The sequence below is a fragment of the Salarias fasciatus genome, chromosome 7 (genome assembly GCF_902148845.1).
Source record: "Salarias fasciatus chromosome 7, fSalaFa1.1, whole genome shotgun sequence".
Lineage (NCBI taxonomy): Eukaryota > Metazoa > Chordata > Actinopteri > Blenniiformes > Blenniidae > Salarias > Salarias fasciatus.
This window is the reverse complement of record NC_043751.1, coordinates 25662601-25733237: the sequence shown is the minus strand read 5'-3', so window position 1 is coordinate 25733237 and position 70637 is coordinate 25662601. Positions and strand designations below refer to the sequence as shown.

At 42.9% G+C, this 70637-nt stretch overlaps 4 protein-coding genes across 4 annotated transcripts; 2 read left to right on the top strand and 2 right to left on the bottom strand.

Moving 5' to 3' along the window:
• Positions 1 to 2212: 2212 nt before the first annotated feature.
• On the bottom strand, positions 2213 to 3005 carry phlda2 (pleckstrin homology-like domain, family A, member 2). Its single transcript, XM_030095578.1, has 2 exons — positions 2450 to 3005; positions 2213 to 2327 (listed from the first exon to the last, which is right to left on the bottom strand). The coding sequence occupies exon 1, from the start codon at positions 2918 to 2920 to the stop codon at positions 2504 to 2506; it is 417 nt and encodes a 138-aa protein (XP_029951438.1). The 5' UTR covers positions 2921 to 3005; the 3' UTR covers positions 2213 to 2327; positions 2450 to 2503.
• An 11369-nt stretch (positions 3006 to 14374) lies between these two features.
• Positions 14375 to 26110, bottom strand: nap1l4a (nucleosome assembly protein 1-like 4a). Its single transcript, XM_030095573.1, has 15 exons — positions 26057 to 26110; positions 24885 to 24921; positions 23387 to 23453; positions 22035 to 22179; positions 21459 to 21545; positions 20023 to 20157; positions 19873 to 19944; positions 19653 to 19792; positions 19287 to 19432; positions 17896 to 17915; positions 17700 to 17819; positions 17565 to 17600; positions 17357 to 17407; positions 16385 to 16419; positions 14375 to 16005 (listed from the first exon to the last, which is right to left on the bottom strand). The coding sequence occupies exons 3-14, from the start codon at positions 23440 to 23442 to the stop codon at positions 16414 to 16416; spliced, it is 1014 nt and encodes a 337-aa protein (XP_029951433.1). The 5' UTR covers positions 23443 to 23453; positions 24885 to 24921; positions 26057 to 26110; the 3' UTR covers positions 14375 to 16005; positions 16385 to 16413.
• Positions 26111 to 43769: 17659 nt separating this feature from the next.
• On the top strand, positions 43770 to 50253 carry th (tyrosine hydroxylase). Its single transcript, XM_030095843.1, has 13 exons — positions 43770 to 43893; positions 44297 to 44500; positions 45298 to 45472; positions 45553 to 45641; positions 45762 to 45829; positions 45931 to 45981; positions 46815 to 46960; positions 47056 to 47191; positions 47332 to 47401; positions 47482 to 47538; positions 48726 to 48821; positions 48919 to 49052; positions 49692 to 50253. Exons 1-13 carry the CDS (start codon positions 43810 to 43812, stop codon positions 49849 to 49851), a joined length of 1470 nt encoding a protein of 489 aa, XP_029951703.1. The 5' UTR covers positions 43770 to 43809; the 3' UTR covers positions 49852 to 50253.
• Positions 50254 to 53119: 2866 nt separating this feature from the next.
• igf2b (insulin-like growth factor 2b) lies at positions 53120 to 60479 on the top strand. The gene is made up of 4 exons (XM_030095950.1): positions 53120 to 53322; positions 54195 to 54345; positions 55960 to 56141; positions 57527 to 60479. Exons 1-4 carry the CDS (start codon positions 53248 to 53250, stop codon positions 57764 to 57766), a joined length of 648 nt encoding a protein of 215 aa, XP_029951810.1. The 5' UTR covers positions 53120 to 53247; the 3' UTR covers positions 57767 to 60479.
• Positions 60480 to 70637: the final 10158 nt, after the last annotated feature.

Below are 70637 nucleotides of genomic sequence, written 5' to 3'. Positions count from 1 at the left end.
AAACACAACCAAAGTTTTGTGTTTTTGCAAGCAGAATGGGGCCTCAGTAGCAGTAGTTCCCAACGAAAATTTTGTAACACGCTCTTAGGAATATTAACCTTTTTAAAGCACTTTTAGTAAACACAAATCCTGCAAATGATGTTGAAGAGGGGAGCAGAGGCTGTATAGAGTGACGGTGTGACCACCTGACAGCTCCACGGCTTTCCTTTAAAACAACGCTCTAACACTTACTCCGTCCTTCCGTTCAGAAAAAGAAGGAAAACGACTGGAGGAAGTGAGGCCTGGTTCGTCTGGCCTCTCCCTTCATTGTATCGACGGCGTTCGGTGCGACATAATTACGCTGCAGTCGTTCTCATAATGATGGACGAAGCCGATCTGACGCCAGCACGTCGAGTTTGACCTGCATTTGCTGCGTCAACGAGCGTTCACGCAGCCTGAGATCACAGATAAAGACGCAGTGTGTGAGTGCATCGGGTGTGTGTGTGTGTGTGTGTGTGTGTGTGTGTGCGTGGCGCGCAGAAGCAGAACAGTGCAGGAGTGCAAATTCTCATTTTGTGTCATTAGGTTCAGAACTAAATCTAAATGTGGTTGGTGGGAGCACTGGCAGCGACACCCACCCCGTGTGTGTGTGTGTGTGTGTGTGTGTGTGTGTGTATGTGTGTGTTTGTGAGATTAGAGTGGTGCCAATTTGTGAAGCTGTATTTTTAGAAAGAAGTCCCGTCCGCTCCCGTAATGCTCCCCGGATCAGCCCTTTGAAGCGCTCATTGTAGCGTGATCCGACTTCAAAGCGGCCCTGGCGGACGGGCCGGGAGCCGGAGGGGTGTGACTCCTCGCCTCCACCGCGAACTTCATTATTCCCGGCCCGAGATTTAGCTTTCTGTCACCTCTGACCTCTGGGCATTTGTGCTCGCAGCACACTTCCACTGCAGAGGCTCCTGAGGCGGAGGTGTTTTTGTAGATTTATCTTCAGTTTTCGAATAATCTCTTCTCTCCCATGAATGAAAAGATTACATTTCAGAATCCAGTGAAGGTTTTTGTTCAAATCTTTTTTTTTTAATCCCTTTAAATTGAATAGTCTTCTGATAGGTTTGTTGTGTTTTTATGAGATTAAAACTGTTGTTATAGTTCATCTCTACTTTTCAAATTACTTTATTTTCATTTTCCAGTGAAGATCATTGGCGTGACTTCAGACCGTCTCCCATAAACCAGAGGTTTGCTGTAAACTGCATGTCAAGTGATTGCACAGTATTGCAACATGTTAAGGCATCTGACTCACTGAAAGCTCCCTGACGAGTCTGACTTCACTGCTTCCACATGGACTTACTGACCTGATCTTTATGATCTTTATGGATCTTGTAAATTTTGACGCATCTTTACAGCCTCTTGCATTAGGTTTACAGCAGGAATCAAACGGGTGTGTATCCAGCGTCACACTTTATCTTCTTCATAACTATTGGTGATAACGGTGCGGGTTTCAACAAAGGCTTCCGGTGAGGTTGGTGTGGATGGAAAAAAGTCGCTCAAGTGCTCCTAAAGTAATCACTGAAATCAAAGTTTCAGCTTTTCAGTCACTCATGATCCGTAGAACACAATAAAACTGTAAGATTTCGGTCTGAGTTGATGAGCCTGTAATCCCCACCACACCTCAGGTGGGTTCAAAGGCGCCAGTGAGTCTTTCAAGTGTCCCGTGCAGAGTGACTCCGCTCTGCTTATCAGCGATGACTTCAGCCTGAAACACTTCCTCCCACAATAAAGAGCCACATTCCACCTGACAGCAGAGAGGAAAGGGACTTTCCTGTCCTCCACTCCCTTTTTACGGTTGCACGTCTGGCATTTGCTCAGAAATGCTGCCTCTGAAAAGTGTCCCCGAGTGTCAAATATACTGTTACTGACTCCATAATGTTGTAATGAGACACTGTCAGACCTTAAGAGGGGAAGGATCCACACCAGAGCAACAAAAAAGCAGCTGAGAGCTTCAGGATATGTCAAAAACACATGGATATTTATTCAAATAAATACACACTTATAGCACGCATTTTGGAAAAAAAAAAAAAAAAAGAAAATAATTTAAACAATACAAGCTGTTTGCCACAGAGTGGAAACAAATAAATTAACATCATGGTTTTAGGAGTCATTCCTCCCGGGAGAGTGGAACAGTTTCGACAGTGCAGTCCTGAGTGGAGCTTCAGAAAGTCTCTGTCTGTGGGTTTTGGGTCGGACGTCCCCTCTCCCAGAGAGCTCAGTCCCGAACAAGCCTTCATCTCTGGACCGGATGACCTCGTCTTCCTTTTGGTCCGCCTCGTGTTTCAGTGTGGTCCATCATGACACTGGAGGAGAGACAGAACATGAGACTTCACTGAAGAAATGAACGCGCTTGAGCTTTCTATCTTTCTTTCTTTCTTGAAGTGACATTCATGTCCACGTGTGCGCTCAGTTGTGTTTCACTCACCATATTTGGAGTCTCGGAGTCTCGCCTGCGCTCAGGGCGCACGGGGCCGCGCGCTCAGGGCGCACGGGCCATGCGCCTCTCCTGCTGCCCGGGCGACGCGCTCTCGTTGTCCTGCCGCGTTTTAAAGTCCTGGATGGCTTTCCTGTTCTGGTAATCAATCAGGGCCATCGTGATCACCGCGTTCCAGCAGTTGTCCTCGCCGGAGCACCGGAAATCGATCTCCTTATTGTCCGTGGTGACGATGGTGAAGTAGACGAACTTGCCGGTGCGCTCCACGCAGTCCACCTTCTTGATGGACTGCAGCTTCAGCTCTTTGCCCTTGCTGCGCTTCTGCGTGTCGGCGTACATGTTGAGGCTGTCCGTGGTCAGCACGCACGTCTTCCTCTTCCAGAACTGGAGCAGGTTGTCGCTCCTCTTCTCCAGCTCTCCTTCTTTGAGAACCTGGCAGATCTCTGCCGCCGACATTTTCATTGTTTGTGTGCCGAACGTCCTTTTTTTTTTCTTCTTCTGCTTCTCCGCCGCGCAGGGGGGGCTCCTCTTCCCGTGGCGGTGTAATCCAGAGAGTAGGTTGTGAATGAATGGAAGTGGCGGAGGAGCTTTTATAGCGCGCGGCGGCCTCGGCCCTTCCCTCTTGACGTCAGATGGTTGGGGAATGCATCAACAGTTGCCGGTGGAGTAATTCAAGGCTGCGTGTGGGCGGAAGCCGGGGCGCACGGGGGAGAGAGGGCAGAGAGGAAGTCCTAACGTGGACCTAATTACACACCCTGCGTGTTAATTAGTAATCCACATCCCACTGCCGAGATTACTGCAAATATTTGCCCACTCCGCCGCAGGTGATTCAGTCTGGTTAATTACCCAGATGTGCGGGCGGAGGCGTGCGTAAAAATGCGACCTTTGAAACCCGCGGAAGGCTCGAGAGTCATCCTGAAAGCAGGTTGTTGCCATGGCAGCCAGGTAATTCACTCCCTTCTGAGCCAGTCAGCGGTGCCAAGTGGGCGCCGCGCTGCCTTTCAGGGGTTTCTTTTAAATAGAAGGAGAAACTCAGACGGAACGAGTCTCGACTGGTGCTGTTTCACACAAACTGCTATTCTGGTCCCTAAACGTCAAACCTCCAAAATACACCCAAAACAGCGCTCCCGTTTCCATTCAGAGAACTCAGGAATCATCAGGCTGAAAGGGAAGCACTTTTTTCCATCGTGGTTTTAATAAACTTTGATGAAATCCGTAAAGTTTTGGTTTATTTTCACAATAAGAAAAAATGGACAAATTTTGGTAAATCTGTGAATCTTTTGGACACATTTCATATTAATAAAACCAATCTCTTCCTAGATATGTTTTGAGAAAAAAAATCCCTGAAATATTCTTTATACTGAAGGAAATTGTTTTACATGTTTTGTCGTTTTCGTGTCATGTTCTACGTGCAGGCCTAAGTTTGTTCAAATTTAAACGGCTCTAAAACATACAAAAGATCAGTGTGTTTCATACTTTCAGAAAGCAGCTAATTCTTTGAGTTAAACATGGGTTGTAATTAAATATTTTACTGAATTGTACTTGATTACTTCTTTGAAGTTTGAAAACTTTTTGAAAGATTTTCATTTAAACAAATCTACATCACAATGTAAAAGAAAAGGGACCTTGATTGATTAAAAAATACATTTTCACCCTTTTATTATTATTTAAACATCTATATTAAAAAAAAATGTGTTTGGTTTTATGGACTAATTTTTATTCACCGTACAATTTTTCTAAAACATTCTGAATTAAAACATAGAAGATTAAAACAGTGAATTCTGCTCAAAAGTCTATAAATATGTTAGCTGTGTTTCTATAAATCTGTAATTTTCCATTAGTATTTGAATATATTCTTAAGCAGTGATTTAACTTATCAAAACTTTCTGAATGTTAGTTTTCCACGAACTGGAATCGGTTTGAATCCCTCCTGTGTTGCATTTGGAGCTATAGAAATAAAATAAAATAAAAGTATGCTCAGTTTTCAGCAGACTTTCAGACATTTATGTCTTTATGTCAAAACGCTAAACATGACTTCATGTTACGCTCAGTAAAGAGTTCAGTGACGTTTGAAGTTGTGTTTTATTTGCATCTGCTATCATCTGCTTCCTGTGTGATCATCTGACCGCGGCGCTGCTCCGTCTGAGCCGCCTGACTCAGGGCCGGTTGCTCATGTTTGTGTGTATCAACGAGCTGCTGGAGCCTGTGTGAATCACAGAGAGGAGGTGGGAAGGAGGCAGATGTCATCGACTCCTCTCCTGCATCCTGTCCCGCTCCTCTGGAGTTCAGCTCAGTCCCGGCCTCAGCCCTCCGGTCAGATTAACACAGCCGTCTGTGTGAGTGTGTGTGTGTGTGTGTGTGTGTGTGTGTGTGTGTGTGTGGAGTGACAGAGCTTCCTCAAGCACCCACTTCAGCCTCTCCTGTCTGCCCCCTTTAAGAGGGTTTGGAAACATCTCCCCTCAGGAAGTGACATGTCACAAACACACTCCCCAGTTTGGCAAAGAAAAAAAGAGAAAAAAAGCTTCGCCATGAACCAAAAAACATGTCAGACGTTACAACGATTACAGATTTCATCTGATAGCAACAAAGATCCTGATGAGTCAGTGTTAACGGCTCGACATCCTGTCTCCTCGGGGACTTGTGCTGGGGTGTAGACGGGGAGGAGGGACGCCGAGGTCACTTTAATCCTCTGACCTCAGAGAAAAACGCGACCACACGACGAGCTGCCGGCTCCCGCTGAATGAAGACGTCCACCCCTGCGCCTCTTCCCCTCTTTGTCTCTGGACCTTTTGTTTCTCATGTCTGAGGTGCACGTGTGTGTGTGTTGGTGTGTGTGTGTGTGTGTATATCTGGGTCTGTGTTTGCGGTGGAGCCTGAGACGTGCCCAGGCGGTGACTCAGCATGTGGTGGAGCACGTTGATTTGGAGGGCGTTTGTTTGGCAAAGGAGAGTCAAGGGGTTTCTGTTCTGTGTGTGTGTGTGTGTGTGTGTGTGTGTGTGTGTGTGTGTGTGTGTGTGTGTGTGTGTGCGCGCATGTGTGTGTGTGTGTGTGTGTGTGTGTGTGTGTGTGTGTGTGTGTGTGTGTGTGTGTGTGTCTGTGTGTGTGTGTGTGTGTGTGTGTGTGTGTGTGTGTGTGTGTTGGATCAGTTTTGTAGTTCAGCAGCATTGCTCTCCTGCTGATGCCTATATTCCCATATGAGCGACAATGAGAAGTGAATGACAATAAAACTCAGTTTCAAGTAAAAACACTTTATTTTTTGCATTTTTTTCTATCAGAAAAGTTTCACAATTATGTGGCAACCTGTTGAACATGTTCCGTTCAGACGGCAAAGGCAGAAACACTGTGAACCGTGTAGTTGGATTGTTATTACAGTGATTGTCAACTCTGAAACGACAAACACAGTCCAGGAGAGTCTGGACTGAGAGTCATGACACGCTCGAGAACATCTACAACATATTGTCCATCTACTGAGCAGAAGAACTATTTGCTTTGGCCGTGGTGCCCTGTACAGTCGCCATGTTTCCAATGAGTTTGTTCTCTCCCTGTTTCCATGGCAACGTCTTCACAGAGTTCCAGCCAGGGAGCCGTTTTCCAAAAGTTGTGTTTTCAGGGCCGCCGAGCACTGTTGTCGTGTAAATGGACGCCAAAAACCCAACAAATGTTTTTTTTTTTTTCACTTGAAGTGGTTGCCACGGAAACGGGCTGGAAAGTTTCAAAAGCAGGAAACATGAAGTCGTGTGGCTTCTGCCTCCCCGTGGTAAAGCGATCACACATCAGAGCCTGCAGGCGCTCACTCCTGTGGGAAAGTACAAAAACTCCTGGAGGGAATCTGGACGTGAAATCCTCCAAGGTGTGTTGTGACACTGCCGGGTTCGGCTTCCTATCAGTGAGCTCTGAACAAAGACAAAACAAGTCCAACGCAGATCCGCAGGAAGCCAGATAACACCAGCACCACAACAACGGGGGACGACGTTTCACCCATGAAACCAACAGATGTGAGCCTGAAGAGTTGATTCTTGCTTCTTTATTTAATCTTGTTTACCTGGTGCAGCCTTGCTGCCATGGGCACATGGGTGTGACAGAGCAGCAGGTGGAAGGACCAGAAAGGCCCAGAAGTTTGGTCGTCGTGTCGAGGCATGAAGCCGCTAAGTGCTCCGCGTGAGTCACAACACAGAAGAAACTGGCTGCGCTTAAGATTCTTCTGGGCTGCAGATCAACCAGCGTTCAGTGGAAGTTCATGCTAATGCTACGTAACGACCTGAATACTGTTTAACAGAAGCAGTATGGCTTATTACTTAACAAGTATCTCTAAATTCATCTGGTTGTGAAATAATGCAAGAGTAATTTTTGAATATTGCAATTTTAAAACTTTTAGTCCCGTCTATCTAACCATTTAAGATGTAGTTATGAATTTGAGTTTGAATCTTTGAGTCTTTGTGTAGACAGGGGAAAATCCACTTGAGTTTTCTCTTGAAACATTGTCGTGCAAACGGGCCCTGAAAGTTCTCCCTGTGAGGCTTTTCCCAGGCTGCTCAGGTTTCCTCCAACAATCCACAGAAATTCATTTCAGGCCAAGTGGCGACTCTAAATCAGTCGTAGGTGTAATTGTGTGTCGGCCCTGTGATGGAGCGGCCGCCTGTTGAGGATGTGCCCGGGCGTCTGTCCTGTGTCAGCTGTGAAGCGCTCCGACCCCTCTGACCCTCACATCCATCCACACACCAAACACGCTACAGGGCAGGGCTGTCAAACATAAGGGCCGAGGGCCAAAGTCTGCCTGCAGGAGTCTCCGATCCGGCCCAAGATCTTTGAGCACAGCTTGTCAGAGTGAATTTGTTAAGTTTTTCGACATTTCACTGTATTTTTCACCGGAGGATGTCATAAAAAAATTGCCTTTATGTTTAGATTGGAGTCATTTTTGGAACTAATTGCAGAACATTTTGCAAAAACAGACTTTTTCAAAACTTTGACTTGATGCCACCACAGAGAAAAACGTCAAAGTTTAAATGTCACAAAGGTTACTTGTGTCTTTTACCACTCAGTGAGTTAGTTGTTTCCCAACATTAAGTTCTACAACCGGGCTTGTCACTTACGCATTATATCAGAGTGGCTGCGGCATTTTCTGAATTCCAGGGAGTCTTCTCATGTCGACGTTTGGCTCCGTGCCTCTATCTCTAGTCAGCATGGTCGCAAATGAACCGTGCACGCTTCCACATGAGATTAAAATAGCTCATTTGTCAAGAACATAATAAAACTTCGGCGAGAATCAAAAAGTCTGTTAACCATGGAGATCTCCCATCAAACATGCATTTCATTATACAAAACAAAGTTTTCCCTCTTGGATTAGGTTCTAACACTTTCCAGTTTTGGTGTGCTGAAGGAATTAAAGATCTGGATGATTCGCTAGAGGAAGATAATTTATCAACATTTCAAAAGCTCCAAGCTAAATTTAAGAACATTTGTTTAGTTACTTTGGTTGGTTACTTGCTTTATTTTCTCAAATACCCAACGTCAACTTGTTAACAGATGTTCTCTTCTAGCAAGAAGATGTGTTCTTTCTCAGTGGATAAAACCCTTGCCGCCATCTGTTAACCAGTGGTATGAGGAGATGTTTAAGGTTCTGCCAGTGCCATTTAAGTTAAAAATTGCAGGGAAAAGAGATGCTTGATAAGTTGTGGACACTGAAAGAGCATCCAGCACTTCTGTGGTTTTACCAATAGAGACGAGACGTCATGAAACAGCAGCAGCAGCGTCATGCGGTCTGCACCTGAGCTCACGTTCAGTCAGGACGTTCTTTTTGTGGATTTTTCATGCTATCCTGGTGCCAGCGAGCGCTTTCCCAGGGTGCTCAGGTTTCCCACCCACTGCACTCCAAAGACATGCTTGTTAGGTCAATAAGTGTCTATTCATGGCGCGAAGGCTTGAGTGAATGATTGTTGGTCTCTTTTTGTGTCTTTGTGCTGTGATCGACTGGTCGGTGTCAGACGGGAGACGCTTCAGGACAGATGGATGAATGTTGAATTCGCGCCACTAACTTTACTAAATGTCAACAAATCCAATAAAGATTCTTGCTGTGTTTTATTCCAGTGTGTGATCCTGTGGTTTATGATTTTAGTGATCAGCCGGACTTCTACCTATCAGCACAGATCAATAAATGTTTAATTTAACTGTTTTTGTGTGTGTGTGTGTGTTTTTTTTAATTGTGTTTGCTACAGAAAACCTCCCTGAGACAGTAAACTATAGATAGTCGGCCTAACAATGGGGAGCAGTGCGGATGAGCTGTGTGATGAGCTGCTGACAAATACAGCCGGGCCTGCAGGTAACAGCTGCACACTGTGACAAGTTGACGACTTTGGCCCGACACACACGCACACAGCGCCGACACACACACATCCTGCGCTGCTCCTCTTGCTCTTCGGTGACATGCCCTTGTGATGAGACTCCGGAGCTATTTGAGGCATTGTTCTGATAAGCCCCGTGTGTGTGTGTCTGCGGCCACGCTGGCATTCAGCAGCGTGGGAAAAAGAACAAATGGCTGATGGGGGGCAGCGTGCAGCCACACACACCGCTGCAGGAGGAACCCTGGGAGAACAATAAAAACACACACACGACTGCTGTCATTCGCTCCGTGCCGTTCAGAACCGGACACCTGTGGCAGGGTGAAGGAGAAAGTCTTCCGATTAGCCAGATTTCTCTTCATGCCTCTGCAGGCTGAACGTGAAGAGCCTGGAGTGGGCATGATCTAGTGGTACAGAAATAAAACCAAACTGCGTGCCTGTCCCGAATGCTGAGAAGCCACATGAAACAAATTCACACGTGCCACGGCACAATAACCGTTAAGTGTCGCGTCCCTGCATTATGATCACACGTATTTCAGCGCAAAGCTGCGGGAACCGTGCAGACGGTGAGACCGGCGTCTCCTTCACGGATCACACGGCTCCTGACTGCAGTGAGGGTTTATAAGACGGTTACTTGAAGAATCTACTGCCTCATTCCTGCCAGTCTGACTGTGCAGCCAGTGGCAGGTATGCAGGTCTGCGATCCTTCACCCGGCCAGGAATGCAGCATTCACTCTGCTGTCTGCATGGCTTCGCCGCGGCTTACACGATAAACCGCCAGTCTTTCCATGGAGGTGAAACTAATCTGCAGAGGGAGCAGGGATGTGAACTGGACTTTCAGGCACTTAAACCCTTGTTTTGTTTTTTATTTCTGTCTTTGTGCTGCCCGACTCCCACCTGTTAGTTCAGTAACAGAAGCACGAAGGTGATGCTTTATTGACATTTATTCCAAATAGTGAGTGAACGAACTGATGCTGGTAAATACCTTGAACTGTATTCACATTCACGCAACTCTCAACTGGGCTGGGTTTCATCATTTATATCTTCATATTCCTTCAGGGATTAAAAAGGCCCAATTTACACAACATCCTGAGTTTCAGAAACAGCGAGTTTCTGTTGGAGTTTAAGTGGTTTCGAGCACAGTTGTCTTGAAAACGGACGCCCAAAATGCAACAGAGGTTTTACATTTTCACCTGAAAATGTTGGCGTGTAACGAGGGCCTTAGCGTTCATTCACAGGAATGTCAACATTTGATCTCAAATATGTGCTGGAATTGTTTGGGAGCATTTAACCATGAATCTCACATAACTCAGGATGATTCTTCCTTTTCAGATTACAAACCTGATACCATGCTGAACAGTTTTCTGCAGCTTTTCAAAGCAGCCCGGCTCAGGATGTGGTTCTGCCCTTTGCACTCTGCTGAAAAGGAAAATACCTCCTCCTGCAGCTCCGGTCTGACTGACAGCTTCTCTGGAGCGAAGAAGAATGATTCAGGTTAAACACGCCAAGCCCAGTCTCCAGTTCACTCTCCGATTCATTCATAAATCCAGACGGAGGTGTGCTGCCTCGCTGCTATGCTGTGATTGGGTGTGGAGCTGACTTTCCCAGACATACCAGGCAGACAGAAAAGACACTGTGGTAATGAAGCAAAGCACATTCGATTATTGTTGATGATCTGCCCTGAAAGAGAGCAAGTGTGAGAGATATCTTTCTAAAATCTTCTGATTAATTCAGACAAATAAGAACGTTTTTTTCCACAGTAGCAATGTGAAGTGGAGCCTCCAGCACTGCTCCAGAAGCATTGAAGGAATCCACGCCGTGCTTGTTTGCTCATCATTTTTCACCCACTGGGCGTTTTGTCCTGACAGTACGACGTCTCGGTGGGTCTCTGTGGAGGCTTTTCCCTCCTTGTGGGGTCACTGACTCTGACCTGCAGACAAACAGGCCGTCAGCCTCACTGCAAGCTGTGAATGATTCAGGGAGTTCACCTGTGTGAGCCGAGACTTCGCCTGCAGTGGATAATTTGTTCTCATCAGATTTTATTTTCCACCAAGCCGCAGAGGTAACAGAGCGAATCACCGTGTGCAACGTTCCTGCACGAGCAGCCTGTCCTCTAAAACTGAGTCCTGCTGGAGGAGAGTCAACACTTGAAATTACAATTAAAATTACAAAATTACAATTAAAGACACGTGATGCAACAATTTGTTGTGTTAAATGTTGTTACTATGTGTGAATTAGTGAACAGAGCTGCTAAATTTTTTAAGAGTTTAATTCAGCATTCAGATTTTTTTTCTATTTCTATTTCTATTATATGACCAGTGAAACCAATCATTCAAAATTCCCTCACGTCTATAAAGACTGAGTATGGAGGCCACACGTGGTCCGCAGGCCAACAGTTGTACGTCTGGATAAACTGCACGGAATAAATCACTGCTGCAACACTTTCACGATGACCTCCACATCTATAAAACCAAAAAAATTGCTAAATTTACCCAAAATTAACTGGAAAATTCACATTTTTACCTTGTTTAATAACCTCTAAAGATCTGGACTTTGATTTTAATTCAGTTTTCATTACTTTGGATATTTGCACAAGTGAGTGCATTTCATATTGACATTTATGTGTACAGGTGTGTATGGATGCAATTTTTTTTGTCGTCTTTTATGTATTTTAAAGGTGTGTGACCACATGTGGCCTCTAAACTATTTACCACCGTGAGTCAATTTAGAATAATTAATATATGATTGTTTTCATTGGTCATGGACTAGATAAATCATTTTTGAACCTTTTAAGAGGTGTACTTAAAATCACAGTCCATTTAGACTATCTCTAGAGTCTTTATATTCCATCTAATCAGGAAAAAAAATGTAATTTCACAGTCATATATGTTATTAAATAATCTGAATGTACCTGATTCAAAGGAGATGAGCCAAACGTTTATCTGTGATTTCAGCGGTTTATCTCTTTACCGTGTCTCCGCGGAGCGAGTGTGTAGGAGCCCAGTGCGAACAGATCTGAGGGGTAATGGAGTCTTTATCAGGTTCAGCTCATTCAGTCCTGAACAGCAGCTCTGTGTTCACCTCCCCGAGCAGATCCGAGCCCGGCCCGCATCATTTCCGGCGGTACAGAAGACCCCACACAGACGTCCAGCGGCGCCGTGAGGCTGGGATCGGGTCGGCGGGCGCAGCTGCAGCTCGGAGGAAGGCTGCACCCTCCACACGTGTGCTGGATGAGGATGAGACGATGGCGGAGGGAGGATCTCAGCAGGATCAATGCTCCTCTTTGTTCTCACGTGTGCTCCACACAGAGATCATCTCATCCAGGAGCACTGAAGGAAACGTAAATCAGCTGAGGAGGAGTGAACAGGGATGTCAACCAGAGAGCTACGATATGTTCAAATCACTTTTCTCATCCTGTCTTCAAGACAAGCTCTAAGTTTGACAAGTTGATCAGTGAGTTGACATATTCCCTACAGGAAGCATGCATAATGTGAAGACTATAGGTCCTAGGACAGAACCCTGTGGAACTCCATGGTAACAGAGCAGTAGAATAGGGCTAACAAATGTGATTGACACCAGTTTAGTGATGTACCTTTAATCCCGATGAGCTGTTCTAGTCACTGTGGTTGGATGTTCTGATCAATAGTATGAAATGCAGCACTGAGGTGTAACAGGACCAGAGCAGAGACCAGTCCTTTTTCTGAGGCCGTGAGAAGATCACTGGGAACTGTGAGATGCCTCTTTGATATAATGAGCTTCAAAAATCTGACAGAAAAGACTCACATGGATCACAGACGGATAGGGCCACATGCCGAATTGCAACAACTTTTTCTAGGATTATAGAAAGAAAGGAACAATTTTAATATTCTGTACCCTGTTAAAAGACAGTGAACCTTTTCCAGAGGGGTCAGCTTCCTCAGAGCTGTCTGATTTCTTCTTTTGTACAAACTAATATTTAAACTCATTCCTTCAGTCATGTCAACCTAAAAAAAAGTTTATCCGACTTTTCCAAGTGTTGAAATGTCCTTGAAAAAGACACTAAATGTGTAATAGTGATGTCTAATACAAACCCACAACTTTCAGTTAAACTCATTTTGCTCCCAATTACCACATTTTCTTGTCTCCTGTATCCACACAGAAGCAAATTTCACAGTCATACATGAATTTCCAGTGTAAAGCACGGGCAGACAAGTTCCTCATTAAAAGGCCCACGTCGTACTTTCATTCCCCTGGTCTTGCTACAGCAGAAATGCAGAAAGAAGCTCTCAGACACAGTTGGACTCCTTGTTAGAGGGAAGCGACGCTGAGACCCCCACGCTGCAGCCTCGGCATGAATGGCGTCTTGTTCACGACTCTTTGTAACGAAAATCCCCCAAATCGCTTGGGCCGCAGAAAAATACATTCAAATCATGTTATTAGTATTAGAATTTCAACATTTCAGGCAGCCAGCGCCATGAACCAGTCCTCATTTGCTCTCTTATACTGTCTTGTGTTCACATGAAGACAGAAACATGCAGGTGTTAAGTGTCGCTGGACGAGTTGACAGGATAACAAAACAGAAAACACTGGCTGCTATGGCACACAGTCAATAAGAAACTCAAGAGTCGGGGGCCTTTATTTCCCACAATGCACCACAAGGGTCTGTCAGAGGACCCTGCGTGCTTTCTTTATCTGTAAGACAGAATTCCAGACACTCCGGTGGCCTTGCTGGCGTCTGTCCAGACGGTGAGGAACCCTGCGGTCGCCATGCCACCGTGGTGTCTGTGAAGCAGAGAAGACGCCTTCGCTCCCTGGTCAGCGTGTCGAGACGGGAGCTGCAGGACTTTCCACTTTCAGCTCCTGCCAATCATGCGCAGAGTGTCACCTGACGCCCAACAGTAAAGTCAACGTGTCCGGCTGTTCAGCATCCGGTCACATTGTGCTGTCAACAGCGGTGTGCATTCAGCCGAGAAGTCTTCGGAGCACACGAACACCTTGAGTTGGTCATTAAAGCCCATCGCCCATGACTTCCCCTTTCTACCTGCTCATCTGGATTTTTTTTTCTTTCTGCAAAATGTTGTAATTGCCATTATAGAGATAAACACCACAGAAAGAGCCTCAGTCTGGAATCCAACAGCTTCACTTCAGCCTGTGTGAAATGTTCTTTTAACTTCAGACCGAACAGGAAAATTCACTTTCTTTGTGGTTGGCTGCTTTACGGAAACCTTCCTTAAAAGATAATTTACCCAGAGGACACGCAGCATATCTCGTGCGCTCGAGACTCATTGTCTTGCGAGTTTCTACAGTATCGGGACCAGACGACCATATAAGGAAGGCGAAGTTGAGCCGACGTCACATCCTGGAGCCCGAGGTTGTTTTTTCTTCTTTGTACCTCAAAGAGGCAACATGACCTTAGAGCAGTGTGTGAAACATTGTAGTTCAGGTTCCACATACAGCCAAAATACCATCTGGAGTGGGCCGGAGCGGGGAAATAGTGCCATTGTAAACAGGCAGAGTACATATAAAGATTCACAAAAACAAACAAATTCAGCAGCAGCCTTGGAAAAACTTGACATCAAACACAAAGGACGCCGCAGGCACGTTTCCATGTTCCACAACTTTAATAGAATATTTTAACTAACTCTGTACAAATTGAAAAGAAATATTGCGCAAGTAACAAATTGTGATAAAGAACCAGTTAAGGCCATTTGCTAGCACACGGTCCAATGTGGTAGATTAGAAGATGTCGACCGTGGCTCTGAGAAATCCGTCTGATGAGATCTACAATCGTTCTTTTCAAAAAGGGAGAAGGGATGGGTTTTGTTTCGCCGTCGCTGCTCTCGAGTCACCAGGCGGGATTCCAAGTGCGGCATATAAAATACAGTGGCACCCTCTTCGACATGTTCTCCACAGACATTCTACTGAATCTTTACACAATAACAGAAATACTTATATATTCTTATACAACTTTAAATGCTGAATTAGATTACATTTTGTTAATGACAATTGGCAAACAGTTTTATAAAAGAGGACGGCATGTCTCGTTTTGGCTTCTTTACATTTGATGCAACCTTCCTGCACCCTGTCCCTTCACTAAACACCATTTGTTAAAAACTAGGTACAGACCAGAAGAGATATCTTAAACATCCAGAACAGCTACACGCTCAGCCTAAATCCGTCGCGAGAGGGGAAGTCGCCAGACTGGGGAGACATTCGTTCTTGTGTCACATTGTAGCAATCGTCTTAAACTCTCGCTAGCCCGGGTTTAGAGGACAATCAGGGATGACAGGACTGACGAGGAAGAAGATGCAACTATTCTGAGGTATTTACCACATGCGAGTATTGTTCAGATTTAGTGCTTTGTATTCACTCAAGTGCTTAGTTTAAATGCTTGTTTAGCCCGATACGGTCGGGAAGGAGCGAGCAGTCTCAAATCTTCTGCCATTGAATGTGTCTGTGTGATTAGAAGTCTTGAATTGGCAGTATTCATTGATCCATGATCCAAAGGGGATACGAGTCAGTGAAAATGAGTCTATAATGCGGCCGGGCCTTTAAGTGTTCCCCTAATGCACCGCTGTGTACAGCTGCATGAGACCAGAATAAATAGTCAAATGACTTGACAACGAACAGTAATAATTAAAAAAAAAAAAAAAAAAAAACCCAAAAACTCAAACCAATACATTGTGTGTTGCTTAAAAAAAAAAAAAACACCATAAAAGAAGAAAAACGCAACCCCAGTGAAAGATTAAGTCAAACTTGTTCAGCAGTTTCCTGGTAAACTCACACTTCTCTTGTTGGCAATAAAAAACCCTGAGTAACGGACTTATTCTATGAAAACTTAAGTGTGGGAGCCGTTCCTTTCCTATCTTTTCCCGCGTGACGATGTTGGGAGTTTGGCAGTGGTAACTTACTCCACCTGACCAAAGAAGAGTCCCTAAATGAGGCCATGAGTTATTAATTAATTCGTCAAGATTTATTCTTGTACCGAGTTCAAATGAGGCCAAATAAACGGGGGGGGGGGGGGGTTAAATGGGCGCAAGACAAAAGAAAAGAAGTCATGCACAGAGTAAAAACGCAACGTGTGGTTTGCGTTCTATTGCGTTGGGATGAGTTTGTAAAAGGGCGGAGGGCTTGCTGAGTGGCTAAGAAGTGAGTGGACAGACAGCAGGTCTCCGCCTCCCCTGATCACCATGGTTACTGCTGCTTGCATTCAGCAGGCTGAGGCTGTTCTTTCTGTGGACAAAAGGAGAAGAAGAAGAAGAAAAAGAGAAAGAGAAAAAGATTTCTATCAATATTGGAGACAGTTGATGAAGCCGCTGGATGTTTGCTAGCAGCTAGAAGAGAAGCGAACAAGAGGGAGGGAAAAAAAAATTTAAATAAAACCCCTGACTTAGAAACTGAAGGAGAACAATGTTAGAAACCTGGGATGAGACTACAGCAGGAAGAACCAACAGAAGGAAAAGACAGGAGGAGGAGGACAGAAGCCATGTCTACCCGGGATGTGAGTTTGGGGCCATTAAGACTGCAGACTACCAGGAAAAGGAAGGATGAAGAGAAGAAACAGAAACCAAAGCGACTCAGACGTGAGGCGTCGCCCTCAGTTCTCCCTTACCTAGAAATGCATGAGATGGGAATGTTTGATTATGCCTGTAATGAGGGGAAATCAGGGGAGGAGGGACACAACAGTACGGACAAGTTTAATTTTAGCAGTGACAGTGAGCACAGAGAAACATTGTTGAGGTTGGCGAACGAATTCCTGAAGCAAAACCAATAAGTTGAGTGCCGACAGCAGGGAGCACGAGAGAGGAACTCAGCATTAGAAAATACTGGAGAAACACAGTCTGACACAAAGCAGCTCTGTTGGTCAGTCGAAACAAAACCGCTTACAGCGCACATTCGACTTTTACTCAGACTGGAATAGCTCATAAATGGATCGCAGCCGTCTTGACAGAATCATCAGCTAATCCACACAAGAATGGCTCCTTCTTCGCCTGTCATTACATAATCCCAGTCTGAGAAAATGAGAGCAAAACAAGCAAACAAAAGCTCCCAGAAAGCCGAGCAAGTCTGAGCCGCTGATGGAGACACAATGGAAGAAAGAGCATTCGTAGGTGAGGGAAATATCAGCGTTCACGCTGATCTTCAGATGTACCGCTCAAACAGAGCTGAAGCGACATATTCAAAATATGTACATGGAAATGATTATTATACAAGCGCAGTCATCAAATGAGAGCGTTAGACAGGGGTCTGCCATATCAAGACCAGATATTTGGATAGCTGGATACATGCGCAAAGGAGCAGTCTCCTCTAACATCTTCTGAACACTTTGAAACTGTTGAAAAGCTAATTAGCTTCATCGTCTCATAATCTGTCTGAGCAGGTTGAGAAACACGGCACCGCTTTCATGTCTGCACATTTATGTCATTCAACACAAAATACTCGAGTAACCATCACTGAAACAGAAACTATTCTTCAATGGAGGCTCCATTTACAATAACTTCACACATCGTCAAGTGAAAATGGAAAACATTTTAGGTGTGCCAAGAAGAAATTAAGACTTAAAAAGAAATTGAATTGAACTGACCTTGGGGTCAAATTGTTCCTCATCATCGTCATCACCTTCCTCATCTTGTTCCTACAACACAAAACAAGATCATTTTCAGAAACAAATAATGTGTCAGGTAATAAAGTCCTGATTCAAAGCTATACTCATGTAATTCACTTTGGTAACTGTGCGTGTGTGTGTGTGTGTGTGTGTGTGTGTGTGTGGGGGTGTGTGAAGTGTCACAAACCTCTTCATCTCCCTCTTCTAGCATTTCCTCTTCAAACTACAGGAAAGAATGAAAACAGAGCACTCAACATCAATTCCATGTCTGAGCAGAGCTGTGTGTGTGTGTGTGTGTGTGTGTGTGGAGTGACACACTCACACTCTCGTCGTCCTCCAGGGCCTCCCCGGTGAAATACAGCACGGCTCTGGGAACTATTCTTTCACGGAAGAAATGACCGATCTCAAAGTCTGTGGCTAGAGTGAACTCGGAGTCTTCGTCCTACAGAGCGGGAGAGCAGGAGGCGTTAGCACAGCCACCGCAGTCGACACAATCAAACTCATCTCAGCGTACTCACCATTTCTCCGTCCGGTGAAGCTGGAAGGCAGAAGAGAACACGTTAACTACTTCACAGCGGCTGTAAAGGTTTTTAACACATTTTCTCGGTAGAGCCGACATTAAAACTGAAATTCCATTTAAGGAAACGTCAGCGTTCGTCACAGATGACATCAGGCTTCCATCGCGCAGAGGAAATGAGAGTCTATCGGCCGACAGCTGAGCTCCTCCGGGAGCATGACTCGAGGCAGCATCATTTGATCAATCCTCTAACTTCCAGACACACGAAAGCAGAGTCTGAATGCGACGTGGATCGAGCTTGATGCTGTTCATTAAACAAATGGAACCCTTTATGGAGGACATCACTGTGCTCTAAAGGAAAACTATATGATACAGAAAGCCTCCAGCAACAACTACTAATTTACCAGCAAGTTTGTAAATGCTGGTTGTATTAATTTTCATCATAATCAAACATGGGTTGAATAAGGCTGCACAGCCTTTACATAACAGCCATGGGAGTTAAGTCACATACAGGCTCTTGGAGTGTGTGTTCGTATGATCAGTGTGTTAGTCACTAACGACACTCCGGCCTCAGAGCAGCACACCTGAACGCACGATTCGTACTCGGGTTGTGACTGAACCAGTAGAGCAAACATTTACTCAGCCAATCAGACCAACTTCTGCAAATCCAAATGACCCCGGGCACGTCCTCCAGAGTTCACTAGACCGGAAAGACGATTCCGTCACTGAATTAAGGTGGCGGAGTCCCGTTCATCTCAACCTGTCTATTTTAATACAAGCGCCGCTACATCACCCATTTATTGTCTTAGTTTAAATACACGGTACAGACTGGAACAGGGGTGTCAACATTTTAATTTAGGGGCCACAAACAGGCCGGTTTCATCTCAGGTTCTGCATGTTTTAGGTCTCTCCCAGGTGTAGCAGTCCCGATTGCAATGAGGGTTCGTTACTGGACTTTTTGACAAGCATGATGAAGACGTCAACAGGGTTAGCGCACTGGTGTAATGTAATCAACAGTTTAGTTTATCTAGATATTTTTTTTTAAATAACTTACTCTTGAAAACCACTTTCATTTTCAATACTAACTAATTCTGTATATTTACTTTTGTCAGAAATTTGAGTTGAACCAAAAACTAACTGGAAAATGTTAGAAGAGATAAATCTGATGCAAAAGTTACAAACTGTGGTGCAGCATAAGTCCAAAAGTGACAAGACAGGAGTGTGGTGCCCCCTGCTGGACAGTACCGCTCAGCACATTACATTTCCTACATGGACAAGCTTTCTTTCAGCTTTCTCCCCAAGCTTCAAATATTACAGGTAAAAAAAAACAAACAAAAAAAAAAAAAGTACTTTGACAGGTTTATCTCCACACGCTGTGTTTAGTGTTCTCACCTTTGACGGGGTTAAAGAAGTTGAAGAAAGAGTCGTTGGGGACCTGTTTGGTAACAGTGCGCACGGTGCCACGGCCTTTATGCTTCTGCTTCTTCTTAATAGTTTTCACCGTCACATCCTTCCCCTTGTGCCAGTCTATCTGACAGCTGGAGGACGGAACAAAGAGCGAGGCAGCGTTAAAGCAAGGATGTGGAGAAGTGGAAGGCGAGGTAGGAGGAGGCTGATATGTGGGATGCGGAGTCGAGAGAGATTAATATAGCAAAAGTAAAAGAAAATGCTATTTTTCTTTTTTAAACTGAAAACCAAACGTCTTCTGTGAGCAGGACCACAGTTCAACAAGCCCCTGAACAAAGCCGTGACTCTCACCCTTCGTAGTCGATGATCTCTGGTCCCTCGAATGAGAACGGATCTGAGGTGTCGGGCTCCGACTTCATCTTGTACACTTTCGTGAGGACTGCGTTGTTGAAGTAGCCATTGGGTTCAAAGTGAAACTCTAATGTGAAGCTCTGAGAGAAACAAGCAGGATCATTACACACATTCTGAACAAAGCCATTTGTCATGTTGGTGCATTACAACCCTGACTCACCATCGGCTGTCCTGGTTCAGAAAACTTGACTTGGATGTCTTTCAGGTGCTTTAGGATGGGCTCGTCATGTTCCTGACCAAAGGTCAAAGTTCAGGTTAGGAGTTAAAGACAAGGCCTGGTGAAGTGGCACGAGTCAAGAGGGAGAGATACCTGCAGCATATCACTGAGCATGTCCACACTTTTAAATATGGTGAGCCAAAACTCAGGGATGCCTTTCGGGTCTTCTTCTGGCGTAGCCTCCTCTTTCTTTGCATCTTCAATTGTAGCTTTTTCTTTTACATCCTCCTGTGTGAGAAACGAGCCTCAAATCCATCACAACTCACCAATTCAGGCCAAATCCCACTACAAACCACACATCTGTCCCAGCCTGAATGAGACCCGTTTTTCAGTGTTTGACAGCACAATGCTTTTTCCTGTTAAACGTTCAGTGACTTAAAAACACGGTTTAAACCAGGAGTGTCAAACATAAGGCCTGTGGGTCAAAACCGGCCTGCAATATGCTCCAAACCACCAAGCAAATCTTAACATTTCAAGAGAAAGATTGATTTAAAGGTGTAATGTAGGATGTTCCATTTGCTTTGAGTTCCGGGTGGATCATCAAAATAACTGGTGGGTCTGTTTGTCAATCATTCTGACGAGCTGGTTTCGTCAAGCCGTTGTACGTACTCGCTCCCAATCAGGTTCTACTTATTGCGCATTCAGAGTGTTTATGCAGCCGGTGAGCTTTGGTTTCAGCCAGTACTTACCGATGGCGAGTCTGACATAATGAAACTGTGACTGTTTCGGAAAAGAAGCTTTACGAGCGAGGCCGATCGCAGAAACTGTAAACAGAGCCGTGCACGCCCGGGGAAGATGAGCTCGCGCTCGCACGCTTCCGCCATTGATGGGCATTTCCTTGGGAGAAGCAGTAGAGCAGGTAGGATGGTCTGGCGCATGCACGAAAAGCGAGTAACAGACGTTTGGCTTCGTCTTTTTGAGAAAATCCTACATTACACCTTTAACAAATTTCTTAAGAGAACACAACGGTGATGTGCCACGCTGCCATGAAGGTTAGCTTCTTCACTGCTATCCAGCTCGTCTCAAAGGGACGAGCTTGTAAAAACACACATAATGCAACAGCTACGGAGAAGTTTAGTGGACACTTCACTGTGCTTTGCACCAGCATGCTGCGTTAAAATTTGCAGTCGTTTTCAAAAGTAGCTTCATTTTGTGACATTGTCATAATGTCTAAGCTTTCAGACATTTCACTGTATTCTGAACCAGAATGTTTTATTAAAACTGTAGTCATTTTCAGTATCAATTGGTTGAGTGAAAATAGACATTTTCATCACGTATATTCTGCTTCATAACAAATAAACTCTTTGAAGTTTGAGTTTAAAGGTTATGATGGCACCGTCTTACTGGCTGGACCCACTCAAGATGACCCTGGACTGCATGTGGCCTCCTGGACAGCCCTGGTTTAAACCCAACAGTTCAGATTTGTTTCCCGGTAATACATGGGATCATTTGAGACTTTCAGGTTTCTTTGTCGCATGTTATGGAAACTCTTTGATGTGCTATAAAGACACATGAATAGCAATACTTACAGCAAGCTCCTCCTCTTCCTCTCTGTCACTGTGCCACTCACACTCCTCGTCTGTGGGCTCCACTGTTCCTGTGACGATTTCTCGTCTCTGACAAACACACATATCAATGGTGTTTATTATAGAGAAGCTTTCAAGGTGCAGGAGTGTGAAACTATCTATATGGGTAAACATTCACTGCTAAGACTGAATTCCCTTCAGCGAGCAGACCGGCACCAAACACTATCTCAGACAGAGACAGACACACACACATGACTTGCTCGGGACGGACAGGTGCAGCGGGATCACAGCTGTCACTCTGCACTGCGATTAAGAATGGTGGAGTTCTTGTCACTGAATCTGGAAATAGCCTTGACTGACAAAAGAACAGTCGACTACTCGTCGTGGCAGTTTTCAATTTAGCACCGAGGGCGTGCCCCCGCTGATCTCAAGCAGCCAGAGAGACACATGATCTGCCATAAGTGCAGGAGAAATCCACAAGTCTGGTCTTTGAACGATATCTGGTCTGCAAGTAAACAAAGATGTGGATTCCGAGAAGGTGGCCTGAGCTTAACAGACAGAAAACATGATTTGACGTACCTTGTCAAACAGTGGCTGATAGAGAGCAGCATACTTTCGCTCCAACTCGTGGACTTCCTCATAGAATTTAGCCTCTATGTTGGCACATTGCACTTGTAGCCTTTTCAAGGCGTTTACTCGCCTCTTCACTGCCTTGGGAAGCATGCTGCAAGACAACAGAAGCACAGCTTTCATGTCAATACTATTTTTACAGTGAAACAAATATTGAGTGGAAATGTACTCCTGACAAGGGAATCAGAGGTTCAATGTGCTAAATATGTCTTTTTTGTTATTGTCAGTTTACTAACTTTCATTTAAAATGACCAGTCACAAGAAAGTCTTGAAATCAAGAATGAAAGTTCAAGACACTGAAATGTTCTGTGAATGGTGGACAGGCAGGAGGCTACAGAAATTTTTTACACCCTGTAACACGTTTTCAAGAGAAAAAAACTTTTGAAGTGTTTTGAGTCTGTTCACACAGCATTATAGGCTCAGAGGCACTGAAAATAAACCTTTGAAAACATCTCAATTCAGTCAATGTGTAGTCAGGCAAAAACAACTTTTCTGAAACCCTGCTACTGCTCATGAGCACCATGGTCAGAGTAAATAGTTCTTCTGCACACAAGGGAGTAGATGGATAACAATAGCGGCCTCCAGAGTGTCATGACTCCCAGTCCATAATCTCCTGCAATTTGTTGAGTCACTGTGAATACCAATCCAACTTGGTTGTCTGTCCAATGCCTGTGCACTCTCCACTGTTAATGTTTATAGCATATTGCTCCGTTTGCGAGCTTTAATTACAAAAACAGATGGCATCCACTCATGGTCATCAATTAAAAAGAGATCAGGTCAAAGTTGTCGTTGGGTGACAGTAGAGTGTTTATATAACAGGAGAAGCGGTTAATCTTCTAATCTTCTGGCTGACAGAAAGTTCATTGAGTCATTTGAAAACAGTAGCAGTTAAAAGAACTACTATTTATCATATAATATCCATATGGTCAAGTTTTAGAATCAATAAACCTTTACTGGTGTCACAAAAATACACCAAAATTCACATGATGTATTCAAAGTTAAAAAATGTCTCCACGTGGAAGTAAAAACCACCGTACAAGTGTGATGATGGCAAAGAGACAAAATACAACCAATATAATCACCGATTCTAAAAACTTCTACAAAAGCCACTTGTCTCAAACTCACACACTACTTTAACTTATTGTTAAATTAAAGGTTGTAGGAAGAAGTGTGAAAGCGCCGCAAAGTGTCCACAAGTTCGTAAAAGATTTTAACCGTTAAGGAAATAATGTGAACAAGCTATTGCTTCCATGTCAATACTTCCATTAATCAGAAACATGGCGTTCACCATCTGCACTGACCTTTCCATGACGTGGAAGCTGACAGGTTTGTCCACCTGTCCACCTGGATTTTGCATCCCGTGTTCACCTTCATGAAGAGAAAACAAAACAGGACAATAATGAGGGCGGGTTGGTCAAAATTTGGTTCGATCTGCTCCATTCGAGGGGAGAAAATGAAAAACCTGTATGCATCTTCAATTGCAACTACACGACATGAATTAACAAACAAAACGGTGTGCACCCCCCACCCCCCCACCCCCCCAAAAAACAAAACAAAACAAAACAAAAAACACTCTGTGTGTTTTAACTGAATCAGGATTAATTGCTTTCAGGAAGAATAATTAAAAGTTAGATGTATGAGGATGACTTAATCACCTGCATTCAGTTGTGGGTGTAACGCATTACAACTGAAAAGCACATTCCTTTTGACAACAGGTATTGACTGGAAATTCAGGAATCGTAAAACAACATCACTAATGATGTATCGAGTTCCTTTTTGGTCTGAATAGACAACAGTGTACAGTTCATACACGGTGTGCCAGTGCAGCAATCGTTTGGACTCACATGGCTTTGGAAAGAGTTCATGGGAGAGATGAGCAAAGGCAGAGCTGTCAACTATCGATGGCATATGTTACCTTAGATTTGTTATGCAAAAGGACTAGAATGTGACAGTAACGTGTAAAGCGTGTGGGATGCTTAACCTTTTCATAGCTATGATAATGAGTTATTGCTCTTTGTTTTTCAGAGGTTTCTGCCACCAGCTCTGTGATAACACCCAGTACTTCACAATGATGGAAAAAGGTGAGATGTGACAACCTAGACAGAACTTTGTCTTTTAAACCCCAGACAATCTTTTCAAGAGAATATGCAAAACTTTTCAGATGTTTCAGGGGTCCATTTAAACAACCGTGATCGGAGCCACTAAAGCTGAACTTTTTAAAGGGCAGCCTCTACTTTTTGTGCACACCACGGCTGTAGTGAATTGTTCACCTGCACAGGTCCGAAAAGTTGGATAACAACACTGGTTGCCTCCAGAGTGTCATGACTGAGTCCATAATCTCTTGGGACTTTGTAGTTTTAGAGTTGGGAGTCATGGCAGCAGCAATCCAAGTTTGCCATCAATCTATGTACTCACTGTTGTTAATTTGTATAGCACATATAGTTTGCTACATGCATATAGTTCTATTGCAAAGACAACCAACCAGTGGCTCTACATGAAAACTATATAATTTTCAGCATTCCTGCCTTGTTTGATGTTATTTTCAAAATGCCATGCTAATGTGAAACTTTTCTGAAACAAAAACACAATGATGCATTTCCACCTAAAACATTGAGTTTATGGTGTTTCTATGTGCACTAGTGGAGGACTTGCATTGCTAGCTTTTATTTGGGAAACGAGTGATCTTAGGATGTTGAGAGGTACACACAAACCAGTTTAGAGAAAGAAAATGAAATAAGAGTGAATAACGTTTTACATATGTAAATTACACGTGTTGAGGAACCCAAAAATTGTTTTTACCTTGATGGCTTCGATGTCCGAGTGTCAGCTCTGTCCTCTGTGTTTGGAAGCAGAAGAATTCTATTAGTCATGTACAAATCTGGAAAAGTAACGGGTCATCGAGTAACGAGTAAAATGAGGACCTGCGACATTTCACACATTCCACAACAACACACGCCGTTCATCACTGCAGGTCCTCACTACCAAAGTGTCCATTTCAAAACACATAATGTGAAATATGAGCGCTCACCGGCTGCGTTAACTTTGACAGATCTATGGAAACATGAGTGTTGGGCAAACGCAGGCCGATGACGCACTGACATGCTAACAGGAGCTAGGCTAAAGACGACCAGTTAGCATGTGTCCGTTTTACATCATAAATTACTCCCCTGGACTGTGACAACGACAGATCGCATTTGAAAAAGCTTAAATGGAACCGTTTGTTAACATACAATGACTAGTAAACATGTTGTAGTGGTCGTTGAACTAGTATGGGCGGTGCCAAACATCTGACAGTCGCTAGCTAAGGTGTTTCAGATTAACTGGCTCCCCTGTTGACTGGTGACATACTTCCTTTAGTGGCTGTTGTTGTAGCGAGTGAAAGCCAGAAATTTCAAACACAGAGAAATTCGTGGCTGTACTAATGAACACCGTTCAATCACAGTTTCCGTCAAGATTTTAAAAGTGTCGCACCTTTTGTGAATCTTCATGTGAATCACATCCGCTGTCACGAACAGCAGCAAAGGACCGCAAGAGGAAGTTGGTCACCAGTTTACTGGGAAACCAATTAATCCGAGACACCAGGCTAACAGGTTAGCTAACGAGTCAACGTGCTTTCAACAACGCTTTGGCGGCGGACAGGGAAGGACTATTGAAAGTCCTTACAGTCAAGACAGTACACCGAATGGTGATAAAACAAAGTGTCCGAGCCCTCGACGCGGTTTGTTTCTTATGTGTTGCTCGATACTGACAGACAGCATCCAGCCTTAAAACGGCCGCATCGATGAGCTAACACTAGCTAGCAGCAGTGAGCTCGCAAATAGATAAAAATTCTTGGAATCGCAGCGAACGATGCGGGGACGCTGTGAGCCGAGCGGCTATTAGGATAATCAGATGTCTCTCGACATTACCAAGACACAACTTAACGTGTCACGTTAATGGCCCGTCTTTGCTTGGCGTGTGTCTTCTCTTACCTCTTCACGAGCAGGATTCTCGCTAGTGGCCTCGCTCACGCGCCCTCGCTTCAACCCCCTCCAACACGCGCCGATAATATGGACGCACTTCTGGTTTCTGATTGGACAGCGCATGGTGCTGCGTTCACGTGCTTTCTCCACCTGCAAAATGAATTACAGTTTTTCTCCATTGGTTTGGCTCATTTCTTGAAACTGAAATTACATTTTCAAAACTCGAAGATCATTTGGCAAAACGGTCTTACAGTTCAGCTCAACACCATAGTTCACTTGCAAAAGCTCATCTCTCTCTCAAAACTGTTCACACGTGTTTCAAAGCTTCATTTCTTTCCCATTTAAAAAGTCAGAGCCTCCAAAATGTAAAGATCCTTCTCGACAGCTTTGGCTCATTTTTCAAAACAGACCGGACGTTCTCAATTCTCTTGGTTCTCTTGCCATAAACAACGTGGACGGTTCAGCAGAACCACGGTTCACCTGTCAAAGATCAGATCTCTTCCAAAACAGTTCACTTAGGTGGAAAAACTAAATTTCTTTCTCAAACAAATGGTCAATGCCCTCAAAATGCTTTGTCCTTTTGACATTGTGTGAGCACTGACAGTCAAAATGTTTAAATGTTTTGTCTTTAAGGGCAGAGGACCACTGAAATATTCCTCATCTACCTTTCTGTCTAAGCCCAGTCCTTCATTCATAATGGTGACCGTGATAGTTTTTATTTTCTTCTTTGGGTTTTTTAGCTAATAGAAAATATTGTGTATAAGAAAATGAAGACAAAAAGCATTTTACAGTAAGAAGAACCTTCAAGTTCTGATTCACACATTGCGCTCATACCTCCAAGGGAACTGTTATAATTTTTATTTACACACGCTGTTTTATTTACAAGCAACTTCCATCCATTGGAGTTCAATATACTGTAAAATAAAAACAAAGAAACAAAAACAAAAAACAAAAAACTAGAATTTGACACTCAGAGGGTGCAGGCGCAGACCTCCGCCACAGCTCAAATCAGTCACCAACAACAATAAGAACAACATATGTGATTAAAAAAAAAAAAAAAAAAAAAAAACATTTTATTTCTCCCCAACACAAACAATGTCTGGGAGAAAGCTGTTTGTTGCATGTTCATATCTCAGAGTGTTTCCTCACAGTGACTGACACTCCGGAATCCCCCTATTTTTGTCTGTTCTGGATCCTGGTATCCGGAATACTTCCATGATCTGGATCAGCAGCTGATATCTCTTAGAGTCATTGAAGAACTTACTGTAATTTTTTGCTGAGCCCCCTTGTCATTTATTGTTGAGTTATGCCCAACTATGTCAAAGACTGTCCTATCTCTCAATGATAAAGAATCCTTTAAAAAATTCCTGGATCCAGACAGTGATCCGGATCGTCACCAAAATTTAATGGATTCTAAGTTAGCCCAAGACCCACCTTTCCACAAAGTTTCATTGCAATCCGTCTATAACTTTTTAAGTAATGTTGCTCACAAACCAACCAACCAACCAACCAACCAACCAACAAACCAACCAACCAACCAACCAACCAACAAACTGATGTGATTGCATAACCTCCTTGGTGGAGGTAACAAAACAAAAAGGAACATTGTATGTTGCCCAATGTGCTGTAAATGAAGCTGGAGTTTCAAAGCTCACTTCTTCACTGGTCTCCCTCTTCACCCTCCTGACTGTCCTCATCACCTTCATGCAAACACATCCATGTCTGGTATTCATGGTATTGAAGTGTGTTTTTGACTAATTTTGACAGCTGAACAGATGATTTTGCAGGTGGTGACTGATACAATGAAATTAGGCTGATATGTTTTGGAGAGAACAACCATTAGACTGAGAATCGATCAATCAGTTTAGATCGACATGACCTATTCACTTGGGAATTGTGCTAAATCTATCCTTACTGTGCTTAATCATTTGCAAAGATTTTCTGAGACATTGAGACATGTACTAAGACATTTTAAATGTGATGACATGAATGAAAAATGCCATTCTGTTGTGAGCAGTTACAGGGTAGTTTGGAGATTTGTCCATGTTGTTTTGAAAATGTAATTTCGGTTTCAAGAAATGAGCCAAACCAATGGAGCAAAACTGTAATATTACTCCGATTGTAACATTCAAAAAAGAAAGGTTTTCTGTCATTTCTTTGATTTTTTTTCGTTTGAGACAAGATATAAAAACATGGGTGCTGTAACTGTCTGTACAAGACTATTATAGCGATAATTGATGATGAATCTGGTTTTTACTAAAACAGGTAAAAACAACACAATAACACTGAATGATTTTAGAATAACAAAGACTATTTTATCATCAAGGAATTTATAAGTGCAATGCAATGTGTCACGTTTGATGAAATGACTAAATTCATAAATGTGTACTGTGTATGAGTTTAGTTCGTTGATGTGAATACACAAACAGAGTAAATTGAGTTTCGTGAGAGGAAATGAAGTTTGAGGGCTGCATGGTGGTGCAGTGCCTCACAGGAAGAAGGTCTTGGGTTCAAATACTGGCCGGGGTGCTTGGGGCCTTTCTTTGTGGAGTTTGCATGTTCTTCCCGTGTGTGCGTGGGTTCCCTCCGGGTACTCCGGCTAAAAACATGCATGTCAGGTTAATTGGCGACCCTAAATTGCCCCTAGGTGAGAAAGTGAGTGTGTTCGCCCTGTGACAGACTGGCGAACCGTCCAGGGTTTACCTGTCCTCTCTGGGATTGGCTCCAGCACCCCGCAATCCTGAAAAGGGCAAAGCAGCTCAGAAAATGAGCGAATGAAATGCTGGTTTGCCTATAAAAAAAAATCCTGACCTCAGGTGTATTACATCTCTGACAGACTTCCAGCTTTATCTTCTGTTGAGCAGTGCACAGCCAACTGGACAAGGCAAACAAAGCCAACCCTGATTCTCCACCGAGAAATTCAGTTACAGTAAGATGATCCACAGCCACACTTGTCAATTACTGTAAAGTACCACAAAGGCATGTTTCTCCAGTTTGCGTAAGTTTCTATTTTAGAGAGATATATCTGCAATTCTGTAATCTTTTTCTGGATCTTAAGTGTGCTTTATAGGATATGAGCCATCTATGTTTGAGAATGGTTAATGTTCAAACGACTTGGGGTTGAATATTTCAAACTTGCCTTCAGTGCTTTTTCAGATCATGTTTTAGACCACAAGAGGGCTTCATACACCCATGCTTGGTGTCAGACAATGCCTGTAGCAATTACTCTGAGAAGCCCTATATGTAGTTTTTTACATGGATCGCATCCAAGCAAAATAAAAAAAGGGGAAAAAAATGAATACATTTTATTTGGAAGTGCCTTTGATGCCACTCAACGTCACTGTACAAAGAAACAAGCTAAAATACAGACAGTGTAAATAAATAAATAAATAATAAAAACAGCGTACAATAAAAGATTGGGGGACTGTGTAGCAGTTATAAAGAGTAGGCGAGACTGAACAGATGGGTTTTGAGCTTTGATTTGAAGGTAGTGAGTTCCAGAGCTGGATGGAGCAACAACCTGGAAGATGTCAGAGAGATATGGAGGAGCCAGGTTATGGATAGACTTGTGAGTGTGCTGTAGATTTTGTAGATCATGTGTTGCTTAATCTGGAGCCAATAAAGTTTCTGTAGGATGACGGTGATGTGGAGGGACGAGGGAGCTTTAGTAATGATCCACGCAGCAGAGTTCTGTGCCAGCTGGACTTTGTGGAGGGACTTTTGAGGGAGGCCAAAGAGGAGGGAGTTGCAATAATATAGTAATAGTAATAATATATGATATTACATACATGGTACATATAAATATAACAATACAGTACAGTCAAGTAAAGAAGAAATTCCTAACTAAAGGTGATCAAAGCTTAGTGATCTGTGCACTTTTGACTGATTCACTAACAAACTGGAATATATTGTCGGTGTGAAAGAAAGAAAGAAAAAGAAAGAAAGAAAGAAACATAGATAGATAGATAGATAGATAGATACATAAATAGATACATAGATCCAAAGGTTAATGGAAGGAGATGTTAAATGACTGAGAGAGTCAGAAGAGGGATGTGGTAACTGCTCTCTGCATACTGACAGACACATTTGCTTTTCTTCCCTCAAAACTGGAAACCACATATCCAATAAGAAAACCAACTTCCCTTTCTCACCGTACTTATTCAGAAATTAGATCCGCATTTTAAAATGTTCTGTCACAAGAGTACAGAACATCAATCAAATGTTATCATCCGTTTATACATCCTGCTATTCCAACATTTGCTATTTTTGTCCTTTTTGCGGAAATGACCCACTGGGCAAAAGACATAAAAACCACTAAAAATCCAGTCGTCTCTCTGTTTGCTATCACCCGCTGCTATTCCACACACTTGAGGAGAAGTGACAGCTCTGGGGGCCCTCGGGGGAGGATTGTTGTGACCAGGCTTTGTGCCTGTCACAGTGTGACATTTACCAGCAGGCTCTGTACGCACAGGAGAAATCAAATGCGATTGAGTAGCATTTGGGTTGAAGCTTCGGATCTCGAAACAAGCGTGTGCCAACTGCTAATTTTAGAACAGAAATGTACATTGTAGATAATCAGTGGTGATCGTTGATCTTTGGTTGGTCTGTAGATCCAGTCTGGAGAGTACCCTGGATAGTTTTTTCAACTTTGGTGAGGTGGGTTTCGCAATACGAAGTAACACCTGCAGCTTTCTCACAAAGCGAGAGGCGATCAGTCAAAGTGCCAGATTACAGCCTCTCTGCCGAGTGGGCAGAGCCTCACACACCTGGCCGTTTGAGTCTCATGAAGCATCTTCTCCAGTTGTTTGTGAATGAATCAGATGAGTGAAAATGTAAATTACTTGTTCTGATTAAGGCCAAACCTTAAAACACTGCTGCCAATCTAGCAACAGCACATTTTTCTAGACCCCACCTTGTCTGAAATAACAGTGGGAATCATATCAGCACCGCAACCTCTCTTATAATAATAGATTAGTTTGAGTAATTTGAGTAGTTCTCAAATGTGTCTTCTTACAGATCTCAAACTGATTCATTTAATGCATATATTCTATCACTAACAATGTTTTCAAATATCCTCCAAGGTAGAAATTCAGTCGTGCAGAGCAGTTACTCCAACCTTTCTCTTGAGGTATCCTCATTTGAATCATTGTAAACTTTGGCGGCCCTCCACTACACCCTGTACAAATACAAAAGAACCTCATAACACACTATACTGTATGTGAAATACAGTTTCTTTTATGCTGAAATGACAAGTTCACTTTCCTGTTTAGTTTCAAACTCCATCTCGGGGTGTTCGGTGGACTCGTAAAGCTTCAGACTGCAGCTTCAAACTTTCATTCGCCAGTTTTTCACCACAGAAGGTACACTGAAACTCTAATTTTGTCCATTTCTTCAATGAAGACATATTCCATCTGATTTTCTTGTGTTACATTTGCCCCATTTTTTCCATTTTCTTCTGCTGTCTGCTTTGTTTATATTGAAGACATCTGTATTGTTTTAACAAATATTTATTGAAATAAATCATGCACTTTTAAAATAAATGTTTGAAATAAAATAAACCCAAAAACATATAATTCTTGCAATGTATTTCTGCTCTTTTTTGCTTACCTACTTGAACCATATCGCATCCATCAGACATAACATTATGACCTGCTGCCTTTACTCCATCGGCCTCCATGGCCCTGATATCTGAACAACGTGAGCAGAAATCAGCGGTGGTCCATGAGACCACATGCAGCGATGGATCTTGATATACTGACCACTGCACACTGCGACCCCAAAATGAACAAAAGATCTCAACTCTCATCGTACTCCCTGTTTTTTCACTTACAACCCATCAAACATGAGTACAAAGTGTTCTTTTACTGTCTCTTAGATCCTGTCCACCTGGTCCGATTATGAAGACAAAAGCCAGTGTTGTTCACTTCACCTCTCAGTGGTCTGATCAGTGGTCAGCTTGTCTGGCCAAGGATTGTGATGTTCCTCAGTTTTTATTGTCGAGTACATTATGTTTTACGTAAATGTTTTCAGGGCATTTCAGCAGCACATATCAGTAAAACCCTCAAACATCTCCTGTCTGAAGGAAATTTCCATGACAAAGTGGCCAAGAAGTTTCAGCGAGCTGGTGTAATCTTGTTACTGGACCGCCGTCCGTTAGGGACCGGATCTTGAAGCAAAATGCAGGGCTCACTTCGGACATGACGAACACATGGAGATCGACGATCAGTCGCACAAACAACTTTTAGGCCCCGTTTCCACAACGATGCCAGGGACAATGCGTCGTTTTGCATTTTTTGTTTCGCTCTGTTAAACAATACTGACTTGATTTTCGAGAACATTTACATATTGAATAACTCAGCTGTCAACAGTGACACCTGCTGGACGTAAAGCACAAAAACCATAGACTCTCCAGCTCAATATCAATTAATAACTATTTACAGAAACGGCCTTGATTTATGAAAATGAAAGCAATAGCACATTTCTCATATGAAACTTGCACACAATGCGCTTAACAGAAACCAAAATGTAATAATATCAAACAATATGTCAATCACTACAAGCTACTATTCGCATATAAAACAGGACTGAAGCATGCTGAGAACTTCCAACATGCAACTTATGAAAGAATATTTATAATTACAAAGGACCAAGTAAGTAACTTCAGTGATTTGACTCCATCCCACATCCAAACACCACTCAGCCACAGCCAACTGAACGGCCCAGTGCCAGCAAACAGCACCTCAAATAGAACCCACACCCGATAACACAGTCAGTATATTAATAAAATAACAATCAATAATGAAACAAACAACTTCTATCCCCACACCCACTGTCCAAGCCTTTTTTAACAGTTTGATTACTTTGATATATAACCATTAAACTGAACCGCCTGCTGTGGTTGAGAAGAAAAGTCTGAAATAATCTAAGTCATGCAAAATTCACAAACAAGCATTGATCGATTGTGCAAACACTGATCAATTGCACAAACATTGATTGATCAGGCAAGCAGGCCTTACATTGGACACCCCTGGCTTCAACTACTGAGAAACCAGACATGCAGTGAAAATAGGAAATAATCGCTGTAGCCTCTCTGTAGATGGTGGAAATGGTGCTGCTGTGTATGCACACCACAACTGCAGTAAATGGTTCTTCTGCACATGCATGACAATAACATGTTGTAGTGCATGTGTGTGTGATGTCAATGCAAAATCAAACAACAGCACCCACGAGTGACTTATCCTGCAAACTACATCGTTTTCAGTGTTTCTGCTGTTGCCGTGTGAATGGATGCCGCTCACGCTCAGGCAGACAAGGCCCAGTGACGATGAATAGAAATAAGCAGATAAAGATAACACACGTTTAAATGAATCATTTTCATACATTGCTCTGTCAATTCTTCAGAACTGATTGACTGATTAGATGCAGACAAACCTGCAATCTGCTTTTCAAAAAATGTCTCTGATCAATATGTTCAGAATTTGTTGTGTCTATTGCTCACAGTGTGACGAAAGAGTGGTTGATACTGAACTGAGGTCTCTCTCTCTCTCTCTCTCTCTCTCTCTCTCTCTCTCTGACACACACACACACACACACACACACACACACACACACACACACAAAATGAAACAAAGGGAGGAATAGATTTGACATGCTGAAAGTGGATGTCATGATCGCCCCCGTCTTTTTCTCTTGATTGAACCGTGCCCGTCTCGTCCCACAGGGGTATTGGTTTTGTGAATGAAGTGGCCAAACTCCCAGATGTCAGTATTGATATGGCCAGGAGGAGAGGACGGTGTTTACGAGCCGTCCTGTCCCTGCATCCTCTGCCGTCCATTAAGCCTCTCTGCCCGTAACGCACGGGTAATGGCCTATCTGTACACCATAATCAGACAGACACACACAAACCCACTAACTGTAAAAGGCCATCAAAATGAGACACACAAACAGACACACACACACACGCGAGCGGCAGCACTGACACAGCTGCAGCCATTATTCACAGGAGGAGGTCTTGATGTGTGTGCAGGGGGGGGGGGGTGAGGGATGGATAAATGGCAAACGGAACTACTATATCTCCCTAAAGGTGGCGGCGTCAGAAGGACCTGCATGAGTAACAAGTTCAGCAGAACCATCGATCCAACTTATGGCAGCCTGAATTCTGTGTTCACACTCTGTACAGTTTGAGTGCAGTTTATTTTTATCTGCACCGATAAGCAATTTCAATCATGACGTCCCCCCGCTCCCCCCTTGTCCTTTGCTGTAATTGTCCCTCTCATTCTGCAACAACAGCCAAACCTTTTAGTTCCAAATGCAAAACATAACAACGACTGCAGCACACGGCCGGACACCAAAGAAGGTACATTTTGTGTCATGACTATTTTCCCTCTATAATTTAGTCATCAACAATATGACAGAAAACCACGATTTCTCGATTCTGACAGAGAAGGAGTTTCAGTCAAGGACACACTTACTTCCCAGCTTCATTATTCTTCATCATCGTGTTGGTAAGAGATACATCTTCGAACAGGAGTGTCAGGTGTATTTTAATTCAGGGGCCTCACAAAGCTGAACTTCATCTTGAGTGTGCCAGACCGCTAAAAAAAAAACAAAACGGCCATAATTACTTTTAAATTTTAAGGTTTTTCTTTGGTGTGGTGCAGAGTATACATGTTGAAAAGGACTATATTTTCACGAAAACCAAACAAACAGAAAATGACTACAATCTTCTGTTGCAAAATACAGATCCACAAAGGATATTCATAATGTTCATGCAGTCACCCCATTTGAAGAGGAAATATTATTAATAAAGAACACCAAATGTGATATTTTGTGTTTGAAAAAGTTTATTTTTTGACACATTATTTTGCCTCCACTGGTGTGTGAATGTGAGTGTGAATGGGTGAATGTGATATTGCAGTGTAAAGCGCTTTGGGCTCTGTCAGTTCAGGGTAAAAACCGTTATATAAGTGTAGTCCATTTAGCATTTCCCATTCAAACTAATTGAATTATTTAGAATGTTTTTAATTGTTTAAAATTTCAGCTTTCCCTAATAAAATGAACAATTTTGACACAACTAAATTTAAAATTTCATAGTAGGTTTATAAGCTCAACAAATGATCTTCCAACATTGAGTTGGTATAAAAAAAAATCAAGTCAAGTTTTACTTTGTTCACTTACTTATTTCAGCAGGAGGACAGCTTATATCCAAAAGACACAAACAATGAAACAAGCAACACATACCATATTTACGTCTTAATCTGCAAAGTCACCGTAACCCATCTGACCCTTCAACTATTTCACTGATCAATTCTATTGAGCGAGGAACAAGTCGGTGTTGATGTTTGTTCTATCTACACAGAGGGATCCTGTATCTCCTCCCAGCTCGTACTCTCTGAGTGCATGTGAGGGGTTGGATGGATTTTGCATGCGTGTCTTGATTGATCGGAAAAGATCCAAAAAAGGAACATGGAGTTCGATAACCTTGCTTAAAATTTCAGCCACATGTGAAAGAAGTGGCATTGGTGCATCCCTACCTAAAATGTGCAGCCCCTAATTATTAATATTAATATTAATATTAATATCAATATTAATATTAATATTAATATTAATATTAATATTAATATTATCGTGGGCGCACAGAAATGAATAAAGTAATATTGTGCTTTAAATGTTCTTATACTTGCAATAAAAAAGTGATGAGACTCGGTTAATCTAAGAAAACACTACTGATAATTGTCTGGTAGCAGAGGGTAGGAGTAATATTCTGAGTTAATTTATGTTTATATCAATTCCTTAGTTTTCTAAATTCATTTTCAGCACTTCCTCTAACATTAACGCAAGTTGCATCAACAAAAAATGATAACGTGATTAACTGTAGCATTACTCGATCTAAAATGATTGGACTAAATAAATTAAAAAGTTTGAATTGGAATTAAACAACATTGACTTAATAATTAATGTATTCACAATGAGTTACATGAATGACATAACTGGAAAAAAAAACATTAACAGAAAATTCAGTGAAAGAGACAGGATTTATTCAGATTGTAATTAAACTTTTGTGTAAAGTCATTTACAGTCTTTGAACTACTGCAAATATGACAAGTGCTGTGATATAACTGGTGAAGAAGCAGTTATTGCTCTGAGAGCGAGGTTTGTCTGAGGCTCCAGCTGTTCGATTCTCATCCTGAGCGCCATAATCCCGGCCCTCCAGGCAGCTGAATGACAGGCGCCATTAACGAAAGGTAAATCTAATCAAGGGTCTCTCCAGTCACAAAGCCTCTGTGACACTGCTGGAGGGAAAGATGGTGATTTTACAACATCAACGGGAAGCTTCTGTGATCCACTGCTCCAGCCAGAGTCTCACCAACAACTGCTGAGTTACAGGAGACGCACGGTGGCTTTAGGGGCTAAAAACAAATCAACACAGATGTGTTTTTGTGTATTCATGTAGGCAAGGTTTCAGGTTTGTATGCATAGTTATTTCAAGCAATTCACTTGTGCGCTTCAAGTTTTCATGCAACACTGATAAAAGTCACTGCTAAATCACTTAAAGCCTTTAGTGAGTTTTCATCCTGCTGGGCATATCACACACGACACATGCAGGAGATATGTGGACACGTCCGGACCACAGGCACGCTTATCAGACATGACATTTGGAAAAGAACAGGATGCTTTAGAAACAAAGAACCAGCGAGAGGCACAAAATGTATCGCCTTAAGCATTGATTATGAACGAGGAAATTATCAACAATCGGTGTAAAAGGTTAGAGCTGCTACTTTTTTTCAACTACTCTGGGGAGATTTTACCCGCTTCACCCTTTCTGATGAGGAGTTTTGGCTCTTTTCCGCACACTTCATTTGACAATGTTGTTACTTTGTCAACACAACCTGCGACCTGTTTTCTAAATGGTACAAATACATAATTGGCAAGACTGATTTGTTTTCCTCAAGCGGGAATGAAGCGCAATTTAGTCTTTCTGCTTGATTTAGAAAATTCTTTTTCACTCAGCTGTTCAGTCATAATGGGATTTCATTAGTTTGGCGGTCACTCGTAGTCCAGTATGCCTGCCCTCCTGCCTGGTCCTTGTGGGTCTTCAGGCGGGCATGGAGTCTGATTCTGGACCTGATTATTCCTGTGCAGCGTGTGCAGGAGAATGTAGTGGAGGTGAGGTTGGGTGGAGCCTGTTTGGTGGTTGTTTGCTCCTTCCTGAGTCTTCGCTCGTCTTGTGGACCATGGCGGAGGTCATCATTGTACAGTGCAGCATCCTCACGCACAAGGTTTTTCCAGGTTACTCTGTCTGTTGCCATGCCTCTCCAGGACTTATGGTCTATGTAGCGCTTCCTCATGTTTGTCTTTATGTTATCCTTAAACCTCTTATTTTGGCCTCCAGGGGTCCATTTCCCTTTGACAAGCTGGGACTATATTTTTGAGTTCCAGCTACATGTGGCTGAATATTTTCTGCATTTAAATAGTGAAATAAAAATCCACATGGTGAACTGAGCCATGATATTGATGAACTTATTGTTCTTTTATTCAAATTTCAGGTTTGACGTGTGTTGCAAAGGATAGTTCATTAAAAGTGAACTTCTTAATGATATATTAACGCTTTGTTGCACTAAAACATAGACAGACATTTAGAGTTCTAGTTATTTATAGATTATAATTCTGTTATTCACCGGTCCAGTTAGCAGTCTCTAAAGCAGTACACTGTGAATGTTTGAGCCTTCACAGAATGATTGGAAACAAGGCTGTGTGAACGGTCAGACTCTGGGTCCTCGCGGTGAATCATCGAGGATCACAAATAGCCTGCTGGTGATGCTGGTGATACACTCAGTCATTTCACAGCCGCAGCTGCAGTTACCAGCCGCCGTGACTCCGGCTTGATGACGGCAGTCGCATGCACCATTGAGCACCGTCCCCCCCCCCCCCCGACCACTCGCCTACCCTCAGAACGCTTTATGCCACCTGTCATTACACATGTAGACAGAGGAGTCGGAGAAGCGCTCAGTGCGATTACTCATTGCCACTTGGCAGCTGTATTTTGACACATGTGCTCAACAATCACAGTCATCGCAGATGCTCAGTTAAAACAACGGAGGAGTGGAGGGCTTTGAGAGGAGTCTCAAAGAATGATAAAACTTGTTTTTGGAAAACGTATATAAAGCCCGAACGGCCTCAAAAAGATGTGTTTTCAATGGTTCTGAGCACCTTTGTCTTGTATTGAATCATATATGTATTTTATTGTATTATTTTGTATCGTGATACATTTTATTTTATGGCTCCATTTCATAAAGTATGGCGTGGTATAACAAGTTAGTGTGGTAGGATATATTCTTCTAATATTGTGTTTGATAGTATTGTTGAATAATGTTTGTCCTGTCCAGGGATCCTGTGTGGAAACATCAGCATCAATTTTGACCGAATGGTTTCATGTTGTTTGATAGATCATCTGGCATCAGCAGTAAACTGTCGCCTGCCAGTTTTAAGCTATTAAAGCATATGATTGTTTTTGAAAGGCGCAAGTTCAGGAAAAAAAAAAAAAAAGCCTGAAGAGTTCAGTCCAACTCACAGCCAACAACAGACAATCAGTCTTTACACAAATCATGTAAGTATCTCACTTGCAATGTTCTTTGAGTAATTTTACAACAAAAATAAAATATTTGAAAAGGTGCATTTAAGGCTTCAGCCCTGATTCAGATAAAACAACCATGAAGTACGAGACACTTGAAATCAATATTCCACATTTAAGAATGTTTCCCCAACAACTCAGCCATTAATTGGACATTCATCTGGTGTTTTCCTCATTTTTGATCAGCTGCAAAAGTGACGACCATTGTTGGACAAGGAGAGGGGGAAAAGAAATCAGGAGGATGATGAATAATTGCCCAGATGGTCGTGTTAGACGCAATTACCCGTCTGAAGTCACACAATTATGCAGGGAAAAGGCTGACACCCACAAAGCCACAATGCTGCAGCTGAATCAATACATAATTGCAATAATTATCATCCCGGTGTCATTTGTGGCCATGTTGGACACTTCCAGAAGAGAAGACAGAATTGGATAAACACAGTGGGCTTGAATGGCAGACGAGCATTGTCTCCTCAAGTGCAACATTTCAGACAAAAGGTTGCTTCTATACCTGCTTGGAGAAATGGAGGGGTTCAGTTCCACGGTGACAGTGAGTCAGCCAAACAGCTGAGCTGCTGCACACCACAAGAAGAACCACACATGAGCATGAATCTGATGTGCTACGCTCTAAAAATGATTGATTTGCAGAGCGATCGCGACAGAAAAGAAACCCTCAAATGATCATTTAAAGAAGTCCCAGCCGGATATCATATTGGATGAATAACCTAACCTTTTCTACAAGAAAAGGAAAATGAGAAACACATGTATGGAAATGCATTTAAATTATTACATGAAATTAAATTACTGAATGAAGTCCCGATAAACTGGGCTGATGCAGGAAAGCAGACATTTGGAGGGAGGAAAAAAAACTGGACGTGAGTTTATCTTGATCCTGCAGCTCTGCTGCCATTCCCCAGACACACAGATCTGGCTGCAGTTTAATGAACCTGCTCTGGTGGGCTCAAAACAGTTTTATTCATCCTCTCTTTTTGTCTGGATTCAGCTTTTATGATACATTTTTGTCATTTGATATATGTTTAAATGTTTTCACTGGCTCTTTTGACAGTTTTGATATAAAAGTTTTTGTAACTCGTGAATTATGAGCCTTTCAAGGAACATGGCGGAAAGCATGAAATTGCTATTTGTTTCTACTTGTGGATAAATGTCAGTCTTGTGCGGCTCAACCTTTAATGACTTTCATAAAAGGCCAAGATAAATAAGAATGAAATAACTCCGTCTCCATGCAGAAAACAGGCTTAAGCACAGTGGAAAGGCGGTTGTTACATCTCACTCCATCTTCCCCAGACTAACTTCATCGCCCTCCAATAAAGGAAGGTATCACCGTTTTCCGTGCCCAGGGCTGCAGCAGTGCTCTTTAGCATTTTCATCCTGTGTGTTCAGGTTGAGGTGGGAGTCACACTGCGGCCCATCTCCCTCTCCTCGGCAACCTTGCGAGGTTGCTGCTGTGGCAGCATGTGGCCAGAGAGGTCACCGAGTAATCCTGTTACCTCCTCTTGCCTGTGGGCACCGTGCATCACTCACAATCATGTTAGCCGCGCAATCGTCGGCCACAAGCGGCGCAAATTCAGTTGATGCGGTTGTTGCTAAGCTAAGAGTGGCCGAAACGCGACAATGGCTTGTTCACGTAGCCCTGTTGTGAGTGGATGTGTTTTTTTCCCCCCCGACACAATCGAATCTAATTTGCGAGGGGCGGTGGAGATTGGATTGAGCTGATAAAGTGACTTAATTTTCCACAGCTGACTTTTCTCTTGTCTAACCTTTATATGCAACCTCCGGGTCAAAGCTTGTATCACAGTATCAAAATGACTACGGTGACCAGTAACTTTCTTATGCAAAGGTAAAGAGAGAAACGCGGACATAAAAGGACAAATGCAAAAACCATATCAATGATTTACGGCGGTTCGGTTCACTCTGAGTTCACATGCACTGCTGATGTAGGTATACAGGGCGAGAGGCGTCACTATCGATATCTTCTCCTCCGAACGCCGCCGCCTCACCACCATGGACCCAATGTGGAAACATTTAAAGTCCATCTCACCCATAACACTGTGTTCATGCACTTTAACTCCTATAACCTGTTCAGTTTTCCAATCATTTTCAAACAGCTTGGTTTGTTCTAAATGCCAGAGATGTAGTTATGACACTGCACAGAGCTCTGTTCACAAGCACAAGGTGTTTAAATTACATCAAGATTTAGGCTACAAAACTCAAGTATAGAATGAAAACTTGAGAGAATTTATGTGTATGTATATTAAAAATATATTGATATGACTTATATATAATAAAATAACGTGAATTATTACATGCTTAGTTTAAAATGTAATATTCATATAGTTTTATTACAATAGCAATATTTACATTTTTAGTTTATAATGCATTAGTCTCATGATAATCTTCAATGTGTTGGACATAAAAGTAACATTCATTAGCAGAACAAATATACATTAAGAGACGCAGCTTGTTGAAGTTGCCACCCTGACTATAAACACAAGGAGGACAGAGATGAAACAGAGATGAGTCTGAGACCGTGGAACTGAACAAAACACTGAAACGCCCTCCGAGCAACTTGATATATGATTTAATTACTCAACTTGACTTTTGACAATGCAAATACACAGAGTGTTAACACAAAAAAAATCTGTCAATATTCCAGTATTTGCTTAATGCACACCGCTCACTGTACCTTTCATATCGCAGATCCGTCTGTGGCAAGATGGCCGACAGTGATGACATTCGAAACTGCAGTAAAGCGTCAGGCCTTTGTCTGGGTCTGTGGCCTACACTGTGTGCTGTTCATGTTATCCTGCGTTCCTTTAAATAAAGGAGTTCTGCTTGTACCTCTTCAGAGTCCACAGCAACCCTCGACAGTCATAATCTGTGAATTGAACTTTTTTTGATGAAGTTAAATGAAGTAACTCACTTTTAACTCTGACTCTGAACCGCAACCCGAAAGGAAGCTGATGCGCGTTATGGACTGATTTTTTGTTTTCTTTTTTGGCAGAGTGAGGTTTTGCTTTTAAACTAATCATATTTGTCTATAAATATGCTTCTGTGCATTAAATAACAGCATCTGTTTGATTATTAAAAATAATATTAATTAGTTTATTTTAATCAGATGTGTGTATTCTTACTGCTGGAACAATTTTGTTCCTCTTCTGTTATAAATTAATCAATCGATAAATCGATCACTCAGTCTCAGTCATTTATGTATTATATCATAACTTTAAGATCACACATTTTCAAATGTTTTAATTGCATTCCAATAGATTGTGAAGTAATGACGTAACAACAACAAAGATGATAAATCTACTTAATTTCTTTTAGACAAATAGAACTTTGTTCATCCCTTTGGCGTGTTTCGGAGGGGAAAAGTCAATGTAAAAGCAACACAGCCCCCACAGCGCCCTGCGCTTGTGTGCAGAGGAAAAGTAGCTCCATCCTGAAAAACGGATTTTTATGAGCTGTTGACATTGTTAATGTGTGCTTACCTCACAAAAACTTGTTTTGAGTTGCTAATTCTCTTCATTCGTGTATATTTGATTATCCAGTCCAAGCTCTGGCTCCCTTTACACGACTGCCTTTCCATCGGTCTATGTAGATCCGTGGCACTGATCATGAAGCGCCAAATCCACGTGCGAAGCGTCGTAGTGTGCTTTAACTTGAAGGAGAACCTCCTAACATAGACGTGCATGTTGATGTGCAGACGTGTACTGCAAGGCCTAATTTTTTTTCTTTCTTCAAGCTGCTACAGTTGGATTATTGTCAGATAGTCTTTTAGAGGTGAACCATAAGGTGACTCAACCCTCTGAGGCCTCGCTGAGACATGAAGCCTGTTCTGACCTTTGACCTCTCTTGCTCTTATTTGACATATGCTCCTCCAAAACAGGAAGTCGCAAGGAGGTAGGACTTCCAAACTCAGGGTCATAATTTAATACATGAACTAATGTTTGGATCCAATGAGCATTGTGATCGTTTGAGTTGAAGAACGTATGTAAGTTGGAAGTAAAGAGGAGCATGCAGCCCACTGTAAGGGGAAATATACATTTATTTTATCACAAATAAACAACAGCTAAGAACGATATTGTTGTTATAACATCCAGAACCACGTCTTGGTTTCCATAGTCATCAAGACCGCAGAGCTGCTCTAAAATAACAGGCTCGTTATAAATACATCAGGAGGTAAATATAAGCTCAAACAGCCCTATAGTCACTATACAAGAGGTGTGCGTGCATATTTAAAACAACGACACGAATAAGTTGAAAAGGACCGCATGGAATCCACAGTACATAATTTAGTAAAAGGTAATGTCTTTTTAGAAGAATAAAATGCAGCCCAGAAGAATATACAGGGTCATTTTTTTTCATCAACAAGTTCAAAGAAAAACAAACAGAAAAAAACTCAGTTTCAGACCAATGTAATGATTCCATTAAAAAAAAAACTGTTTAAGATGAACATAATAAGGAACATATCTGAGAATGTGGCTTAGCTGTCTCCGAAAGTAATTTTGAGGAGACAGGCTTGCACAGTGTACAGCTGATAAAGTAAAAGTTGGCCAGTTTAGTCCCAATAGTATTAAAATAGTCTACTTACAAATATAGACCAGTATTTTGATAATAGTGCACTTGAAAGTTTACCTAATAAAATTGCTTGTTTTTGGTAAGGCTGGTCACTTTAATGTGAACAGTTCGTACTTTCTATATGTTGAACCTGAATTAAACCATTAATTCACTCAATCATATCGCACTTAACTTTAAAATGCATGCGTTATCATAACTATGAATGTGAATTTACAATAACTCAAAGACAACAGACAATCGTGAACCTTCACAAAATGTTTAAATATATATGTACATTGAGCTGTATCAATGTTTGCAGGGAGGGATGAGTCTGATGGATGCTGATTGATGAGGGGATTAGCGTGAGCTTGACGTCAGAAAGCGTAAACAAATGATCCCATAAAAGCGCAAACCTGTGCGCTGGGGGAGGAAAAAAAAAGGAGGAAAAAAAAAAGAAAGAAAAGAAAAGCCCAAACTGCACAGATCGAGAAGTCTGAACGAGCGAAGCGACCGCAGTGCCACTCCTGCCACGCGCACGCCTGCAGAAAGAAAGATGCCTCTCTCCAGCAGCTCCACGTCCTCCTCAAAGAGCATACGCAGAGCGGCGTCCGAGCTGGAGAGGTCCGACTCCGTCACGGTGAGGAAGATCAGGCAAACTGGCAAGTTTATGGTCATATATTCCAGGCGATTTTATTTTTCTGTCATATTAAGAGGAGCAGCAAACTGCCCGAAGTGTTAACTGTCGTCAGGATGTCTTGGAGAGGTGTCCATTACGCACCGGGAGGGACCGGTGCGCAACAGACGTGATTCGCGTAGATCTAGAAAACAAAGTAAACCAAAACAAAAAAACAAGAAAACGGAGAAAAATATGTAAGAAACACTTTCAGTTGGATTTCTGAAGTCATTTAGGTTATTTACAGATTTCAGACCTCCTAAAAAAAAATCCCAAAAGTGGCTCAACAAGAGATGAAATTGATAGTGATTTAAAAAAAAAAGTGATGATTGGATGTTTATTCCCCCTCTTTCTCTCTTCTGAACAGTCTCAGAGGTTCCTGGGGAGACGCCAGAGCTTGATCGAGGATGCGCGGAAGGAGCGCGAGGCGGCGGCCGCGGCGGCGGAGGCGGCTGAGGCCAGCGAGCAGATCGTGTTCGAGGAGGACGACGGGAAAGCGCTGCTCAACATCTTCTTCACCCTGAGAAACACCAAGACGCCGGCGCTGTCCAGGACACTCAAAGTATTCGAGGTATCACGATGAACATTAAAAAAAAATCATTGCAAAGAAAGGAATTCACATTTTTATAAATTCTACATGAATAATGAACTCTGTCCTGATATTTATCTAAATTTACTGGGGAAAGTTACTAACCCGTCTTTCCGTTGCCGCTTTAGTCTATTAAAAATGTTGATAAATTACAAGAATCAAAATTTATTCGTTTGGTGGAAAAACAAAAGAAAATAAGTTCTCAATACCAAGACAAGATAAAAAAAAATGAAGAAAATACTGAAATGCAGCACTTTTTTTCACATTTAGATAATATTGTATGATAAATTTGATCCTATCAAGCATTATGAAAGTGGAAAAGAAAAAAAAAACTGCAGTAAGAAACCGTTTCTGGGGTTTTTTTTCACTTTGAATATCCACAGCCTCACATCTCCTCTCATGGACCAGAGGAGAAAACAAGTCTGCAGTAAATGCTTTTGTTTTTGTGGTCTGCATCTGTGAAGGAGGCAAAGCTCTCAGGAAATGTTCACCCCCATATTAGGTTTTTAAGCAGAAATGTAAACCAACTAAATGATTTATTAGGTGATAATAAAATGAGTGCAGTTGATTGTGATTTAAACACTATTTAAGCATAAATCTAACTTATTGTGATCTTGAGATTTATTCTGCAGGCAAGTGTAAAGTGGTATTCCATCCATCCATCCATCCATGGCATATAAAAAAACAGTCGTTCAGGCTAAAGTGGAATCAAAATATATATTTTTTCCACATTGTTTTTAGTGTTTTGACTTCATCTCAGTGCTTTGGCTGCGTTCCAGACTTTCGAAGCCAAGATCCATCACTTGGAGACTCGACCATGCCGAAAGCTGAAGGACAACCTGGAGGGTCTGGAGTACTTTGTGCGCTGCGAGGTGCACCTGTCGGACGTCAGCACCCTTATCGGCTCCATCAAGAGGAATGCGGAGGACGTCAAAACCACCAAAGAAGTCAAATGTAACAAGCTGTGAAGTCCTTCATGAAATAAGTAAGAAAAAAAAATAGCACAAGTCAGTTGATTCCCTTTGTTTTTTTAGTTCACTGGTTTCCAAAGAGGATTGCAGATCTGGACAGATGCCACCATCTGGTCACCAAATTTGATCCTGACTTGGATCAAGACCATCCTGTAAGTAAGGACAATGCCAGTAAGAGGCACATTTGAAAACATTACTCATTACTGGCCTGGTTTTGTTGTTGGAGCAGTATAGAAAATGTGATCAGCGTTTGGCATATTTGATTTCCACAGGGCTTCACCGACCCCGTCTACAGACAGAGGAGGAAAATGATTGGAGACATTGCCTTCAGATACAGACAGTGAGATATACTTTTTAACTAAATACAAACATAGGAAAAAAAATGACGTAGAAGTGAAATGTGATTATTTCTGTTAAACGAGAACATATGTTGGTCCTCAGTGGGCAGCTGATTCCCAGAGTGGAATACACAGAAGAGGAGATCGGCACATGGTAAGAGCTTAAAATCCAGAACAGGTGCCGTTTTGTTGTTATGAAATTATAAAAGAGCATTTTTGTTGTTTTGTTGAAGTGAAAAAAATTGCAGCTCGAGAAGCTTGAGCTATTTTAAATACAAAATATGTCAATTGCCATGCCTTTTTTTTTTTTTTTTTTTAAGAATGAACATCTTGCCTAAAGGAATAACAATAGATGCACACAATTCCTACTTAAGCCTGTATATTCAAACAGCTAAGTTTGATGACTTCAATATTTCTTGTTGTTTCCCGTACTGCACAATAATAGGTGAATCACTAATAACGATTTTTTTTAAACAAACGTCTCCAGAGCAGTGGACACAACACAACACTGAGACCTGAGCTGAGATCAGTCACGCTGCTATGAAAGCTTGCTGCCTCGTTGCTCGGAAACAAGCCCTTGTTTTGTAAAAACACCCATAATGCAACAGTTTTTTTTTTGACATTTCATTGTATTTTGCACCTGAAGGCTTAACTAAAATTGGCTTAATGTTAAGAAGTTTCAACAAAGAGAAATGATAAAGATAGAGCTTGAAATTGAAGGTTGTTGTGGAGCTATTTCCCTGGTCTGGTCCACTCAGGATGAAACTGTTCTGCCCGTGGCCCCTGAACTAAAATGTCTTCGACATCCCCGATCTAGATTGACATATTTATGGTAAATCCTCTGCAAGTTTCATGTAAATTCATCTAAATATGAATGAAGCTTTCAAAGTAAGTTTTTGCAAATGATGATCAGAGTGTTCTCCACTTCATTTTGTCTTCTTTTTTATTACAAACTAAAATTTCAAATATAATTTCATCTCCATGAAGGAGGGAGGTGTATTCAACTCTGAGGGACTTGTACACCAGCCACGCCTGCAGTGAATACCTGGAGGCCTTCCGCCTGCTGGAAAGGCATTGTGGGTACAGTGCGGACAACATCCCTCAGCTGGAGGACGTGTCCCGCTTCCTGAAAGGTACCGAGACCAGGAAGGACTGCGGTCGACTGCCTGGGATTCCACTGCTTAATTCTCTGTCCGCGTGTTTCACTCATGTCTAAACTCACACTCAGAGCGCACGGGCTTCCAGCTGCGTCCCGTGGCCGGGCTGCTCTCCGCCAGAGACTTTCTGGCCAGTTTGGCCTTCAGGGTGTTTCAGTGCACCCAGTACATCCGACACGCCTCCTCCCCCATGCACTCGCCAGAGCCGTGAGTACGAACACACACCCGCTGGTAGAGGGATTCTTTCTTTGAAGCGCAAACTTCTATAATAAAACGGAAAGAATAAAACTCTGTCTTGTGATATCTGCATTCAGTTGAACTGATCTTGTGCCACGTTTCCTCTGCAGTGACTGTGTCCACGAGCTGCTGGGCCACGTCCCCATGCTGGCCGATCGCACCTTTGCCCAGTTTTCACAGGTTGGTGTCGGAGGCTGTATTCGCTGTGATCGCCTCCTGTGATTGTGTCTTGGTAACAGTGTATTGATTATTGTCTGCAGAACCTTGGTCTGGCATCGCTGGGGGCCTCTGATGAAGACATTGAGAAACTGTCCACAGTAAGACATGAGCAGTAATACCATTTATTTGTTAGAGGAGGGCAACAGTAAACACATTCTCAAGAGATATTTGGCCCAGTTTGATATTTCACTGATCAGTGAATGTGACGGTGACTTTTCCTTTTGCAGGCCACCCATATTTAGCCTTAATCTTGTTCACCTTATTATCTAGTATTATCTCTTATCTTTCACCAATGCAACACATTTATTTCCTGACACTGTGATAAGTAAAGAATATCTTATCTTATCTTATCTTATTGGTATCAGTTCTTGAATTTGGAGTAGGTTTTAAGGTTGAGATGTTATTGGCGATGTGTAATTTCTGCCGGTGCAGTGACACTTTAATCTGCTAACACCGTGGAGTCGAACGCATTTCAAGGTTCACGAACTGCGCAGTTTCACCTTGAGTAAAAAAGATCCATAATAACCTTTAAATTTCAACTTAAAAGTTTGTCTTTTTTGTGCCTCAGACTACAGTACATTAACTAGAATGTCTACAGTTTCACAAAACAACAGCAAACAATTACTACAGAATATAACTCATCCCAATGTAAAGTCGATTTTAAAGAAACTTTCTGCTGCAAAATACAGTGAAATGAAAAAACTAACAAAAGATTAACAACACAATTAACAATTAGCTTGGTGGTTTAGCAGAATTCGAGCCTTTTGCACACCAGCTTTGGCACACAAGTCTAAGCCACTTTCTCTTTTTTAAGCTTTCATTTCATTTGAACAAATCCTATTTACACAACAACACTTTCACGTGACAATGAAAAAGTTTTTTTTTATCTTATTTACACGACAGCAGAGCTCGCATGGAACTTTTCAAAATGCTGTGACTTTGTCTCTGTGTAGACTGTCCAGGTTTCATTACAAAAACAATCCACAGCACCCACTAGTGACCAAACATGAAAACTGCATTTTTTTCAGAGTTTCTTCCATTTGCGTGTAAAACGGACATCGTTTTCAGAACGTTTCTGTGTGAACATGAAACTTTTCTGGAGCAAAATGCAATAACGGCGTGCTTTCACCTGACATGTTTCATAAACTGTCTCCTCGTCTCAACTGGACTCTGAGTTAAAGCAACCAAGTTGAAATGTTTACAAAAGATGCATGCGATATGAATGAGATGAATTAGGTGTTAAATCCACTATGTTTTTCTGGTTTTTTTTGTGTTTTCCCATCAGCTCTACTGGTTCACGGTGGAGTACGGCTTATGCAAACAGAACGGTGAGGTGAGGGCCTACGGGGCCGGACTGCTCTCCTCCTACGGAGAACTGGTGGTACGTTCCAGCGCGTTCACTCTTATCCGTTTATTCGAAATGCGGCCAGATGAGCCGTCAGCTCATTGTCCGTCGAAACCCTTCTCTCTTCCCACAGCACTCTCTGTCGGACGAGCCGGAGACGAGGGAGTTCGACCCGGAGGCCGCCGCAGTGCAGCCTTATCAGGACCAAGACTATCAGCCCGTCTACTTTGTTTCTGAGAGCTTCACGGATGCGAAGGAGAAATTCAGGTATTTCTTGAATGTGTGTTTATTGGACTACACAGACGTGTGTAAATAAATCCAAAAAAACATATGGAAACTGAGAGAAGCAGGGGACGAAAAACAAACAAAAACAGAAGAGAAAAGCCAGGGGTTATGTAAGGACAAGGTCAGAAAACAGGCAGCCAACCCCGGAGGCCACAAACTTTTGTAGGTCAGCCATAGCTGCCAGAAGACAGCTGTTACTAATGTAGCCTTTCTTACCAAGGCAAAACTCTGGAGTTTTATTTGGCGAACACTTCAAATGTTGCCCTGCAAAACAAGTAGCTGTACTGAGTGTTTTGACAGTATTCAGTCCCTGGAAGAATACAACACATGGCAACCCCGCTGCAGCCAGTAAGAAAATATGGGCACTGGAACATTTGTGAAAGTACTTATGGAATAAAGTAGTTTGGAGTAGCATTACTTATAGCGTGTCTGACATTGTGCAGACTTTCACCCTGCTACTGCGGGCCAAACTGCAACTGGACATCTAGCCAAATGAAACATTGGGGTTCACGGAAAAGCAGCTTGACTGCAAATATATTCGCGATTTGTTCGGAGGAAATCCTCAGTGTCGAGGATTTGAAGTTTCGCTTTGCCCCCTGACCCCTTTTCTCTCTCGGACAGGACATACGTAGCCGGCATCAAGCGCCCCTTCTCGGTCAAGTACGACCCCTACACCAGCAGCGTGGAAGTGCTGGACAACCCGCTGAAGATCCAGGGAGGCCTGGAAGGCGTGAAGGACGAGCTGAAGGCGCTGACGGACGCCCTGAGCGTCCTGTCGTGATGACGCCCTCTGTCCGCCGTCGCTTGCTTCCCGTCCGCTGAGTGTTCATCTCTCTGTGCTGTACCTCCAGCTTGACGCTGAGTCCATGCTTGTTGTGGCTGGCTGCGACCGTCAAAAACCTCAAAATGCAGCGACGTTTCCAAAGATGTTTGACACCTGGCTGGGTGTGAATTCATTTGTGTGAAAAGACGGGGTTTTCCTGACTGGGCCATTCATGCTTTTAAAGCTAAACTGTGCTTTCTGAGAAATATGTCAAAAGATGGAACCAAATCTCAAGTGAATGTAATCAAAGAAGTGTCATGAGTACGATATAATGAATTTAGAAAGAAAGAAATATCATAGTATAATAAAATTACCTGCTCTATTGAAAGCTTTATTTTCCAGATGTGTGAATTCAGTTTATCAGAAAATATTTTTCGTCCTGCTGTGCACTTTGAGTTAGTTTCTGTCTTGCATTGTGAGTGAAAAATAAAACAAGAAAATCATGTGCAATGAACTGCTGACTACAATCTATCAGACATTAAAGGAATGCAAGTTGATCTTCTGCTGTCTCCATTATTCAGTTTTGGTGCCACAGCCATGTTCACCATACCCAACCTGTAAGAAAGAGGTTATAATGTCATGCAGGGTTCATTGTTTCAACATGCGCATTGATAAGGTGTGTTCAGCTAAAATGGAGTGTTGTATGACGATTGATATTTGCGGATTTCATATATGGAGGAAGAGAAGAAGACTGTGACCCACGGACCTTATGTTTGACACCCTGGCCTATAGTCAATAAGTATTTTGTTTCATAGATCCGCTTCAGTGTTTGTCAAATGTGAACTTAAATATTACAAAATCAAATGTCAAATAGATACGGCTGAAAAACAACTAACGCATAGACTAGAGTTAGAGAAAAGAACTTTACAAGTATGTTTAATTGAGCACAGTCGAAACCAGAGGAGTAAAACCCTGTTTGATCTCACGAGGACGGACCAGTAAGAAAAATAACCTATGAGCAATCACAACTCAGACGTTTCCCCTTTAATTGAGTACATTCTTAAAATGTGCACATTTGACCGATTTTCTCCAACACTTAATAGGAACAACAGGAAAACTGTTTTTGAAACAAAAGCAAAATAAAAACCTAGGACACAGTTTCCACTTTTTTTTAATTTTAATCCAACAGAATTGTAATTTTCAAAATAGAAATTGGCTCAGTAACATTGTTTATAGATGAGTGTTGCATTAAGAATTTCCCTCTGAGATTAATGAAGCATTTCTATTCTATTCTATTCTATACTGTTCTCTAAATAGAACAAGTGGAAGATAGAAAAGGAAGAGAGTGGAATAAACAAATAGGTACAAGATTAAGTGGAAATAAAAGGCTGGAGTTTGTCAGTAAGGTTAAAGTCCTCTATGACAGTGAAAAGTTTTACAGCATTGTTTTTCTCCTTACACGTCAAAGAGGAAAAATAGCGACAGAGCACGATGAACATTTGTGTTTGTCTTTTTTTTTTGTCTATATAGAATTTTAAAGTAATTACAGTTAATGGTCAAATAACGAATGAGTTCTTAACAGGCATTCTGAATAAGACATGTTCTGTTTTAAGGTCAAATTGAAAAACAACCATGATGCCAGTCTATCCTGAAAGCATGAGTGAATTTGCTGTTTAAAAAACAGATGCGTTTCAGTGTTTTTGTCACAGAAAGAACATATGTTGTAATCCAATGAAGTGTTTTTAACTGCACTTCCTTCGCTTTAGGGGCCACAGGAAACCTGAAAAATTTGGATCTGAGCTGTTCGGTTCCTGTTTTTACTAAAGAATTTAGACTTTAGCCTCTCGCTTCTCAGGCGGCATGATTTGTGTCGCAATGTTTTCATCAATTCCTTCTTGCAGTGTTTATTTGATGACAGTGTAAGATTAGGTGGCTCATTCAGCTTTGAAAACTTTCCTTGTGCCACAAGAGGACGCAGTTCAACAGGCTGTACCTGCCTGGTTTTAAAAATCAAACCATATTTAGTGATTGCATGAACAGAATAAATCAGATTTATGTGTCTGCTGCAGTGCAATGCAATGCTATGTTACTTATTCCTTTTCCTGTCAATGAAAACTGCATGGATGATTAATGATTAGCTGTTATGGATGTCTTATTACACATACATTAATTAAGACAGAATAAAAATAGCTTTGCCTGATGACTTCATGTAGTGGTTGGACAGGTTTTAATGTCTGCGAGTGATTTACATTAACACAGAGGAGGAATGTGACTTTGCATAATGTGATTTAGCGCAATTGAAATGACAAAGCACACCTCGAGGGGTCTGTCTGGACGTGTTTCCTGCTGCAATTTGCAGGTGAGAGAGGGGTTGTGGCTGAATTGCATCCAGAGGCAGTCCTGCGCAGTGCGCACCGGGCAGCTGCTCGGAGCTGCGGGACAAACAAGCCGAGGTTCACTGGTGGAGCCAGCAGGTGTCAGTGTCAGTCTGGAAACCTGGACGCATTTTCACCTTCTTGTAGGAGACACACTTACATAAGGGGGCCTTCATACAGCTTCACAGTGAAGGAAAAGTTTTTAAAATTCAACTATTTAACTGAGTTTGTGCATTATGAAGACACCCGTGTAGCATCTGGTCTTAGTTTTACTGGCAGAACACACAGATTGAGTTTGTTTGTCACCTTGATTGTGTGTATGTTTTTTTTTTTCATTGTCATCTGTCTGAGGAACCCCCCAAACATTCTGTCTACTCATTGAGAGCTGCTGCTTCTGCATCCTCCTCCTCTGCACCCGTCCACCCACAACCCCCCATTTGGCACGCATAACCTTTAGTAGCCACTCCACACAGCCGCACACCTTTGACCCCAGTGTCTACATGTACACCTGAGTCAGAGGAAATCCGCAGACCTTGGCCACACCGATTCCACTGGATGTTAATCTAAATTATAGCAGGGCGGAGACATTGGCATTTTTCTTGGAGTCGAAGGAATTACGTCTATTCTTGTTCAGTCTGCGTCCTGTGTGTAAACATTGTGATTGTAGGTTACAGTGCGTAAACGTGGAAAATGCCAATGGAAGTGTTCCATATTTTGTGACTCTCCCTCTCTCTCTTTTTATTTTTTTTTTCTCTCTCTCTCATTTTCTCCCTTTAAGCACTTTTCCACTAAACGTCTCTGGGCCATTTTTTTTTTTTTTTATCAGCCATGGAGAGGAGGAGCGAGGGGGGTGGGGTGGGTGTAAGGGGCGTGTTTTGGTATATAATACTTCTCGCTGAGAAGTTTTGCCTGTTGCCTAGTCTTAGGGACAGCCTCTCACACACCATCTCTATAGCCTCACCATCTGGGAAACTAACTCACCTGCAATTTCTCCAACCAAATAGCCGAAAGCCCAACATTTTGACTACTGCCATCTGACATGGAAGCCCAGCAAAGACACGGACACCACTCACTTTGCCACACCTGCCGGAGAACGGAGAGCAGCAGAATGAAGGTAACCACAAGGAGCAAATACTTTCTATACTCACTGGGTCGTGCCGCGCGCGTAATGACAGACTTCTGGCATGTCTGTAGGGATATATATTTTTTGTCTCTTGTTTAAACCACCTTTGTTTGAGTGGCTGCAAGGATCGCATCAATTTTTGTTTTTGTTTTTGTTTTTTTTTTTTGCGCAAAAACGCGCAGCCGGACATCCTTCAATGCAGCAACCAAAGTTTAAGATGCGTAAATGGCACAAAGCGCGCTGGAAGCTGGCGCGTCTGGAGGCTCGAGACATTAGTGGCAGGACGGGGGGGAGAGAGAGTTTGAGGGGTATTTCAGTCTGCTCTGTCTGAATGGTGCGCGGAGCAAACAGCTGGTGGTTTTGCCGGCAGATAGGGGGCGGTAGGCGTGAGGGTCAGTGAGCTCACTCCAGGGTGAGCTAGGGAAAAATATATGCTGAGTCTGTCTTTTCAGATAGTTAACCATCGAGCAGCCGGCTTTGCAACTTCTGCAGAGTTGTGTAAGACTGTGAAAGGCAGATAGCCTCTGTCGATTTTTTCCCCCCTCTCTTCAATATGAGCATATGTGAGACACATGACAGCGGCTCAGTCTGAAGGAAATCTGCGCGCTGGACATCATTTTTTTTTTTTTTTTAATTCCTCACGCAATAGACTTCCTTTGAGTTAGTGTGTCTGGATACTATTTGACTTTGGGAGCGCTGTGCATGTGAGCGCATGTAAGACTGGATCCTCTTACCTCTGAAAACATCTGGCTGTCATCTGAGTTCTCTGAGTGCGTCTCTGCGCGCGTCCACTCTCTGAATTATGTGGTCGCACTTGATGACCGGCGCGCTTCACTCTGCAATGTGTTGTTCTCTGTCTGCAGGTCAAAAAGATGTCCTCGACCAGTCGCGCGCTGGTGTTTGCACTGGCCCTGGCGCTCTACGTTGTGGAAATGGCCTCGGCAGAGACGCTGTGTGGGGGAGAGCTGGTGGATGCGCTGCAGTTCGTCTGCGAAGACAGAGGCTTCTATTTCAGTAGGTTTCAGGCCGTTACAAGTTTTCACAATGAGCTGCATAATGTGTCTCGCCTTTTATTCCCCTCCGCTGGATCCCTCTTGTTGATCATTCGCACACATCTGTTTGGATAGCTGAGACTCTGTCTGTGGCTGTGTGGTATGCGTGTTTGCTATTTTTCTTTCTCACGCACTCCACTCTCGCACGCACGCACGCACGCACGCACACCAAGGGGACAGAAGGAGTGAGAGTGAGGCAGATTATAGCCAGCTGTGTGTGTGTGTGTGTGTGTGTGTGTGTGTCTGAGGACCTCGTCCAGGCTGCTCTGCTGAGTCTGCTTCCAGCCCCATACCTCTCATTGCATATGAAAGGCTGGCGAGCTGCGAGGGCGCACACGACTCGGCGACACAATGGGCTGCTTGTTTACCAGTAAAGTAATAGCACCCCAAGAGGCATACCAGTCACCTCAGCACCAGTGTTCCCAGGCCAGGAGACCACACTGATGAGTCGAGCGGAGGGGGCGGTGGCGCTGGTGTTGATGTCAGCCGGAGAGGAGAGATCATTAACATCAATTCTGATCATTGCTTCCATTGTAGTGATGATGGAATAGCTGTAAAGCATTATGCGAAATCATTGTGGTGGCTTGTTAATCCTCGACTGGATAAGCTTCTGTTTGCTTTAGTCTGTAATGTTTGTGACACACATACAACTTCAGCTTCTTGTGATTGTGAACACTTTTGGTCTGTAATGATATTTAGCCGCGTCCCGCCCTCCTCTTTTCGTCTTTGACAGACAAGCTGTTCCTTTGTGTGCTGCTTGCCACAGGAGCTTCTCTCCAATCAGAAAGATCATTATCCAATTTGGGCCAACATAGATGTGCTCCCTCCTCCTCCTCCTCCTCCTCCTCCTCCTCCTCCTCCTCCTTCTTGCCTTCTCCTCCCCCCTGGATCACCCTTCTCTTTCTCTCTCATGTTCCTCTTCCTGCAATCAAATCTATCCATCCCTCTCATGAGATTTCTCCAGCATTGTGTGGGTCGCAGGACTTCAAACAAGGCCTTTATTGATTGTGGATAATGTTCCCCTGTGCAACATGCTAACCGTCCACCCCCTAATCTTATTCTTTTGCACCTTTTCCTCTCATGTCTTCACTCTCTTCCTCCTTTGTTGTGCCTTCTCTCCCTCCCTCTGTTTTCAGCCTCCGATTCCCTTTCTCCATTTTCCTCCACCTCTCCGCCCCTCCTCTCCTCTCTCCTTCTTCAGCCTCTTTATCTCTGCTGACTTGACAAAGGACAAGGTCATCCAAGAGTTTCCATTTTATGTATTTGCTCACCCTAAAGTCTGGCTGAGAGCTTAGCTGTCTCTTTTACTCTCTTTTGGTCTCTTCAGCATAGGGTGTTTACTTGTGTATTCACTCATTTAAGGACTTCCAGATAACCCTAATCAGATTATCCTCTACAAACAAAAAGATTTGTTGCAGTTGGTCATAGATTTCCTTTTATCCTCTTTGCTGCAAGGGCTGCTATGATTGTCCAAGTAATCCTGCATAAGCAACCTAGATTTATTACTGATGCCAGTGTTGTGTTTTTTTAGGCCTCTCCGTCGCCTCTATTCACTCCTCGTTGCGTCTCTCCTCAGGTAGGCCGACCAGCAGGGGTAGCAACCGGCGCCCCCAGAACCGTGGGATCGTAGAGGAGTGTTGTTTCCGTAGCTGTGACCTCAACCTGCTGGAGCAGTACTGTGCCAAACCCGCCAAGTCCGAAAGGGACGTGTCGGCCACCTCTCTACAGGTCATACCCGTGATGCCCGCACTAAAACAGGTACGTCTGAGCAACAACAACAACACGGCAGTATGGGAAACAGTGTTAATCCCTGGCTTTATCTACCCTCTCATCTCCTGCGCCTCCATTCACCTCTGAGCCTCACCCCTATGCCACTGACACTGATCACACACTGAAACCCACGCAAAGGCAGGTTTATCTTGTTAAATGGTCAATGGTAAGCAGTAACCTTCCAGGCAAAGTGCTGACCGCAGTGGAAAACGCAGACACGGGCACAGCACATTATGTTAAGGGAAAGGCACAGTCATAGATTTCGAGTCGGGTATGTGCGTCTGCGAGGGAGAATCTGCGAGACGGCGCAGGCCAGCGGTCCGTAACACATTTAGAACATCGTGTTCCGAGTGCGTGATTATTAGTCACGGAAAAGCAGCGCCTTTCCAAAAAAATTGATGGTCAAAAACACCTGACCTGGCCAGCAGAGCGCTTCTGAAATATGTCTGAATCACGCAGGGAATTGTCAAAGTCTTTCAGATCTTTCTACTGCAATCACAAGACTAAGCTTTCCAGACCTCCTAAAAATCCCTTGAAAAGTTCTTTTTTTTTATTTGCACATGGAAATATGTTTTCTAATGATTCTGCTTCTCTGGCTTGCAGGGAAATCGCAGAAATGTAAACAAACAAATAAATATTGCAGACTTGTAGAGAATGGGCTGCTGGGGAATGAGTTGGGACATGTCCCTGGTTGGTCGGGGTAGGGAGAGTTGATGGGTACAGCCTGCTCTGAGGGCCAGCTGTGTCGGCTATTGAGCAGGCCTAAAGTGAATGAAGGGGGGATAAACACTCTTCAAGTGGCAGCACCAAAACAAGCCATTCAGATGGAGCACTGGCTACTCACGCATAAATTCTACATTCGCTGCCACCACTCCCACCCACTGTGTCTCAATCTGTGGCGCTCGGAACAATATCTTACACTGTTTGGAGTCTGGATGCATGATAATGGAAGTTTTGACTTGACAGTGTGTTTATGTGTTGTTTCATTCAGCCCGTGGAGGCAGTTCACCGAGTTGTCGGGGGGGGTGAACTTGCTCCTCATATGTATATGAGCCGGGTGACCGCCCTTCCCTTTGGCAGTATGTTAAAGAGGCTAAACTAAGTACTTGTTGACAGCTTCCATCAGTTGAGGAAACCAAAACAAGGGCAAGTCAGAGGCGAGGCGAGTCTGTTTTGACGATCAGCTGCATAAGAATGATATTTGATTTCCATTTCGCTGGGGGCAACAATGAGCGAATGTTTTCACAGTGCAAACAAGGATTTCCTCCATTGTAATAAGCACTTGCACAGTATCTTATCAAGCCTAATGAACTGACTCCATCTTTTCCCTTTTTCCCCCCCCCCTTTCTTTTTTCGCCTGCACGCCACAATAGGAAGTCCCAAGGAAGCAGCATGTGACTGTGAAAACTTCCAAATACGAGCTGTGGCAGAGGAAGGCGGCCCAGCGGCTCCGGAGGGGTGTCCCCGCCATCCTGAGGGCCAAAAAGTTCCGAAGGCAGGCGGAGAAGATTAAAGCCCAGGAGCAGTCGATCTTCCACAGGCCCCTGATCAGCCTGCCCAGCAAACTGCCTCCCGTGTTGCTCACCACGGACAACTTTGTCAACCACAAATGAGCCCGCTGCCAGCCCTTTGCACAGACAAGAAGTTTTGAGGGTGAAAAAAAAAAAAAAAAAGACTAGGGGATTATAGCTTTGTCTCTGACGTCATTTCTGTGGCAGTCCTCTTTGACCTCCCCTGCCCTGTCCGAGCCCACCAGTCCCTCCCCCCTGCTCTCTCGTCCACCACGTCTTGAACCCCTGGGCCTTTTTTCTAACGCCCCCCCCACCCCCACCCCCTCGACCCGACCCACCCTCCTCCGGCACACAAACATGCCTTCACATTCTTCCTGTCTGAACTCTTTCGCTCCCTCTCTCTTTCAGTCACTGATACAAAAGGCACAAAACACAAACGTCGAACAAAAAGTTAACAATTTGGCTGAACGCGATTCAGGTGGATCTTTAAGCAAAAGAGAAAAAGGGAAGGGAGAAACGAAGATGAAAGAGATCTGTGGTTTGCAAGTGTCAAGAGGACACCTAGCGGAATGTTTTTTTCTGTGGAAGACAACCGAAAGTGAAGAGCAGCTTGCATGAAAGAATCCATTCCACACCATTTCTCCTGAGGCAAAAAGAAAATCTCTTGTTAGTTTCTTTTTCTTATTAGTTTGCACCTCTACCTATAAAGGGACTTCCACACTGTAAGGAATTATTTTGTAAAATTAGATTCCTGTTCCAGCACCTTTTGATCACAAACAAAAAGCAGAAAAGAGTCTGCAAAATTGCACATTGCCACGGATTACGTCAAAGTAAAGAAAAAAATGGCACTATTTTTTTATGAACAATGAACGTGTAGCTTAAAAAAATGTCATGGTGCTAGCTTTGGGAATGGACTCAAAGAAGAGGTTGAAAAGCACGTTTTTTTTTTTCTTTGAATGAATATTAAAACTTTCCGTTTTAAGGAAAGTGTGACTTTAAATAAGGAAAATAAAGGATATGGGGGAGCTCCTGACAGTGGCAATGTCAAGGGGAAGAGTCACTGAGGAAACAAATGGGCTGTGCTGGCGTCTAGGCTCATGGCGAGTGCTAGCGGCTGCTCATTACAAGATGGCCAGCATCGCAGCGAGGAGGGACGCGAGACCGAGTCCTCAATCCTCCTGTCCCTCCGAAGCTGCCGGACAAACGGAGCAGTGTGGGGACACATGGGACACTGTGGACCGCCTGGAATGGGACAGTACTACAGTTCTGGGACAGTACTTCCAGTTTGCCATGGCTTTGCAGACTGCTCTGACAGGACGTAACATGACATGGACAAAGGACGAGTGGGATAATGATGATTATATTTTATTTTGTCTTTTTTTCATATCAATGTTTCAATGAAAAAAAAAAAAAAAAAGGAAAACCCTGTCAGTTTCTGGTACCGTGACATTCCTGTTTTTCCAAGTTAGGCATTTTTTTGTTTTCATGGTTATTTTTTTATGTTATTTTACAGTTTTAAAGAAAGGCACAAATTCAATTCAAAGGGAATAAAACAGCAATAATGTCAACTAACATTTTATTTTTATTGTATATCAGTAGTATTCACATGCTTTTGCCTGAAAACAAATACTTGAAAATATATATATATATATACACGTCTATATATATATATATCTATATGTATAGATATATATATGTAAATATATAGATATATAATTAGTTTCCAGGGACGTTGTGTTATTTTCCTTTAGTCTGAGCTGTATCTTGCGTAATGAGCCGCCAAGCTTTTTTGTTTGTTGAAATACAAATAAGGGCACTGTATAAAGGCATTATTTATTTTGTTATAAAATATATTTGAAAAAATTGGTCCAAATAATATACGTAGCACTGATGCTCAACTGACGGATTTATTTTGTATGATCTCTGTTTTCCAATTGGAGTTGTAAGGCTTTTTTTGTAGATGCTTTGTACCAAAAATAATGTCTGTTTTTTTTTTCTTTCCTTTTTTCATTTGCCATAGTTACTTTTTTAAAAGAAAAATAATACTTTAACAGCAGCATAGCCTGGTTGTTATGTCACAGAAATAGGCACATACTCTGAATACGTTGGGTTTCCAGAAGCCTGTCAGGGTCGTCTGAGAAAAAGGAAAGCATCGGCGAGTGACTTTCTCGAAAAATACCTGCTTAACATTGATTGTACTCAAACCCACTATGTTTTTAACGCCACTTTAGTATTGGATGGCAAAATGGGGGAAATGACCGGTTCTTCAGTCAATCATGTGTTTGTAATTGTGCATGGTGTCCTACGATCCTCTGAGGAGCCTCTGATATGTGCCAGTGCCACTGAATGCTGCTGAGTGTTGGTTGAATCGTAAGCCCGCAAGCGTCCGCTCGGCTGTAGGTTTAGGGTTTCGCTCGTGAGTGAGTTCAACAAGTCATCATATTGATGCCCTAATTGGAGGGGATGATGTGGCTATGATGCTAGCAACCATCAGGGGGTCACGTAAAGGTCATTGAATGTCAAATTGAGACATCTATCTATCTGTCTATCTATCTACTTGTCTATCTGTCTGTCTCTGAAGTCTCTTTTCATTCAATGGCCCTGGCCTCACGTATCTTTCTTTGCATGGCATGTATGCGGGTGTCGATCACCCCTCACCATCTTCAATTATGCATTTGATGAAGGGCTATCATGCTGAACCATTTCTGAAGCACTCAGGAAAAACAGAACAAACAAACAAACAAACAACAAAAAAAAAAACGATATGTGCTCTCCGAGGGGGAAGTGGTGTAGCTTTAGGTGATAATCTTGTTGTGGGAGGGCCGCTGAGGTCGTGTCACCCGTACCTGGCCGCAGTGATAACAGTCCTCTGCGACAAACCACTGAAGCCCATGTCAGAAGCACGGTCATTCTGTGCCACGTTATAGTTTCCTCTTCAATTGTGTCGTGTGTCACCCCATGCAACGGAGACTTAATGCCATACGGTGGTGAGGAGTCAAGAGAATACCTGTTTTTTTTTCTTCCTTTTTCCTGTCAGAGAGATCTTGATTATCAAGGCTGCATCTTGTCTCTAATTACGTTCTACTTCAGTTGTGCAACAAAGCAGGCAGTGCAATTATTATATTATTATTAATATTATAATTATTATTATATTTTCTATTTTTATTTTATATTTTTCCTGCTAGGACTGCATTCATTCACTATTGTAATGTTCAAACAGGCTACTCTAGTGTTCTTATGAATGGCGTGAAAGACAACCACTTCTTTTCGCTGAATATGAAGAGATATCTTGCCGAGCAATGGCAACCTTGTCTGTGTCAGTAGCTCACTCAGCCTGTGTGTATTTTATTGATTTAACCTCTGCACGCTAGAACGTCCGAAATGCACAATTCATGTACTTTCATTTTTAATATCAATAAAAAACATTTTATCAAACGTAAACGGCTTTGTTGGATGCGTTCGTACGTATTGCCGATTCTTCTGCGTGTCGAGAGCGTCAGTGCCTCTCTTGAAGTCTTTTTTATTTCAATCAAACCTCGTGTACCTGTAAATGATTTATTGCATCTTTGAGGCCTTGCAAAGAATCTCCAGCTGCTTTTAGCACCCTCGCTCTTGCTCTGACCCTCCTCCATTCCTCTCTCTCTCTCTCTCTCTCTCTCTCTCTCTCTCTCTCTGGCCACAACCCCTCAGTCTGATCTTTTCTGCTCGCCACGCTGAAACCGACCTGTTCTCGCCACTTCTGACACACCCATTCATGTATCCGTCCCTCCATCATCCAGCGGCTGAGTTTAGTAAACCCACACATCTCAAAATATCGCGTGCGTGTTCTGGAAATGGCTCAAGATTTCATTGTCGACGTGCGTGCTCGTACCCACCCCGCCATCTGTCTGTTACCAGGCAGATTTAAAGTCGAATATCTCTGTTCCCAGAATGGAATGGTCTCAGGGCGTTGGGGTTATCCCGGTTCAACAGAGGTTTCTGTACTTTTTTAGTAATGTTTCAAGTTGGCATCAAAGAGTTTGAAGTTAACAGCCAGAAGTGGAGGAATCGCTCTTTCTTTAGCTGCGGTGCCAGGTTTTGTCTTACAGTGATGAGATGCACATGTGTTGCTTCTGGCAGCAGTGGAGAAGCTGCTCGGCTGTCCATGTAGACCAGCTCATGTTCTGTGTTTTACAGTCATAAATCGCCCTGTTAAATCACCTTTTGAAAGCTTACAGCCTCTCTGAGAAGTTCGTTGTGCAAGAAAAAAAAAAAAAAAAAAAAACGAAAAAGGAATAAAGGCTAAAAGAGGCAACACAAGATGCATGTCCTGAGCTTAAACACTTGCACATTTTCACATATTTTCACCTCGTTCAAGCAGTGAATTCCAATCATATCACTCATTTCTCTTTATTTGATATTCTCTGGTCAGCGCAGCCTTGTTTTGTATCCTTTACAACAAGCTCAGCTTGTTTTGAACTTTACTTCTCAATGAAAACTGTGAGCGCGCAGACTGTAATTCCCAGACTCCCACAATGTTTTACTTGTATATGAGGGTTAAGCGTTAGGAGAAGGTTATTGTTAGAGGGTTAGTGATGGACAGTTGTGATGGTTGCGGTTGGGATCTAGGGGTGTAATGCCCATGTATTCAGTGTGAATCAAGACTAAGGGTCAGCTTTGATTTCAATAGGTTATGGCTGGGCAAAGCAATTATTTTAGACATTTACGAATCGGGAAAGGTCTTTAAGCTGCATATATGTGTGTGTGTGTGTGTGTGTGTGTGCACGCCTGGGGACAGAACCTGTTTCCTGCAGGTGTTTATTCACTGTGTGACTCTCTGCAGGATCAGGAGGTGAGATCAGGGTAGATCGGGGACTCTGTGGTCCTCTGGGCTCACTGTGTCACCGCTCGAGCTGGCAAAGCAGCATCTGGCACAGCGCGATCCAACTAAAACTCACCGAACCGGGTTAAAATGTCAGCGGCATTAAAATGTGATACTCCAGTTGTGTGGCACAGTCAACACGATTCAGTGCATTGTCACTGATTGTGAAATTGCTCAGTAATGAATAATTGCTTTCTTCTATCAACAAAAGCGTAGTTCTTCTTCTGTCCAAAGTATGCGTGTAACCTGGGAACGTGCGCTTTTGACATGTTGTCCAATTTAAATCAACATCTGCAGCTGACTCCAAAGTCAAGAGATCCACTCCAAATTTAGTTCATTGGGCACAGAAATGCCACCTCAACCTACACCGGCGGAGCCGAAACCCCCCCATAAACCCAAGCCCACGCATCCATCCCCATGAGAGAGGCCTCCTGAACTGTGGAGCGGAGTGTAAATGTGGGTGGCACAACTCTCCCAGGCCTGACATTGGAAACTGCCAAAGAGCACACTAGAGTTAGTTGTGGTTGGCCGGATGCACGGGATGCATGTAAGGCCAGGCCAACTATTGAGGCACAGGGTTTGGCAAGGCCAGACCATCACAGCCCGGCGTGGCCACACAGGCCAATTAAGACGGGCCTTCTCCTCTCCTTTCTTCTCCTCCCCTCCTCTGTCTATCTCTCATTTCTCTCTCTTTATCTCTCACTTTCTCTCTTGTACTCCCTCTCTCTTTCTCTCAATCCTCACAAAGCGTGCTCACACATTCCTCTTTTCCCACTTTGCCTCTCTAATTGCTGTCGACTCAAAAGCGGATGGAGAGAAGGCAATGAGATTGAGAGAAAGAGACAGTGAGAGGGAGAATTAGAGGGAAAGGGGGTCATACCGCGAAACCTCTTTAGCCAGGACAAACTGTACCGGACACCGTCGAATAGTCAAAACATATGTGCATGGTGTGTACGGGCTTCGGCCTCCCGCGGTGTCTAATTCCTTAATTACCCAAAAACATCAACATTTTGGCTAATTTCACCCCGGCGAGCCGAAGTGCATCGCGTAAAACGGGATTCGATCTACAGCCGCGCATGGACTCTGAGGTGGTTACAGCAGAGCCAGAGTATAAAGAGGGGATTGTGTCTCTTCAGCGCCCCACAAAACTACCTAATTGTTGATTCCTAATCAACCAGGAGCTGTGACCAGCCTTTCCTAATTATGTAACCGTAGGTTCTGACATATTAACAATGATGTGGAAGTTTTAGTAAACTCTCAACAAAGTTAAACTGTGAGAGGAGAACGGAAGAAGTCCAGACGCTCCGAATGTTATTCCCGACTCTCGCGTGCCCGTTTATGTTGTTTACATACCTTAAGTAGTCATAATTATGAGTCTTCTCTTATTTATAACAGATATGTACACAATTTTGTAGTTTCGAGTCAAATAAGTCCAATCAGGTCGGTCATAATGAGGCGAAAACACGCTATTTGGGCACAGAAAAACAACAGCAGGCAGTCAGTGTTTGTCTTTGGTCTGTGTATGATTGTCTCGTAAAAAAGCTTGAGAATGACCCGTGCAGCCCACTCACCGGCTAAACATAGACAGACTCCTGCGCTGCGTTTGTAAGGTTTAGCAATTTTGAGGCTTTTGGTGTCTTTGTCAACACACGCTGAAAGGTCAGGGACATCACGAATCAGCGGGGCGACGTGGATGCGACAGAACGCGGCGGGCAGACCGTCTTCTGGAGAGCCAGAACATGGGAAATGAGGCGGTTCAGCCATACAAAATCATAACAAAGGGGGAAGTGGTTTCCAGTGTGGTCAATGGGTCATTGCATGACAATTTCCCTTCCCCTGGAAAACAAGGGGGTCACAGCCTTCTCACTGAAATACACTGTGTGTGTGGTGCCAGGGCCAGACTTGCTCTCGGGGGTCAAATGTGACACCCTTGGCTTCAACATTCAACGCCATCATTTATTCATGAACACAACACCGTGCTCATGATCTGTAACGCTCAGCCGAGGCGACCTTCATCACTTTTGACGTCTCTGAAATATTCATAGACTCATTTTAAAGCAAAATTGAACTGAAGGTGTTGCAGGAAGAGTGAAGTGGGTGGCAGTAAACGTTTAAAAGCAAAAGCGCTGCACTTAATTAAACAAGCAGGTCAGCATCTTGTAACGTTTAAGCGTTGGGAGTTTTTAGCTTTAACATTATCCAGGTGGGTCTTTACTTCGCTCTCTCAGGGCATTCATCATGGCTGCACGTCAGTGTCACTATGTGGGGGTCAGCGGGGCACTACCTGCGACTGCACACACACATGCACACACACAGTTGCAATGCCTTCCTGTCACGCTGCATTTGGCACATTAGTGGCAAGATGGAAGCAAAATGTGGCAGGTAAAGGAGTTCTGTCATGCTTCTTTTTTTTTAATTCTTAATGATAAACTGTCTTCAGTCTTAAAGTTGAATTTCTTTTTCAGACAATCAGGGATGCTGGCACTTGTTGTAGCCGTAGAAGCACAATAAAGCAGGCTGCACAATACCCAGGGACACTCCCCTCTGTGTTTGAACAACATATAATTACAGATCAGGATAGGAGAGCCCATTCTGAGGGGAAAATAGCAATCTCTCTTAATTACAAGGCAGGCCGTGATCCATACCTATCCCTCACTTCAAAAAACTCCGTTGGATGGCTCTGTCGGAGAGGCAGGCAATATTATTTTTGTTCAGGTAGATATAAACAACACAACCAGTTGAACTGAGCTGTTGACTGACAACAGTAAATTCAGCAGTGAAAAAAAAAAAAAAAACGTTATTTTGTTTCTACAAGTTTCTTAGTCTCGCTGGAAGGGGAGAAAAAAAAACGTCTCCTCATGAGTCAGCAGAATTATGGAATTCTGCTGATTCACTTGAAAAGAAAAACACAGCCTGCAACAACCCCCACCAACTTCTGTTCTGCATGTTTTCTCCATTTTTGCAAAGCGTACACACACATCCCCGTGGATGTTATTATGAGCTTTTGAATGACAAGTGTTGAGTTGGACTTTTGTGCAACACTTGAGTGAGTTCCAGCATGTGTGTCCAGCTGTCATGTTCTCACACACATAAACCGGCCCCGGTCCCCAGTGAACGGTGTCAGCATACAGCTATGGTGGAGGTTCCTCTCTTTCTGGCCAGATGAGCGTTCAAGTTATCTTCCCCACGTAAACAAGATAAGCTCCATTTCTCTGGCCCCCACCAGGGCCCAGAGGTTAGAGAGTTCATTCCCTTTTCTGCTTTCTTTCTCTTCCTCTCCATGATCTTTGACTTTTCTTTTTTTCTGTGTAAGTTCTGTTTTGTGTGTCGTAAGGATTCCTGCAGAAACTGCCACCGTAGGCAAAAAAATCCCAACTCATAAATTAATATCTAATTATTACCTAACAAAGTTCCCCTCGACGTGTCATTGACTCCACGGGTTTATCCCGAAAACAACCACCTTTTCCAAAAATGACAGTAATGCCAGATATTTTCAGAGCCCACGCACCGACACATGCAAACACAGACACATAAACACACACACACACTCACTCAACAACAACACTGCCGAAGAGTGAAAATATTTGTGTGGAAATTGCGCGAGAAGGACATTGCAACTGTGCCATTTGGCTGCCCCAAACCATTGTCCGCCGAGAATTGCCATGGAAGCTGGCAGCAGTTGTTTGTGTCTGCTGTGCCATAGTTCAGCCGAAGACTGTCAATTTCATTCTCATGCTTCAGTAACGTGGATGGGAAGACGTCCAAAAATGCCTCAACTCAAAGACTATGTATACATATAGGAGTGTCTGTGTGTGTGTGTGTGTGTGTGTGCATGTGTGTGTGTGTGTCCTTATGCATAATGGCAAACGATGACAGCGTTTTCTCTTTCCACAGGAATACTCACGCATACACAAACATAAACAAATAAGAATGAATACGCAAACATGCATGGCAGCAGGCATAAACAAATGCATGCCCGTTCAGAGTGATATAAATATGGGAATGTGCGCACACACACACACACACACACACACACACACAGAAACACACACACACATGCACCCGCTTGTGTTCACGGAGCCCTGCTAATGATGGGTGGCAGTTTGATGTTTGTGTGTGTTCCAAAAGAATTGGCATTACTACTTGGGCCAAATCAGCAGCCAACAGCAGCAGGCTATTAACAAAACTGTTTCTTTGTTTGCTTTTTTTTTTTTTCCCGTCTTTTTTTTTTCTTGAGAGGCGCCAAGCAATTAATGGTCTGCCTATGGGAGACCCGTAAACTGTTCTACAGTTGAGAACATATGCAGTATAACATAAGACACTTTTATAAGAGGAGATTATGATTCCTCTGCTCTTACAGGACGGATTAGAGAGAAAGAGCCTCGCTCGGCGTAGTTTGGACCGCTCCAGCTCGCGTTTCCAAATCGAAAGCCCCAAGGACCATCAGTGAATGAAAAACTGTGTGCGCTTGGTGGGAGGTAGAATCCCCATGCTGGATTAACTTCCTTAAACACGTAATACAAAAAGAGACAACTTGGAGCAGTTTGCTGTTTCTCTCTCAGCTGGGTCCTAATTAATCTGCCAGGTGATATTAATCTTAATGGCGCAATACTGGATTTTTGTGAAGGTCACATAAGGAGGAAAACATGGATTTCTCATGGCCGTGTGGTGGTAAAACTGAAGTATTAAAATGTAAACAACTTCTGTGGATTGGCCTTTATCTACACTTATATTGCACCACTTTAGTTGATAAGCAGTAAAGATAAGAAGGTGGAAAAAATGGACAGAATAAAATGAACATTTAACTTAAGTCACTATCTGAAAGGAGTCGTGGCTGATTTGACTTTATGTGCTCCTCTCAGTGTGAACAAACCTCGTTCGTCGGTGCCAACGCCACGGATTGCTGATGATTTAGATTGTGCAACTACAATAAACCTTGAACAAAACTGTCTAGCTGTAAATATTATACAAGACAAGAAAGCCCGAATAGTATATCTCTACAAATTTCTGTTTTGATTATTTAAAAAAAAAGTGAAAACAGATTGATCCATTGCTCTTGACTTTCTGGTGAGTTCCTGGTAAATGTGTTGTGGAGCGTGATTCATGTCTGACTTTGCATCCTGCCCACACTGCATTAGTGAGCTCTCAGGGTGAACGGCGCGCTGCCAGCAGCCTCGCAGGACACCAGGCACTGGGTAAGTGTCTCCACCTGCTCCGTCCAGCGCTGCAGAAATCACTTCTCATGTGGAGGGAAGTCGAGGAATAATTTGAGATAAATGGAAAAAACGCTCAGCATGGATGGTTCTGATTAATGTTCAGCCACAGCGGCTGAATGAGAGGATGTGGCTGAGCCCTAAAAGGCAGCAGAATGTGAGATAATGCAGATTTACAGGCCTTTGGTGGTAATGAGTATACGACCTCATATGATTATGAGATAAGTTTCATTGTTTTGACACTGAGAGTGAAACTTCAGAGTGACCTTTGTTGACTGTGTCTTTCTACAGCTTAAGTTAGAGCTTGTGTTTTACCCTTTAACATTTAAAATCACCCGAGGCATTTAGACTCATTTTGTCCTGTTTTATCAATGAATGTGCACATTTTCAACAGAACCTTCAAAACTCTTTATGTAAACAACCAAAAAACAACCAAGTGAAAACTCGCAGCTGTCATGGTATCTTTGGTGTCTGTTTACACGACAACATTGCCGCTGAAAACACAACTTTATGAAAACGGTCTGACTCCATCTCCATGGAAATGTGACTCTGTCTCCATGTAAACAGGAAAATGCAACTTTTCTGAAACTGTGCATGCGCACCATGGCTGTAGTTCCTCTGCTCAGGCTCAGTAGATCGACAACAACAATGTTTGCCTCCGGACTGTCATGACTCTCAGTCCATGTTCTCTTGGACTTGGTAGTTTCAGAAGTGACAGTCACCGTAAGGACAATCCAACTTGGTCACCTGTACGAATGTGTCTGTACTCACCGTTATTAATGTTTGTTGGGTATGGTTCTCTGCAGAACCCACGAGTGGCCCAACATGAAAACGGCAGCACGGACGGACATCTTTTTCAGAATGTTGCCATGTAAACATGAAACTTTTCAGAAACAAAAAGGCAAAAAACAATGTGTTTTCACTCGAAACGCTCCCATATAAATGGGACCTCATAGTGCTTGAAACACAAACCTATAAACTCCCCAAACAGCCTTTTTTTTTTTTTCTCTTAAGGTGATGAACTCATCTGTAATTTCCTGTTTTCACTGAAAGCTGATGCCCTCAGGAGTCCTGAATGACCCCAGGAGATGACGTAAAAGCAGCGGTTTCAGCTTAACTAGATGCTTTGGGCAGAAAAAATTAGCTCCAAATCCATGTTTGACTCCCTGTGAGTGTTGGCTAATTCATATTGCGGTATGTGCATTATCCTGTATGCATGTCCGTGCACGTGAGCTCGTTTTTAGTGTGTGTCCAGAACCGTGAAGTTTTTTCCCCCCCTTTTTTTCCCTGGTATTTGTATGTTAAGTGTGTTTGTGAGAAGTGGCTGCGACAGGTAACCAGGAATTATCCAGTGGCTTGCTCCCCAGACAGACTGTGCGTACACAGTGTGCCAGGCTAGTAATTGTGGGCTCGGAGGGAGAGAGGCTATACCAAGTTAGCCTTATTATTATCATTAAAGCGAGAGTTAGCTTGCTGTCTGAGGCCAGGTTGAACAGGGAGATGTTCCTCCAGACAAACTGCTGCTTACAAGCCTCCTGTTTGTCCCACGTGCGCTCGGTGAATCAACTGCTGCCTGGTAGCAATTACTGCCAGGTCATCACAGCAAATAACAATTTGTCTTTATTTGACCTCCATGCAGAAACTAATTTTTAAAAATGTGAAAATAAAAGGTTGTGCTGAAAGCTTCAGCCGTCTCTCTCCTGCAACAGTGCGCCGTGTGTCGGTGCGACGTCCCTCCTCCGCCCCGGGGGTTCGGACACCTGCGGCCGTCAGCCCGGTAAACAATGAGGGCCGCTCAGCTCTCAAATACTGTGAGTTTCTGTGTGTTTCTGTGCTTCAGCTCTGGGCTCTTTTCACAGGTGGACCTGCTCAGGCAGCTGCTCAGCTGGACGATGACTGGACAGAAAGATGGAGACACATATAGGGTGCATTGATCTCCTAAAACAGGTGTCAAACATAAGGCCCGTGGGTCTAAACTGGCCTGGAGACTCTGAGTGTTTTCAAAAAGTTGCATTTTCAGTGGCTCCAGGAATAATTTGGATCTCCAAAACACTTTTCACTTTAAAACGAGGCCTCTGTGAAAATGTGAAATAGCCTCAAAGCCACGTATTAGAGTGAATTTGTCAAAACGTGCATAATGCAACAGCTAAATGAGAAGTTTGGTGGACATTCCACTGTAATTTTGCACCAGAACATTTTATTCACATTGGCTTTATGTTGCGATTGATGTCATTTTTGGGAGTAATTGTTTGGGTTCTCCGAAAATGTAAATATTTTCACCGCTCTGCACGGCAACAAAAAAGAATTTAAAGATTATTGAAGGATTATGTTTCCAATCTGCCCCACTCAGGACTAAACTGGGTGGTCTGTGGCCCCTGAACTAAAATGTGTTTGACACCTCTGTCCTAAACGGTACATTTTCTTTGTTGTTAACTGACTTAACCTCAGTTTAATTTGGTAAAAGAACTACATGGGATAATTTAGTCAACTATTGTAAAATTCAAAATACTCTTGGATGCTGTCATAAATATCTTCACCTCATTTGAAATGTATCATGTGTCACTTGAATGGAACAAATGCATGCATGAGGATCCTCAAAATATGTACTAAATCATCATTTGAAAAGTGAATGTGGGAAGATCCTGTGGTATTTCTGGCTTTCACTTCTTCCTTTTTTTTTTTTCTTAGTTCTAGTAAATTCCTCCATAAAAACAACTATTATTTTCTCTTAAAACAAAAATACATTTCTTACTATTATGTATCTCCCTCAAGTCAGGAGGGAGACAGAGTTCTCGCCACAGACTGGCAAACCAAACAAAGAGTGAGCAAAACAGCGCTGGACAACAGACAGAGTTTTATCAATAAAGATGTTCTTTCTATGAAAATAATCGCGGCGGCC

What these genes read in the sequence shown, in the direction of transcription:
- phlda2 (XM_030095578.1), bottom strand. Translation starts at nt 2,920, where the DNA reads ATGAAAATGTCGGCGGCAGAGATCTGCCAGGTTCTCAAAGAAGGAGAG.
- nap1l4a (XM_030095573.1), bottom strand. Translation starts at nt 23,442, where the DNA reads ATGCAAAATCCAGGTGGACAGGTGGACAAACCTGTCAGCTTCCACGTC. An exon ending in TGCTCAGTGATATGCTGCAG is followed by an intron (nt 19,945 to 20,022) that starts GTATCTCTCCCT and finishes ACCTTTGGTCAG; the next exon opens with GAACATGACGAGCCCATCCT. An exon ending in TAGAAGAGGGAGATGAAGAG is followed by an intron (nt 17,408 to 17,564) that starts GTTTGTGACACT and finishes TTTGTGTTGTAG; the next exon opens with GAACAAGATGAGGAAGGTGA.
- th (XM_030095843.1), top strand. Translation starts at nt 43,810, where the DNA reads ATGCCTCTCTCCAGCAGCTCCACGTCCTCCTCAAAGAGCATACGCAGA. An exon ending in ACTTGGATCAAGACCATCCT is followed by an intron (nt 45,642 to 45,761) that starts GTAAGTAAGGAC and finishes TGATTTCCACAG; the next exon opens with GGCTTCACCGACCCCGTCTA. An exon ending in ACATTGAGAAACTGTCCACA is followed by an intron (nt 47,539 to 48,725) that starts GTAAGACATGAG and finishes TTTTCCCATCAG; the next exon opens with CTCTACTGGTTCACGGTGGA.
- igf2b (XM_030095950.1), top strand. Translation starts at nt 53,248, where the DNA reads ATGGAAGCCCAGCAAAGACACGGACACCACTCACTTTGCCACACCTGC. An exon ending in CGGAGAGCAGCAGAATGAAG is followed by an intron (nt 53,323 to 54,194) that starts GTAACCACAAGG and finishes CTCTGTCTGCAG; the next exon opens with GTCAAAAAGATGTCCTCGAC. An exon ending in TGATGCCCGCACTAAAACAG is followed by an intron (nt 56,142 to 57,526) that starts GTACGTCTGAGC and finishes ACGCCACAATAG; the next exon opens with GAAGTCCCAAGGAAGCAGCA.